Source organism: Phascolarctos cinereus, unplaced genomic scaffold (genome assembly GCF_003287225.1).
Source record: "Phascolarctos cinereus isolate Bilbo 61053 unplaced genomic scaffold, phaCin_HiC Scaffold_5;HRSCAF=322, whole genome shotgun sequence".
NCBI classification, from domain to species: domain Eukaryota; kingdom Metazoa; phylum Chordata; class Mammalia; order Diprotodontia; family Phascolarctidae; genus Phascolarctos; species Phascolarctos cinereus.
The window spans coordinates 205,008,022-205,080,110 of record NW_027555958.1 but is presented as its reverse complement, the minus strand read 5'-3'; the positions used below and the strand labels follow the sequence as shown (position 1 = coordinate 205,080,110).

The 72,089-nt window shown below is 33.4% G+C and overlaps 1 pseudogene; it reads left to right on the top strand.

The window, feature by feature from the left end:
- Positions 1 to 11,729: 11,729 nt before the first annotated feature.
- LOC110217935 (BRCA1-A complex subunit Abraxas 1-like) lies at positions 11,730 to 56,599 on the top strand (annotated as a pseudogene).
- The last annotated feature ends 15,490 nt before the right edge of the window (positions 56,600 to 72,089 follow it).

The following is a 72,089-nucleotide window of genomic DNA, read 5'->3' as shown; positions in this document are numbered from 1 at the left end:
CTATAGACAGATAGATAAATGATTAATTGCTCTATATTTCTGTATATCTATAGGCATATCCGTCTATTTATCAAACTATCTATGATCTCATTAGTATACAAAGTTCTTGATAAGGGAATTGCTTCTACAAATGCATTGTCACAAAACAAATCCTGGAAGAGCAAAACCAGTTAAAGTTGTGGTGAACTTTGTTCTCATCAGAATTGGCTCAAAGAGAATATAGAAGTCTATCTTACCCAACAGTGAAGTAGGAGGGCAGGAGATTATGTAAAGGAGATAGGTTATGCCATTGACATGAGGGAGGGCAGATCAGAAAAAGTGCTAGATAGTAGCAAAACACTGATGTGGTGGGAAAGGGGAAAGGAGAGAGAGGAGGAGAAATAAGATGGAGAGAAATGCACAGGTAGTAATCATAATTGTGAATGTGAATGAGATGAACCCCGTCTCCCCCGTAAAACAGAAGTAGATAGCGAAGTAGGTCAAAACTTAGGATCCTACAGTATGTTGCTTACAAGATACACACGAAGAAGAGAGACACACATCAAGTAAAAGTAAGGTCTGGAGCAGAATCTATTATGCCATAGCTGAAATAAAAAATGCAGGAGTAGCAATACTGATCTTCGACAAAGTAAAAGTCAAAAATATCCATAATTAAAAGAGATAGGTAAGGAATCTGCACCTTGCTAAAAGGTACCTTAGACAATAAAGCAATCAAATTAGAAGAGCAAGGAAAAATCTACCGGCCAGATCTATGGAGAGCGGATGAATTCATGTCCAAACAAGAGAGAGCATTACAAAATGTAAAATAAATAATTTTGATAATATTAAATTGAAAAACTTTTGTATACACAAAATGAATGTAATGAAGTTTAGAAGGAAAGCAGAAAGTTGGGAAACAATCACTACATCATGTATCTTTGATAAAGGCTTCATTTCTCAAATATATAGTGTCAAATTTAAGAGAATACAATCCATTCCCCAATTGATAAATGGTCAAAGGATATGAATAGGCAGTTTTCAGATGAAGATGTCAAAGATATCTATAGGCATATGAAGAAGTACTCTAAATCACTTTTGATTAGAGAAATGCAAATTAAAAAAACAACAACAACAACAACTCTGAAATACCACCTTACATGAATTAAATAGTGTAATAGGACAAAGAAGGAAGATGTTAAATATTGGAGAGGATGTGAAAAAATTTTGATACTTATGCACTGTTGGTTGAATTGTGAAATGATCTAACCATTCTGGAGAGCAATTTGAAACTATGCCTAAAGGGCAACTAAACTATGAATGCCTTTTGATCTAGCAATACCACTACTATGTCTATAAAACAAATAGATTCATAAAAAAGGGAAAAGGACCTACATATGCAAAACTATTTATAGTAGGCCTGTTTGTGGTGGTAAGATATCACAAGTTGAGTGGTTATCTATCAATTTAGGAATAACTGAACAAGCTATGGTATATTAATATAATGGAATACCTTTGTGCAATAAGAAATGATAAACAGGCAGATTTCAGAAAACATAGAATGACTTGTAGGAAGTGATGTGAAATTAAATAAGCATAACTAGGAAAAAAACACTGTATACTGTATCAGCAACATCATACGATGATCAACTATGAATGATTCAGTTTGTCTCAGAAACACAATGATCCAAGACAAGTACAAAGGACTCACAAAGGAAAATGCTATCCTTATCCAGATAAAGAACTGGTGGACTCAGAATACAGATTGAAGCATATTTTTTTTACTTACTTTATTCTCATGGTTTTTCCTTTTGATCTGTTTCTTCTTCTACAACCGTGATGAATATGGAAATATGTTTTACATGATATCACATATATAAACTGTAACAAACTTCCTACCAATTTCAGAAGAGGGGAGGTGATAGAGGGAGAAAGATTTGGAACTCAAAATCTTGTAAAAGTGAAAGCTAAAATTTTTTCTTAATATGAAATAGGGGAAAAATATAAGACTAAATTTTAAAAATGCAAATTAACAACTCTTCCGCTCTTTAGAAATTTAGAAAATTGTAAAAGTACACTGAGAATTTAAATAATGTTTTCCAGATCGTAAATATTACCTCATCTTTTTATCTGTCATATAATGAACATGAACAATGATCCTCCTTTTGTACCATCTCCTGTAATATGAATGCAAGATCTTTGAAAGCAGAGACTGTCTCCATTTTTTATTAGTGTCCCTAGCAATTAGCAAAGTTCTTAGCACCAAGTACTTATTAAATACCTTTGTATTCCATTCTATTCTTATTTTCTTTTGAAACCTAGATTTTTATGTTCATTTGTTCATGAGCAACCTTATCTACTGTTTGGCACTGAATTTGTTTTAATCCAGTAGTAAGCAGTTTTTATGATTACAATTTTATAATTTAATTTGATGTTTACAAGTGCTACTCCCCCCTCATTCCTGCTTTTTCATAATTTTCCTTGAGATTCTAAACCATTAATATTTTGTCTATCTCTGTGAAGTAATCCCTGGGTAACTAAATGCCCAGTTCACTAGAGTATTAAATTTTAAATATCTTTAGGTAGTATTATCATTTTTGTCATATTGGTACAAACCACAAGAACTGAATATCCCTCTGATAAATTATCTGTCATTCTTAATTTCTCTAGCTCAAGTTATGTAATTGTATCCATAGAGGTCTGAAGAGTGCCTTAATAAAGTAACTTTGAGATGTTTTAAGCATTTGTAATTATTTTCAATGGGATATCACTTTCTAATTTTTACTTCCTAGGTTTTATTATTGCTATACTGAATTGTTCTTGAATTCTGTAGTTTTTACTTTGTTACTTTATTTGATGATTTTCTGGAGTTTTTATGTCAATTATCATATCATTAATTCTTTTCTTTACCTATATGTTGATTATAATTTCTTTCTCTTGCTTTATTGCTACAGTTAGCATTTCTAGAACTCTGTAAAAAAAATGAGGGAAGATTGTATTTTTGGTTCACCCCAGAAGTTACTGGGGAAGATTCTAATGTTTTCCCCATTGCATATAAAACTAAATTTTAGTTTTATATTTATTTTAATCATATCAAAATTTTGCCCTTGTATTCCTATGACTTTATTATTCCCAACACTTTTCTTCTAAGTTGGGACCTTAGTTGGTAGTCCCGGACACTTTTCAAATTCTGAAACAATCTAGATCTTGGCTGTCCCTCAGATAAGGAGTCTAGCTTGTCACATTTGGGGGCAACATATGCAGACCTCCTACTTAAGAACCCCATCATAAATAGGAACAGAATCATTCTTAATGTATTTCATTTAGAAATATCCAGCTCTCCATAGCATCTTTACTCATCCATTTTGCTATTGTATAACAACTAACACATGACCACAAAACTTTTTAAATGACTTTAATACCTTAGATGCCACAGGATCCTTTCTTGATAACTTTCTAAGTCATCATCCTTGGAGTTTTAATTTCCACATCTAGATCCCTAACAACAAAATTCCATGACTTTTAATGACCTTATCACAATGAAACAAAGGGTAGGAAAATGTAGAGGAAGGTCAGTCAATCAAGTCTCATAATTTTTTTTTTAAATGAAAGCTAGAAGACCTGAGGAAGTTGCCAAGGTCTCTCAATGACACGTAGAGGCAAAAGATGACTGAACACAGAGAGAAAGTTACTACTTCTCATATGTGACTCAAGAAAACTTGATTAATTTTTAATTTAAACAAAGCAACAAATAGTTCAATTCAAGAAATATTTATTCAGGAGAATTCTGGCAAGATGGCAGGTCACAAAATTAGAAGCTCTAAGGATTTTCCTCCACAAAAGAGACAATAATGAGGGCACAACAGGGGTCTTCCTGGGACAATTCAAGATTAGAAGAAGAATGCAGGAAGAGGCTTGGTCTCTGTAAAGAGTAAACACCTCCAGGCTAGGGGCCTTTTTAACAACAAACAGCAAGCCCTGGGCTTTATTGGTTTAGGAGGTTGCCTCTGCCACAGCCACTGGAACTTTTACCCCCAGGATAGTGAGGGGAGTTGGGCATCCGAGCCTGGGAACATCAAAGGAATCTTGGCTGACCAGAAACTCCAAACCCAGCTGTGCTTTGGAGAGCAGTGTGGGTGAGAAGGAATCAGAACATGCCCAGTGAGTGCAGAAGCAGTGGAGCAGAAGGTCCCTGGCTGTGGGCACTTACTGGGGGCTGGAGGTTTGGGTTTCGTTCTATGCTAGAGGAGAAAACTGAAAATCTGGGGAAAGAAGCACTATCCCTCATACCCCAGGGCTGAAGGGGTTAAGCTACTACTGCAAAAAAAAAATGCAAAGGTGAGGGAGAAAGAATTCAACCACAGAAAGCTATTATGGGAATAGAGAGGACCGGGATTAATCTTCAGAAGGCATATAGAAGCAATGAAACCCCGTTCTGCCCCAAAGAGAAATGTCAAATGGTCACCTGCCCAAAAAGAATTTAAAGAACTTTAAAGACCGTAAAAATCAAATGAGAGAGATGGAAGAAAAATTAAAATAAATAAATAAGAATAATCCAAGAAAAACAAGAAGACTATAAAAAAGTCAACCAATTAGAACTGGAGATTCAGAATCTTAAGGAAGAAAATGATACCTTGAAAATTAGAATTGGGCATAGTGAAGCAAGCAAAATTATAAGAGATCAAGAAATAATTAAACAATATATGAATAATGAAAAAGTAGAAGGGAAAGTAAAACATCTTACAAAAAACCAACAAATTTAGAAAATAGATCAAGGAGAAAACATAAAAATAATTATATTAACTGAAAGCTATGATTAAAAAAATTTTGATACAATAATACAAGAAATAATTAAAGAACATTTTCCTGAAGCATTAGAACAAGGGAAAAAGTAGAGAAAAAAAATCTATCAATCACCACTTAAAAGAGATCTTATGAGGAAAACACATAGGAATATTATAGCCAAATTCCAAAAGTCCCAGCTCAAGGATAAAATATTAAAAGCAACAAGAAAAATATAAATATAATGGTGCCACAATTAGAATCATATGAGACCTGACAGTGGAGACATTAAAGGACCGCAAGTCTTGGAACACTACATATCGAAGAGCAAAGGAACTGGGACTCAGGCCAAATATATCATACCCAGCAAAGTTAAGCATAATCCTCAATGAAAAAAAAAAAGGACATCGGATCAACTGTCAGACTCTCAAGATTTAAAAAAACAAGCAAACAACTGAACTTAATAGAAGATTTGACATACAACAGCCAAGAGAAACATAAGGTACATGCCAAAGAGATTCAATAAGGATAGACCATTTACTTTTTATATACATAAAATGCAAAATGTATGGCTAAGATTCTTATTAATAACTGGGTAGCAGATAAGACAGATTGGGGTAGACCTGAGTATGATATGACTTTAAGAAGTAAAACCATTTAGGAACAGCTAAAACAAATAATTATTTTATGCAAATGAGGTGTGACAAGAAGAATCTATACAGAGGAATTAGATGGGGGAGAAGGGCTTATAGTTCTGGTAAGCTACTTTCATCAGGAATGCCTTTAAGAGGGAACAATACATATATATTTAGAAGAATATTGAATTTAGAAGAAATAAATGAGGGGATAGAAAAGGGGGAGAAGACAAGGGGAGGATCTCTAGATGAGAGGGTGAGGGAATAGGTTATAATGGGCTATAAAAGGATACTTACATTTATGGGAATGAGAGGATAAAGGAGGGATCCTTGGATGGGGGTAGGCTAAATAATAGAAGGGCAACGTAGCAGTTAGAAGTAAAAGAGAAGTCAGGAGGGATAGGAAACAAGAGATATGCACAAACATAAAAACAAAAATCAGAAGTAGAATTTGTTTTGGAAAGTATATGTCTATATATGTAAGTATATATATGTATATGTATTACGTATATGTATATGTCTGTAGCTATGGAGAAATATATCCACACTCTATTGTAACCTTTGAGGGGGAAGGGAAAAAAGAACAAAGTAAAAATGTACACAACAGAGAACAAAAGAAAACTTACAAAGAAGCAAAGAAAAGATGGACAACTCTTGACACAATGTGTACTATTTATCATACAGGCTTTCTTGAAATGAAAATCTATCATTATATATTTTGAATCCTCTCATTTGTTCTGTTCTGCACATGGCATGCTTAATTTTCTTTTTGTACTTTGTAATTAATTTTCAATATCTAAGTTTTTTTTTCCCTTTTTCTTTTCTTTATTCTCTATGGGTGTTCTGGGTTCTGAGTCTAAAATGAAATTCATTTAAAATTTATTTAGTCCCTTGGTTTGAATTGAATTGACTTCATTTTTTGTTTGTTTTTGCTTAAAAGTACCAGTCAAATTTGATTTTCTCTTGGCAAGTCCTATGAAAAACATTGCTATTTCCAACACTGCCAAGTTTTGTTTTATTTTCAATTCAGACCTTATAGCCTTCTAATCAATGTATAGGTATTTTCAAAAAAATTCAAGGAAAGCATAATCTATTTAAAATAGCTGAATTTCTACCCTTCAACATAAGCTAACTATGAAACCAATGAACTGAAAAAAAAAAACTAAAGCAGCTGTGATTAATTTCAGAATCATCTATGCCATTAATGTATGATGATGTCATTTCTAAAAGGTAGGGCATTTTACAGAGTAAGTTGCAGATCTTGGTACAAAGCCAATATGACACCATCCCCATGTCAAAAAACAAACAAAAAAAAAACTTAGAAGTGTGCTCAGTTGTGTATTATTAAAAAAAATCTATAGAGACTGGCACTTTTAAAGAGTGAAAGTTGTAATAGATTTTATTTTTAATATTAAATTAAAACTACTTTCTACTACTGTAGAAAGAACCATTTGTTCTTCATAAGTTTAAGAATTATATGTAATAAATTATTCTTACATGATTGTGCCAAAATCATTTAACTCATTAGCATGAAAATCAGCTTTATAATACTATATTATGAGCTAGAAATAAGTTGTTGATCTGTATCAGTTAAGTGTTTCTACAATATGAGTTTACTTGCACCAGTAAGATTATAGATTTAGGAGTTCTCAAAATCAAAATACAATGATATACATAATTAATTGAATACTATATAAGAAATGAATGAATACCAAAGATAGAGTGGAAAGCAAAATACATGAATAGAATTCTAGATACTCGGTGGAGAACACTATCTCAGAAAGCACATTTGTCAATTGACTAACCCAAACTCTTTGGTGTCCTGTCTCTAGTTGTGGTTTGTCTTCTTTACTCTATCTCTATTAAAACGATTTTGAGTCTAAAATCTCTGGGTAAGTTTACTCTGGATACTCCAGAATGAAAATATAACAGAAAAAAAAAAAGAAAAGGTGGGGCTTTGGCTTTTATTTTTATTTTTTTAAAACAATGGTTGTAGATGCATCTTAGCTCCTGCTTTTCATCAGCAAATTTCAGGGTTTCAGTAGAAACCTATACTCACACATGACCATTGTTGTCAAAAAATGAAACCACATGGAAAAGGTTACTTATACTAAGTAATTGTCATACTTTTATATTTCCTCTGGAGAAGGGACTTGACCCAGTCTGCATATCCAACTATTGGAGTTACAATAAAAAGGAAGCTATCCCTATTTACACGGAGATAACATTCTAATTTTGCTGTTGTTCAGTTGTTTTTCAGTCATGTCCAATTCATGAATTAATTTTGTGCCTTCTTGGCAGAGATACTGAAGTGATTTGCCACTTTCTTCTCCTGCTCATTTTACAGATGAGCTAACTGTAGCAGACAAGGTTACATGACTTGCCAGGGTCATATGGCTGGTAAGTGTCAGAGACCAGATTTTAAGTCAGGAAGATGAGAGTTCCTGACTGTTCTAATTCCTGCCAACATTCTATCCACTCCACCACCTACCTGCCCCAACCTTTATTTTATTTGTATTTTTGATTTATGGAATAAAACAAGCATTTCTGTAATATAGTAGAATAAAAAAAAATATTGCACATGAAACTACAAATCTATGCACACCATGCCATTCCTTTCAAAGATGCAACAAAATTATCATGTAAATTTCTTTTTTTTTTGTTTTCTTCCCTCTCCTTCCCACCCCAATACTTGTAATAGGGAGAGACAACACTTATAGGAAGATTTAGCTGCAAATCAAACAGAAAGGCTATGTGGTTTTAGTCTGCAACAGCAAAGCAGATGTAAATGCACATTCTATAATGTCATTTCCGTGGATAAAACTATCATTTTCTGAGGTTTAACCATTTGAAAGTGCAAAAATATTTGGTGGACAAAACTTGATTTTCTCTGTCTTTAGTAGCTAATAAGGGAGGGACTGTAGCATCTGTTTCTTGGACTTACTTGGTCAGTGTTTGCTTTTGATGGCAGGGACAATGGGAACCGTTTTGACAAGGGTTGCTCTTATCAATGATAGATGCAAAAGCCAAAATGAAAGTAAGGCTTCTGAGCTAAAGGGCACTAAATTGTGTATACCAGAATTGAAGGGGAGGTGGTTGTCAAGATAGTTTATTTGCATGACCCTCCTCTCTCTGTAATACTGTAAAGATACTGTTATTTATTGTCATTTTTATTATGTTGAGGTTTTTTATTGTTTAGACTAATACTTGTATCATTGTAGGGAAATGCTGATGTAGAGATTCCCTGAACCAATACAGATGCATAATTATCTGCAATTTATAACTTTAAAGAGTTGCTTGGGACACTGAAAGATTAAATAATGATAACATTTATATTAACATATCCAATTTGCCAGCCACAGCTGACTCCTCTCATTTCATAAGATAGAGTAAATACTCTAAACTATAGAGATATCTCTGTATTTGTATGTGTGTATGTATTTTTTTTCTTTCACAGTATAATGAAGAAAAAAATTGGTAGCTAGTAGTTATGGAATTCAATTTAAGTGCTAAATTATAATACAAAAAGGAGACCCAACAACAGCCAAATACTAGATATTAATATAGTTAGATCAACTTAGAAGAACAACTTCAGTCAAATGTTATAGAGACTTGTCATTGGCTCTATGCTAATCAGTAACTTTGTCAATGATCTGGATGATCAAGCAGCTTGATGGTTACTAGATATGGTGATAGATTTGGAGTCAGAATGACCTGAGTTCAAATCCTGTGTCAGACATATACTAGCTGTGTGACCCTGGGCAAATCAATTAATTTTTTCTCAATTTGATCTTTAAAATGAGATATTAATATTACCTACCTCACAGGGTCAAGACATGTGAGTATATTATTAAGCAATATTTTTCAAGCATTTTTCAAGCCTTAAATACTATGTAATCCTAACCATCATCATGAAGATATATTTACATTCTTATGAAATTTTAAGATATCTCCATGCTGGAAGGTTGCAGAGAGGTTGTGTTAGGAAAGTTATAAGGGATAAGAGAGGATGCTGCTTATGTAGCTGATTCTAGTGAGAATTTCAATGGAATCCTTAGAGCCATCTAAATGTAGATCGGGCTTCTTTGTATATTCCCATTTAATTAGAGGCCTTCAAGTAGAAACCATATAACCACTTGATTGAGATATTGTTGAAGGAATTAATTTTTAGGCATAAGAACCAGGTGACTTGTTAAATCCCATCCATTGCTAAGAATATTTGATTCTATAAACAACCTGTTTAAGTTTCAATCTCACAATCATACAGAAGTTCGAAGTTCATTACCTTTCCAAAAGTCTTGCAACTCCTATCCATATATTATGTACACTAGGTAAATTGAACTACTCATGATTCCCTTTACATATCTGGTTCTTTCCTGTGTTTTATAGGTACTTGCTGGCACTGTTTAATCTGTATTAAATGCTCACTCTTCCTTACATTTTCTCTTTATTTTCTACCCATCCTTTAAAGTGCATGTTGACTTCCATTATATAATGTTAGTCTTTTGAGAATAGGGACTGTTTTATTTTTACCTTATATATCTAGCACTTACATGCTATAGTATGTGTGTGGGGAGGGATAGCAGAAAATGAATATGTAGATAAAATGGTTCTGAGGATAGAAGATATAATATTGGAAAATAACAATCTTCAGGAAGAGAAAGAGGAGAAAGAATGAAGAATAAAAGGCCTTACTTTAAAAAAAATGAATTTTCTAAGGATAAAATTGTAACGCTGATAAAGAGAAGAGTATATTTTGTATACCCTTATTTCTCCAATAGATTGGTATTAATTGGTGCTATGCCAGGTATAGACCAAATATTTATTTTTTCTAAATGAATTTAAAATTACAAAGAATTTTTGAGTGAGAAAGTGAAGAGAAGGAATGTCAAATACTGTTCAAGGTCAGTTATATACTTCTTCCACATGACAATTTCAATGACATCTAAGACTCATAAAACAATAATAGTGATAATGATGAGGAAGAGGAAAAAAAGGAGGAACAGGAGGAGAAGGAGGATGAAGAAGACAAGGAGAAGGAAAAAGAGGAAGGAAGAAAAGGAAAGTGGAGGAACATATTTGTATAGTGCTTGATGTTTTGCAAAGTGCTTCATATGTTTTAATTAATATGATACTCAAGACAACCTTATGAGTTAGGCATCATTATTATCCTCATTTCATAGATGAAGAAAATGAGGCAGAGAGGTTAAGTGACTATTCCAGGGACACACGAAAGTATTAGCGTTCTCAGTTCAAATTCAGTTCAACATGGCCAATAATAGGCTTATGGTTTTCTCTTTATACCTTATTCTTCTTTTAACTTCTGTCTTGCTCTGTGTATGTCACTAGGCTGTCCATGAAGAGGAGCCCTGAGATGGAAGTTTTGTGAATAACAAGACCGATAGTGTAGTGAATTTAAAAAGACAACTTAGAGAGATGTTGAGCAGGAGTGGGAGATATGGTTGCCAAGTCAGACAGAGACTTGTCTTTCTTGAAATTTTGATAAGCAGGTAATATGACCTCCTGACTCTGTATTTATCTTGTGTTCCATTTTGTAAAACATAGTTCCATCTTTTTATCAAAAATCAAACAACTGATTCTACTAGAGGGCAGCACAGTAGCAGTCATTATTTCAACAATTCCCTCATCATTCTTCTGATTATTTTCTATAAATTTTCTGGCTTATCATTCATGGGACTTGTACAAACAGACTGTGAATGTAGCAACCAAATGTAGATATTAACTGACACACCATATTCCTTCTACTCACCTAGATTCAAAACTTTGCATTCACCTTGGAATTTTCCCTTCCTTCAAGTTACATATCCAAATCAATTGTCAAGTCCTGTCCTTTTGCCCTATGATTTCTCACCTATGTATAGTCTATGTTCCAGCTAAACTGGCCTGTTTACTCTTTCCTAAATGCAGTAAGCCACTTTCTATTGCTATGAATTCATATAGAACATTCCTCATGTCTGAGATTCTGCCCATTTCTTCCTTTCAGAATCTTTCTCTTCCTTCAAGGTTCAGCTTACCTACTCCATTCTCATTCATAAATCCCACCCAACACCTCCAATTTCTTTGAATACTGATTCCTTTCTAGGCCTCTTTCTAAGAGTTCCACATGTTCTGCCCAAGCCTTGGACAATAAGGGGTTAATCACACTGCATAACAATATTAAATCAAGTCACCATCTAATTCTTAGGCATGCAAAACCTGAGTAAGAGTATAGGTAGCACAATAATCAGGAATTCCATGTTTGGTGATTGGCTAAATGCAGTAAGTAGCACTTTTGGAGATAGTGAGGGATATCATGTCAGCCAGCAGTAGGACGATATGTACTGCTGTAAACCTGAGGAATCAGATGCTGTTACTAATGACTTTGTCATGTTCCATGAATGGGGAGACCTAGGGGACTGTGCTTGTCAGTGCATATCCTTATTAAAAGTTTGAATGTCTGCTGTGTTATCCTATATATATATATTTTGCTAATTACTTTCTTGACTCAATTTAATTAAGTCCTGAAGTTGTAACCTGGCCCCAGGCACCTCCCTCACTATCTTGTACTCTATCCACATACTCTATCAACAACTCCTCCCTACTCCTTATGCCTCCCTGGCCCTAGGTGTAGAAATATTGAGGAAATTATATCAATTTTAAATATATGTATTATTATTGTTATTAAATTAAAATAAGATATCTGCAAAGGAATTTGCAAATCTTAAAGTAGTATGTAATCATCATCATCATTATTCCTATAGTTCCTCATACAATGTTTTACACTTACTAGATACTTGTTAATTAGAATTTTTCTACTTACGGTCTGCTAGAGGAAATTTTCTTCCATCTCTCCCCATGAAGCCCCTAGAGAAGGATTGACAGGAATAACTGAAATTCTCAATTTGAAAAGTTTGATTCCTTTAATTGCTCAATGGAACTAGGTACCTGATTAAAAAAAAAAAAGTTATCTTAATTTAGATGAGACAGCTAGATGGACCAGTGGATAGAGTGCTGGGCCTGGAGTTAGGAAGACCTGAATTCAAATTCAGCTTCAGACACTTACTAGCTGGGCAAGTTACTTAATTTCTACTTGCATTAATCCACTGGAGAAGGACATAGCAACCAATTCCAGTAGCTTTATCAAGAAAACCTCATGGTATAGTCCATGGGTCATGAAGAGTCAGATACAAGTGACTGAATGAACAACAACAAATTTGGATGAGATCTTCCTCTGATAACAGCTATATGACAAACCAGTAAGAGATTGAGAGCTAGAGGTTTAGAGTGCTTATGGTCCAGAACAACTGAGAATTATCACTCACACCCTATGTCAAACATTCACTCCTTTTCAGTTCTTTGCAAATGGTTTGCAAAAGGTTACTGAGAAAATTAGTAGCAGAACTGGGAACAGATTTCAAATGTTCTTGGATTCCCATATTTTTTCTCTGAAACCAAAATAGCAATGTTCTTGTGTTTGCACAATATTATCTCACATGAAAGTTTCTCCCCCCCTCCTTTTAGTAGAGCAAAACTGAACATCTGCTGAGAAATTATTTCAATTATGAGAAGTGTTCTACAGTTCATTAAATCTGCCCTTATGTGCAGTCTATGCTGTCAAATGTATTTGCTATATCTTGGAATTTTATTGATTCCAGGTAAATCTACCTATACTAGAAAATGATAGGGTTTTCCAGTGGAAAGGCCAATTGATTGATATAAGATATAAATTTACAGGCAGCTGTCTGGTACAGTGGACATTGAACTAACAGTTGAGAAGACCTAAATTCAAATCCTGCCTCAGAAATTTGTTAACTTTTTAACAACACGTGGTAAATCACTTAACCTCTGTTTGGTTCGCCTCAGTTTCCTCACCTAAAAAAATCAAGATTAAAAGAAAATAGTGTTTGTAAAGCACTTTGCACTTAAAGTGCTATAAAATGATAACTATTATCATGGTTTATCATTATTATTATGGAACAATTATCAAAGTATCTTTTTTTTGGTCTGGTTAACATATGAGAGCTAGCATGGCATAGGAGAATAGAGAGCTGGCCTGTGATCCAGAACTACCTGGATTCAAATCTCATCTCTGACACACGCTAGCTATGTTGTCCTAGGCAAGTTGCCCAAGGGTTTCAATGTTCGAGGCAGCTCTCTGAGACAAGAAGACAAAAGATAAGGGAAGGTGCTGATGCATCTGGTATAGCAGAAGTTTCCTCATCTGGGAGCTCCCTTTATCTCTGAAATCACAAGTTTACTCCCTATTCACCCTAGGGTTTTATTAAACATTGTAAAAAACAACTTATTTAGTGTCAGTGAATCATAAATATTTATTAAGTTCCCACTATGTGCCAGACATTGTTGATGATTAGGAGGCACCTGGTGGCTCACTAAATAGAGCACTGGGCCTGGATCCATGAAGACCTGAGTTCAAATCAGATCTCTGTCACTTACTACCTGTGTGACTCTGGGCAAGTCACTTTAATATCTCTTTGTCATAGCTTCTTCAACTGCACAATGAGGATAATAATAGTACCTACCTTACAAGGTTGTTGTGAGGATAAAATGATATAACTATAAAAAAATGCTTAGCACAATGCTTGGCACATAGGTGCTATATAAATCTAATTCTGTTTCCCTTATTAGGGATACAAAGAAATCCAAATGACAATCTCTGCTCTCAAGTCTCTGCACATAATCTCACGCACCAGACAGCATGCATTCAAGGAGCTCAGGGTCTAATGGGGGAACATTACAGAGGAACATAATGCCTCGAAAATTATTAAAGTTTATCTCTTAAAATTTATAACCTATGTAAATCAAATATTTCCTCAGGGGCCTTGGCAAATAACATGAATATTTTGAGATATAGGAAAATGTAGAGTAGGACACAAGGACATGAAAGGATGAAAGAAATAGTATTGCACTAGAAATAGCTAGAAGAGACCTTTATTCTATTTCTGACTCTGTCAGTAAGTAGCCATATGTCTGAGATATAGTCATCTGGGGATATTAGCCTGAAGAAGGGAAGATCACTGTGGGATATGAGAGTTGTCTTCTATTTTATGAAAGAGAATTGTTCTTCTTGGCTCCATAGAGTATTGCTAGGGGTATTAGGTCAAAGTTGTTTCAGTTAGGTAAAACAGGGTAAAACCAAAACTTAGTTATGATTAGCATCTCAATTAGGACTGACAGATTGTAGATATATTGGGTTTCCCATAACTACAGATCTTTGAGAGAAGGTTATATAAACATATATTGGGAATATTGTAGGGATATTTGCTAATCAATAAAAATTGGACTAGATCTAGATCACTTCTATCGTTGAAATTCTATAATGCTGTGATTTTCTGACAGTTGCTGTGAACTGATTTTCCTCATCACTAAAATGAAAGTGTCGGAAATCTCTTCTATCTATAAATTTCTGAGAAGCAGACATTTTCTTCTGCTTATTTGCGAGGAAATGATACAATTCTACTTAGCAACAACTAGATAGATAGAAAAAGGGAAGACAGGACAAAAAAATGATACTTGGAAGAATAAAAAGAATTATTAATATTTAAGACATTATTAAAGTGGCCTCAAAGCAGTATAAGATAGAAAGTAAAATTTTTGTGGAATAAAAAGGTTCTTGTTAAAAAATGCCACCAAATATTCTAGCACATCATCCACAAACTAGACCCCAATAAATCAAAAGATAATTCTTTATGTTATTGTGAGAATGTAAGTGGCACAGTGAATAGAGTGCCAGGTCTGGATTCAGGAAGACTCATCTTCATGAGTTCAAATCTGGCCTCACTTATTTACTAGTTGTGTGACCCTGGGCAAATCACTTAACCATATTCCCATTAGTTTCCTTATCTGCAAAATGAGCTGGAAAAGGAAATGGAAAACCACTCTACTATCTTTGTAAAAACAAAACAAAAACAAACAAGCAACAAACAAACAAAAAAACAAATGGGGTCACTAAGAATCATACTTGACTGAAAAACGACCATAATGTTTTTACAATCTGTGGTGTTAAACAACAACAAAAAAAGAAAGAAAGAAAAATACTCTATTTGTTAACTCTGTTGGCACCAATGCAGCACTTTTGTGCTAATCAAGGTTTATAAATTATGCAAAACTTCTCCTGCGTTATGAGCATTCTAAAGCCAAAACAAATTATATAGTCATAGAATTTAACAGAAGAAATCTAAAAGTTATTGACTCTAACACATATTTGACCAAATGTTTCTTCTAAAAGATCCTAACAATTCACATCCATTCTTTACTTCAAAACTACTACAAAAAGCCCACTAAACTTTTAGACATTACTAATTCCTTATTAATTTTATCTGGTATCAAAAGTAAATATACCTCTCTATTTCTACCTATTGCCAAAAAATCTGATTTCTGGGACCATTATTAGACAGTCTTTTCTGTCTTCCACTTGAAAGCCCTACAAACATATTTTTAAATTTAATTTATTTGTTTTTAGTTTTCAATTCACTTCTATAAGACTTTGAGTTTTAAGTTTTCTCCCCCTACTACCCCTCTTTTGCCTATTCTAATTCCTTCAATTTCTTTTTCTTCTTTGATTGCTGACAATTCTACCACAATATTGAATAATAGTGGTGATAACAGACATCCTTATGTCACTTCTGATCTTATTGGAAATACTTCTAGCCTGTCCCCATAGCATATAATGCTTGCTGAAGGCTTTAGATAGATGCTATTTATCATTTTAAGAAAGTCTCCTTTTATTCCTATGCTCTCTAGTGTTTTTAATGGGAATGGGTGTTGTATTTTATCAAATGCTTTTTCTGCATCTATTGAGATAATCATATGTTAGTTTTGTTGTTGATATGTTCAACTATGCTGACAGTTTTCCTAATATGGAACCAGCCTTGCATTCCTGGTATAAATCCTACCTGATCACAGTATATCATCCTTGAGATAAATTGTTGTAATCTCATTGCTAATATTTATTTAAAATGTTTACATTTATATTCATTAGGGAAATTGGTCTATAATTTTCTTTCTCTGTTTTGGCTCTTTCTGCTTTAGCTGTCAGCACCAAATTTGTATGATAAAAATAATTTGGTAAGACTCCTTCACCTATTTTCCCATATAGTTTATATGGTATTAGAATTAGCTGTTCTTTAAATGTTTGATAGAATTCACTTATAAATCCATCTGACCTTGGAGGTTTTTTCTTAGGGAGTTCATTGATGCCTTGCTCAATTTCTTTTTCTGAGTACACTTTGAGTGCCTAAATCCTCTATTCTTCATGCAAAACATCAATTTTCCTTTGGCTATTCCTGGCATTCTATGAGTTACAACATTATGGATGCCTTCTGTAGACATGCTTCAAAATAATATTTTTTCCCTAAAATGTGGGATTCAAAATTAAATACAATATTCTACATGTGATCTGGCTAGGATTAGAGTATCATTTCCATTCTGCAGAGTAAGCCTTTTTTAAATTCATTCTGAAATTTTATTAGCTTTTTTTTTAAAAGGTTTCCACATTGCCTCTCTATTGACTTATATTGAGATTATGTTTCCCTACAGCTGTTTTTCACTCCAACAGTTTTTTGTTCAAGGAAGCTCACTTTCCCTTTCAGACTTGCAGAGTTAATTTTTTGGAATCTATGTATATATTTTAATTATCCTCATAAAACTCTGTCATAGTAGATTTGGCTGATAATTCCTATTCAAGATCTTTCCCAACAACTGAGTTTTCTCACATATTACTTATACTTCTCAGCTTCATTGCATTAGCAAACCTCCTAAGCTTGTGATCTAAATGGCATAGCCAAAATGGAAGATGAGGGACTAGAGTGGAAACTACATGAAAAAGTGACTTCTAATAATTGTTGATTTCTTCATTTTTCTTCCTTTTGTTCTCCCTACTTTCTGTACTTTTTTTTTCACTAGCTTGCTGTGCTTACAAAAGTATCTATAAGGCCTTAAAAGTAAGAGTTCTGTCTCATTCCTGCTGTGCTATAAAAGCATCATCCAGAGAGATGATTAGTTGATCATTGCAGAGACAGTAATATTTCCACAGTTGTCAAATGAATGGTCCCTTTTTATTTTTAGTCAGAGGTGTTCGTAAGGGGAAAAATCCTAAAGAATCAATAGTAAATATATTATATAAATTGAAAAGTATACATGTTTTTAATGCTCTGAAGGGTAGCACCTGAAGTTTTTATCTATACAATATAGCCTAAATAGTAGAGTGTACCATAATATTTAACCCTAGTTGACCTGATTTTCTGACAATCTAACTGAAACAAAGAGAAACACACAGACACATACACACGCACACACACACACACACTTATAAAAGTTTAGTTTAGTATTTTTCCTCCTAACAACTTTACCAGTCTTTATTCCTTTCCTCCCTCCAAAAAAGTTCTCAACGTAGCCTAATTATTGTAACTAGCTTTCGCTCTACTCTTTTTCGGAGTGGAATCACATGAAAATTTGGAAGCGGTTAATGGTGATATCAAGATAACACAACTATCTTAATGACAAGTGAAAAATTTTATTCAGTTATCCAGGAGGTCTAAATAATGCTAAATATGTCTGAGTATAGCATTGCCTATGAATTACATTTCAAGTGAGTTAGCTTGACATTTAAAGACAAACACAATGACACTAAATTTTGTAGTTTTTACACTTAAGCCTTTCAAGTACTCTTAACTCCAGAAAGGTCAGGTTGTTTCCTTTTACTTGATCTTATTTCATACTTCCCCACCTCTACCTCTCTACCCTCCCCCCATTGCCTAGGATGCCCAATAACATCTCTGCCTTTGAAGGAACAGCTCAAAAGTGACACTCTATCCCTAATGAGAGAAGTGATACTTGTATCTCTCCTTTGAACTTTAAAATCACTTTCTCATACCTTTCATTTGAACATTAACATCCTACTTTGGACTGGAGTCCTTTGTAATGTCTGAGATGAGTATTATGAAATAAGATAGAAATGTAGGGTTGAGTGATAATATGAGGGTACTTTAATGCCAAGTTGAGGAGCATTCTTGGACTATAAAATACAGTGAAACTATGATGAAGACACCTGAAAAATCAATAACTTTTTCTATCACATAATTTGTAGATATCAGGAATTGTCAATAACCATTGACAGGTTTCTTTTTTAAACACTGAAATGTATCAATTAAAATATTACTATCTACTATATTGTTAAGTAACTTAAATGGTGTAGGTCAAATTTTTTTTGACAAAAATTTATGAAAACAAATGTTTAAATATTTTCCTCTAAATACATTTTTTCTTTAAACACACTTCTATTTTTTTTCTCTCTGCTTCCAATTTGAATCATTTTGCATCTGCATACAAAAATTATTTTTTATGGCAACTTCTCCAAGAGAACAGTACCTAATAAATTTGCTCTTACTTGAGTGTTTTTATTTATTTATTTTCCTTTTCCTGATAAATGACTTAAAAACCTTAAATACAGAGATTGCCTTCATGCTTTTAGCTTCACTTTAAGGCAAAGAAAAAGTAAGAAATTCACAGCATTCTTAAACGTGTGAAGTCACTTTTTTTTTCTTTTCATCGGCAAGTTATTCTCTCTCAAAGAACTATGGAAATGGATTGATTGCCTTTTCTGCTAAATCAACTTTTATGCCAGGATAAAAAAGTCTCAGCTTCAAAGCTTAGCCCAGATTTCTGTCTCTCACTTTTTTCATGGCCTTGCATCCCAAACGTCATTCCATTTCAAAAATGAATTGGATAGTCTTGGATCCATACTTAATGTTCCAAGGCAGTGGAAATGATTACCTGTAATCATCTGCAATAAAAGAGCCAGACTCTTCCTTTTTCCTACAGTTGATATCTTCTTTTATAACCTGGATAAAACACACTTGTCTCATAATGCTACCAAAGAAATGCCATTGACAAAGAGCCCTGGGGAAGATCTTCAATACCTGAAGTTCCAGTAGTGCCTCACAGTAAAAGCCTCGTATAGTATCTTGTCCATATTAGAAATAAAAAAGCACAAAGAGTCTCATTTTTATTATTTATTTATTTGTGATTGTAATGGATTGGGCTCCTCAAGATTGGTTTCTTTTCCCAGTGAATCTCTGCCTACATTGGACTTGTTTTTTTAAACAAAAGTAAACTATCTTTCAAGGGGTAGGTTCCACAACAACTATACAAAGGCAAAACTTTTTCCTTTAATACTATAGCCACCCTCAACAAAAACATGCCTGATCAACAATATCACTCCATCCCAAATTTTTTCTCTGTATACTGTAGAGCTTAATATGGGCAACAGGGACTTCTGGAAAATGTAGTTTTCCTAGCTGAAAGAAGAGACTGAAGGATCCTGAGAGCCATAAATCTTGGAGATACTTCAGGAGGAGAAAGGAGGTGAGGACACGAGAGATATGAGCTAATAGAAAGTGAAAGGTATTACTGCCCTGGATGAACATATTGCTTGACCATAATTATTAGAAGTTCCATCTTTATCTGATATGTACCTCTCTACAAAGATCTTTCTAGGCAGAACTTGGTGTTATCCTGAATGTGTCTTGTTTTTAGCACTACTGTAACCTGGTAAGTATTTTTTTAAATCTTTACTTCCGTTCTCTTAAACACTGAGGTAAAGTCATTGAGAGGCTTCTTCCTTCTCCTCTTGTTTTTCCTTCCCTCCATCCATTTAGGCTGAACTGAAATGTTTCCTATTGCTCTATCCATAATGGATGATGGTTGTTTATAAGATTGATTTTCAGTTACAAATTAGGTTTGTGGACATGTGATTATAGAAAATTGGAGTGTATGGAGGATAGATCTGAGGGATTTTGCATGTCAAAGAATATCTTTGCTAGAACTCCATAGTTTGGAAAGTTAAGTGATTTCCAGTTCTCCCAACTACAAAGCTAAAAACTGAGAGAGCTGAGGGCTCACTTAGAATTTTCATGGCAGAAGAAGTTCTTGATGCCAATTAGAGAGGGAGTCCTGCAACCGGAGGCAAAACTCCCATCATTTTAACCAGAAGGAAGGATAAATCATTTAAGTGCCTACTACATTCCAGGTACTGTAATACTACCTCATTTGATGCTTACAACAACCTTTTAAAGGTAGATCCTATTATTATGCCAATTTTACAGTGGAGGAAACTGAAATAAATAAAGATCAAGTGATCTGTCCAGAGTCATACAAACTGTGCAAGAAATCATATTTTTTTTTCCTTACTCAAGGTCCTTTGAATTATTTAATGTATCACCAAGCTCCAAGCCTCCTAGCAGAGAAAAATTCTATCTTGATGTACAAGGAAAATTCACTTTAAGATAGATGAAAACCTAAAACTTTTCTTAAAACATTTGACAGTAAATCATCATACATCATTCCAGCTTGAGCCTGGTACCCAATATGAATCTTTTTTTCCCTTTTTTAAAGGATTTTAAAATATCAGAGAGAGATATTAAGTAGCTTATATAAATAGGTCCTTGGGAAGTGGATCTTTTCAAAATAATTTCGTGTCATGATAATTTTTCCATCTTACTTTACTTAGTGCTCAAAGAAAACATGGATTGCAGAAAAGAATAAAAACTTTAATTACGATTTTTTGTTATTGCTATTATGATATTGTTGTGAAAATTTAACTATTTTTGTGAGGTCAAAGTGGCTTTCCCATTAGTTGTCTTTTTTTGTATCTCTTAAAAAATTAGTTTCAGGGACACAATTTTTGAAAATCCCAGGCTTAAAGTCTTTTTCTAGGGCATTTTCACATTTTACAAAAGGACTCAATAGATTTCCATTGCTCCTTTCTGTTTTTAATACATAATTTATTTTTATTTCTAGGAGTACATATGTATGTAAATATGTATACATACATCAACATATAGATATAAATAAGAAATGCACAGAGGCTGAGACAGAAACAAAGAGGCCAGGAGTCAACTTTTGTAGGACAAGAAATGAAAATAATAATAAAGCACATCCTTGGCACAATATATTTGAACAAAATGTTCTTATTATAATGACTCAATTCATAATGTATGAAGTAGGAAATGAAAGTGTTTTTACTCCAAGAAAGAAAGAATCAAATGACTGCCCAGAGGCTCATTAAGAACAGACCACACACCTTTCACAATTATGGGTAGGAAGAAATTTTTTCACCAAACAAGTGACAGAAGCAATTATGAAGAAAAAAAATGATAATTTACATGAAATTGTATAGCTTTTTCATAAGCAAGAAAGATGAGTCAACTGGTAAAATATCTGTATCAAATATATTTGATAAGCATTTGATATTAAATATTTGTAGACAACTAACTAACATATAACAACAGCCATTCCCCAATAAATAATTGGTTAAAGAATAGAAACAAAAAGTCTTTAAAAATGTGCAAAGTGCTACCAAACAAATTATTCTCTAAATCACTAGTAATAACAGAAATGTTAATTATTTTTGCCTGAGGTTTTACCTCACAACCAACAAATTGGCCAAGATGATAAAATGTGGCAATTCTCAGTGTTACAGATGAAAAAGAAAGACAGGCTCAATAATTCATTGTTAATGGAGTTGTGAACTGTCACAACCCTTCCTGAAAGCAATTTGGAATTATGCAAATAAAATGACTAAAATTGTCTATACCCTTTAGCTCAGTCTCTACTGCTCTCCATATATCCCAAAAAAGATATTTATAAAATGAAAAATTCCACTTCTACCAAAATATTCAAAACAACACTTTTTATGATAGCAAAGACAAGTAGATGCCTATCCATTTTGCAATGGATGAACAAATTGTGGTGAACAATTGTAATGGATTATTTCAATGTTTTAAGATAGAATGAACATAGTGGATATAGAAAAAACAAGGGAAGATTGATATGATCCAAATTAAAATTAATTAAGCCAAATCAGGAAGTGCAAATATTCATAATTACACATGAAAAAATATAATTGGAAAAAAATCCCACAAAATAATTGAATCTGGATTTGCAAAATTGTAATGATGAAGCTTGGCTCCAAACATGAAATATGAAACTATATCTCCCTCTCCTTTGCACAAGCAGGTACTCAATAGTGTGGACCATTGAATATGTCATCAGGTATTTTCAATATATTTTACATGTTATAAAGGAAGGTTTTCTATGAGGGAAGGCAAAAAGGATACAAGGATATAGAAGGTAGGTAATATAAAATTAAAGATAGCATTAAACCTGTTTATAAAATAATTTGAGTTTCATTGGAAAAAATTCCACATGAAAAATATATTGACCATGAGAACTTCCTTAAGTTTTTAGCAGCTAGAATACAATTTTTGGACAAAAGAGAATAAAAATAACTTCAAAAAGGTAAAAAAATAAAGTCCTAAAATCAAGGCCAAATCACTGAAATAAAGACTAAAACTGGTTCATTTTATAACTGGAAGTGAATTCGGGACCTTCTGTCTCTCTTAATGAGAGAGAGAGAGAGAGAGAGAGAGAGAGAGAGAGAGAGAGAGAGAGAGAATGCTCTATCAACATTTGGACAAAATAAAAATTAAACTATATTGAATTGTCAATATGTCCTGATGCCTCTAGTCATCCTAAGTGTTGCTGTAACCCTCCTCTTCTCTTAATGGATCTCCTAAACTAGGAATCTGGCTCTGATAAAAGTACTGATACACTACATAGTTTTTAGGGTTGCCCAGAATCAATGAAAAGTTCAGCACATTAACTCTGCAGGAAAAATCCTGCACTTCTAGTCCTCATGACTTAGATAAGCAAACATTTGCTGTTTTTGAGAAACATATGTTACTCCTATTTAGAGTTTAGTGTGTGCAAAAGTTGAAACTCTAACTTACTTTTCATAAGTTAAAAAAAAGTGCTTGACTTTATCATCATTTCTTGATCATGATTCCTGGAGTTAGTCTATTATCCTTGATTCAAACTGCAGGAATACGTTTTCTTTTCATAATGGGACTTTTTAATTCTTTTATTGATCAATAATTCATTCAACATTTATCAAACATTTATTAAGAGCTTAATATTGACAAAGCATCTTACTAGGTTCTTAGGGACATACACATTTAAATAAATCCTGCTCCAAAAGAGGCCATACAGTTACATGTTGGCTCTGTTACTTGTTAGTTACTTTGTGTAATTCACTTAATGTGTAGTCCTCAGTTTACTCATTTCTAAAATAAAGTATTTGGACTAGATGATCTCCAAATTGCATTTTAGATCTGAATATTGGATTCTAGGTTCTTAATATATATTTTTAAAAGATGCAGACTGAACAACAAGGATATCAAGTGCCAATTTGCTGGAATTTCAGTAACACACACACACACATGCATACACATTTATTCATTTTTTATTTATTTAAACTGAGGATATTCTGAATTACAAAGGTCTTCTTTCCTAGGGTGGAGGCTGGCCTTGACACTGCTTTCAAAGAACTGTATGAAAGCACCATTTACCATGGAGGCCAAATCTATGGGGCTCTTGTAGCTGAGCCAGCTTATTTTAATATGAAAAGTGAAAAAAAAATATAATTTTCATAGCTTTCCTCAGTGTTTTCATATAGTGTTTTCCTCTTATACTAATTGGAAATCTAAAGAGTATCTGTGAAAAATTAAAGTAGGAGCCATTGAAAAAGTATGAATAAAATCAACATACATCTGTTATGGTTATGGATGATATTACTTTAAATAAGAGAAATGACACTGCATTTTTCTATCTTCCTTCCCTCTTTGTCATTTTGTTTAATAAAGGGAGAACATGCTCCATTGTTAATGAGATTTAAGTAAAGCTCTTTGGTTTACACATGTCTATCAAGAAAGCTTTATGGTATTTAGGAATCTGACATATTTGATTTTTTTGGTTGTGTTACTATTAGATCATAAATTAAACTACTCATTGCACACTTGCCTACAGAGAATTTCTAAGAAAAAAATATCTAAAAGAAATTTTACTAAAAGAAATTTTAAAAGTTCTCATAAAAGTTGTTTTGAAGTCAGGAAAAATAAGAAATAAGGAAACAAAAACAGTATTTGTATGAAAAAACAAAATCAATACACTGTTTGCATAAGACAGGTGCATTTTCCTAAGACATATCATTTTTGCTCTTTTCTTGATACAAGGAATATGGTACATTTCCTATACTTCATCTTTTATAAAGGAGAGACCATGGCATATGGGGTCAGTCAGTCAAGAAGCATTTTTTAAATTTTTTTTAAATTTTATTAATTTATTTTGATTTGTCAACAATCACTTCAATATGCTTTTGAGTCGAAAATTTTTCTCTCCCTTCCTCCCACCCACCCTCCCGAAGATGGTGCACAATCTGATATAGGTTTTACATTTACAAACCCATTAAAAATATTTTCACATTAGTGAAGTTGTAAGTAAGAATTAAAACCAATAAGAGGAACCATCAGAAAGATGAAACAAAACTCAACAGAAGGTAAAAATAAGTTATAGCGATTCGACTTCCATAGTTCTTTCTTTGGATGTGGACAGAATTTTCCATCCCGAGGCCTCTGGAGATGTCTTAGATCCTTGTAATGCTTACAAGGGTTCAGTTTAACAATATTAGTCATCGTATGACATGGCTGTTATTGTGTACAAAGTCCTCTTGGTTCTGCTAACTTCACTCAGCATCAGACCATATAAGTCTTCCCAGGTTTTTCCGAAGTCAGCCTGTCCATCATTTCTTATAGCACAATAGTATTCCATTACATTCATATATCACAACTTGCTCAGCCATTCCCCAATTGATGGGCATCCTCTCAATTTCCAATTCTTTGCCACCATAAAAAGAACTGCTATAAATATTTTTGTACATGTGGGTCTTTTTCCCATTTGTTTAATCTCTTTGGGATATAGCCCTAGAAGTGCTATTGCTGGATCAAAGGGTATGAACATTTTTGTAGCCCTTTGGGCATAGTTCCAAAGTGTTCTACAATAAGAAGAATTTATTAAGCATTTACTATGTACTATCCACTAGATAGTCATCAGTTGACCTCATAGTCAAGACCTGTCTTTGACACATACTGGCTATGTTCTTTAAATCACCCTACATTAAGCCTCTTCAGCTACAACTTTCAAAGAATAAAAACCATGGATAAGATACAGCCTAAATTCTGCTGCTTCATACTAATGAAATTATGGACCCTTGATATTTGTTTGGACCTACTATTTCATGAATGAAGAGAACTGTTAAGAATTTTCTCTCTCTAAATAAAAATCAGTAACTGCTAAGCAATATAAGAAAGTTAATGACTTTTTATAGTTTTTATAACAATGAGGCTTTTATAAGAAATGGTAACTAAGTCATTTTTATTTTGTGTTTAAAGTATAGCTATATTAAATTTGATAAAGTAGAAACAAAACTTTTATATGAATATTTTCATTTGATTTATGGAAATATATAACTTCTCATTTAAGAAATGGGGAAGATAAGGACAAGTAACAATATATATGTTCACATGTCTAGTAACTGAGGATTCAAACCCAGGTGTATAGAGTGGATGTCTTTTTCCTATATTAAGATACCTCTTGTTACAGAAATTGGATACATGAAACACAAATAAGTTGTGTAAATCAAGATATAATACAAAACTAAAAGAAAAAATCATTTAAAAACCATCTTTGATTAACTCAATTCAGATAGCAACACAATGTTTGCTTCCTCCTAAATATGCAGGTCAATTTCTAACTCATTTTTCCTGAAAACTGTGTCCAAATTAAAAATATTCCAAATTTTAAAAAAATAGAGTAAAGTAATTTCATTGTCACTTAGGAGGTAAATGTTCAACTATAATCATTAATGATTATGCTAATCTAATAAGTTTTTTTGATTCTTATTTTAAATAAAATTAAATTTCTAGTAAAATATATGGTTAAAATAATAAACAAAAAAAACACCTGATTACAAGATCAATCAATCAAAAGCATTTAGAAAGCATTCATAGGGATACTAAGAAATAAATGACATGGTTTCTACATGTAAGAAGTTTACATAGTATGGGGGAAATCCAATGTGCCTAGAGTATGCACAAAGTAATGTAGATTTAAAGCGCATACAAAACAAATACAAGGTCATTTGGGGAGGCATTAGCAGCTATAGGAGGGGAGGACCTGGAAAGAACTCACATAGATGGCATTTAAGTTGAAGGTTGAGAAAAAACTAGGCATTCCAAAAGATATAGGTAATGACAGGTTCATTCAAGTCCTTGGGGACAGTCTGTACAAAGAGCACAGAAATATAAGATGGAATGTTTTATATGATGAAGTTAGAAGGATAGTTTGGGTCATATCATACTATATTGCCCTTGAAATGTGGTCATATGCTTCAATGAAGACAAAAACAAACAACAAACATAAAAACAACAGAAATCAGAGACACCAAGTACACAGAACATTTGAGTGTGAAATCATACTGAGGACACTATAGCCAAAGGGATTTTTTTGGAAGCAATTTCAAATAATTTGGAGGTTGACATTGTACATTTTCATCATCCCTACCCTGAAACATCCCCTGGTGATACTGGTATTCAGGATCTTGGATGAAACTTGCATGTGTAAAAAATGAGTAGTATCCTAATTACATATTTATAAGAGTGTGATAAAATATTATTCCACCATCCCATTCATAGACATGACCCAAATCATATGGCCTTTATGGACAGAAACCAGTCCTCAATTATATATTGCACAGGAATAAGCAAACAGATCCTGTTGCCCTCAGTAGGTGATGGATCATCATTCCTTGAACTCTTTAGTTGGGAAGATTGAAAAAATATGTTTCAAAAAATTCCAGCCTACATTAAAATATATGAAAATATTCTGCAGGAATATAATCAACACTAATTGAAAAACAATGAAACAATGTTCAGTTAAGAGTTTTTCTAGTGTACTCACTGGACATTCTCTAAGAGTTACTTGATAATCCCTTCAAAACAAAAAAGCAATTAGAGTATAAGCTTTTAGATCAAATCTGTCAAACGTTTTTTGCCTGTATTTTCAAAATGTACCCATGCTCCAATTAGCAGAAAATGGGCTCGGCTCTGAAAAACAGCTTTACAAGTAATTTGCCTTTTAAATTCACCCATTCATTTGCTCAAATAATAACTTATGAAGTATTTATTCTGAAAAAAAAATCTCTGTGATACACGTTAAAGATGATCTAGAGACAATTAAAATAGTCTCAGACTTTAAAAAGAATAATGTGATATGGTACACAAAAACATACTTGTATACAGCAATTATAATGCATTACAAAATACAGAAAATAAGAAGTAGAAATGGATAAAAATGTAGTATCAGGGTGGGCAAAAGAAAGATAATTTCCATCTGAGGACATGAGAGTATATTTCACTGAGGAAGTGACATTTGAGCAAGGCTTTATGGTTTAGACTTACCTATTTCTGTGGAGAATAGCCTACAAGTCATTTTTGACTCCTCTCTATTACCCCACATATGCAATGTGTTTTCAAGTCTTACCAAGTCTTGACTACATATCTCTCTCATTCAACTTCTTAATCCTTGTTCTCCATTCACAAGGCCATCACCTGGAGGCCCTTATCACCTTTGTCCTGAATAATTTAAATAGTAGCCTAATTGGTCTCCCTGTATCATGTGTTTTCCCTCTGCAATCCAAACTAAACAAAACTGCTAAAGGACAATCAGATCATGTCATTCTCCTTTTTAATAAACTCTAGTATCCCCTTATTATATGATAATCAAATAAAACCCCTCTGTTTGGCATTTAATATCTTTTAAAATGACTCCAAAGGCTTTCTTTTCCTTGAACCATCTGCAATCCAGCCAAAATGATCTTCTTGCTGTTCGTCAGACATGACGCTCCATCTTCTGTTTTTATAAACAGGTTGTTCTGTGGGCTATATAATAGAACCAAAAGTGTAGTCAGCTAGATGGTGCAGAGCAGGTGTAGGAGATAGAGTGCCCCCCTCAAGTTAGAAAGACTTATCTTCATAAATTCAAATTCAGCCATAGACACTAGCTGTGTGATCATGGGCAAGTACCTTAATCCTGCTTGCCTTAGTTTTCTCGTCTTTAAAATGAGCAACAGAAGGAAACGGCAAACCAATACAGTATCTTTACTTAAAATGAAACAAACAAACATAGTCATGAAGAGTTGGACACAGAGATTTATGTATAAATGAATATTATTTAGCAATACTTTTTAGGTAAGAAGTTACTACAGGTTTCCAACATTCTGTATTTGGCCCTATATTTTTTTTTACTTATTGGGTTTTTTTAACTGATTTGGATAAGGACAGAGATGTTATGCTTACTAAATTTGAAGATGATATGAAGCTAATATAGTAATTGATAAAGTCAGAGGGATCTGGAAACTATCTTGGAAGGTTTACATATCAGGTTAAATTGAATAAGAAGAAATTTAATCAAATGTCAGTCAATTAACAAGTATTTGTTAGTGCTTAATATGTGACTGGAATTGTGCTAAATATATTTGTGTTTACAAACATTAACTTCACAAGTACAAGGCAGAAGATACATTAGTGGGCAGCAGTTCATTTGTATATGATGCTGGAGGTTTTAGAAGAATTAATGTTAATGGGAGTAAATGTTATGGTTTGGATGTCAAAAGAGTTAAAGTAATCTTAGCCCCTTATTAAGAGATTCATAGCATCCAGGATTGGAAAGATTTGTTGTATGTTGCCATTTCCAGATAATAACTAAATGATGGCATTCAGTTCTGAAAGCCACACTGTAGGAGGGACTGATAAAACTGGAGAATAACTTGAATAGGAATTCAAGATGGTTAAGAATCTTAAATTAATGTCATATGAAAATCTGTTGAAATTTCAGGAGATATTTAGTTTTGAGAAGAGAAGATTCTACGAGATAACATGATACATACCTCAAAAATTGGACATGTGGAAGAAGTATTAGATTTAATACAATTGACCTTAGAGGACAGAACCAAGTGAAATGGGAAAAGGTACTGAGAACCAAATTCAGATTTGAGGTAAAGAATAACTTTCTAAAAATTACAGCTATAGAAAGCTCAAAGACCCTCCCTCAGGATATAGTAATCTCTGCCTTCATGAAGACAATGTCTCCAAGCTTGAACACGTATTGGATATTTGGTAGAAAAGATTATGATACAGGTTTTGACCTTGAGTTTCTCTCTGTCTCTGTCTCTCTGTCTCTCTCTGTCTGTCTGTCTCTCTCTCTCTCTCTCTCTCTCTCTCTCTCTCTCTCTCTTACTCTGTTTCTTGCTCTGGCTCTGTCTACTCTCATTACTTTCTCTTGAGTGCAAAGTACACAAAGTCACAAAGAAACTGAGATTGTTGGAAAACAGAGTTAGTTTGGATAGTTTAAAAAAGTATACTCTCTTTTCTTAATTTTTGAAGTTTTACTTTTTTCTTAAGCAACAACAACAACAACAACACAACTACTTTTAAACCTAGGCTGTTTGCAAAGACACACTTTAGATAAGTATAAAGGACAGTGTAGTAAGAGGAAAGGAAAAGTAATGTGGAAGATGGGCTTGCCTAGACCACTTCAAAAGAGAAGAAAATAAGAATGAGTGTTGCCCTTCATGGAGAAAGCTCAGGCTTTTTTTTCCCCCCTTAACTTGCTCATGGCCTTCTGAATCAGATCATATGTAATTATGCCATGAGCAACATGGTAATTTACTCAGTACTCTTAGTATTCCCATATAATTATTATATTGTTATGACTCAACTTCCTGAAGGGGAAAAATAAATTTCCCATCAATGGCCCCAGTCTTATTTTGGTGGATGATTACTTCATCAGAGCACATGGAACTTTCAGAGAAGTGGATCCCCAAAGCATTCTCTATTAGTCATAGTTTGCTAGACATGAACTGCTACATGAAAATGCTGACACAATGGCTGTTCTTGCTACTTGTAGTAATATAAATCTCACTGGAAGTTCCCAAGTAGCACCTTTCAGGCAGTCAGCCATGGTGAACAATCACTAGTGAATTGGATTAGGGGAAGTGAATTCTAGGCAACAGACCTCATTTGTATAGGATATCATGGAAGGTTACTTCATAGTCATGGAAAATGTGGGTTCTTTTGATTTCACTATAAGGTTTCCAAAGTTCTGTCTGTGATTCTCTGGTTCTGTCATTCTATAGATATGGCAGTAGAGCAAAGAATAAATTCCAAAGGAGAGAAAAGAGGCTGTTAAATAGGTCCAGAAATATGATAATGAAGATCTGAACTTTGATGGCCAATATCAGCTAAGGGAATGAAAAGGAATAAACATTTGCATAGCTTCCTACTATGTACCAGCACAGTTCTAAGCACCTTAAAATATGATCTCATTTGATAATTTCCAAAACCCTGGCATGCTTGTTCTATTATCATCCTTATTTTATAGTTGAGGAAACTGAGGCAAACAGAAAGTAACTGACTTGTCTGCTATCACATAGCTAATAAATGTTTCAGGGTAGATTTGAACTCAGGTCTTCCTGACTTCAGGGCCAGTTCTCTAAACACTGTGCCATTCTGTACATGAAGGTTTGGGTGATAGAAGACATACAGTGCAAGCTTCTTGATAGCATGGACTAATTTTTCTTTCTCTGCATACATAGCAACTAGCTTAACACGCTGTACATTAGTAGGTGCTTATCAACATTCAACTATTCAAGTAATTCAATCAGTTAATGTTCCTACAAACGATTCAGAAAAGAGGCTATTAATACTTGCCCATTTTATGAGACCCCTTTAGATATCTTCCTGCTAGCTCACTGTAGATTGTCCATAGAACATGCCTAAGGCCTTTATTTCTTTCTCCTGGCATCTCAAAGTTACCAGTCTGTAAATTTGGCTATCCACCTGCCATTCTTTAATAAATGTAATGTTTTCTCTTTTAATATTTTTTCAATATACAATCATGTTAAACATATTTCTACATTACTCATGCTGTAAATGAAGAATCAGAAGAAAAGGCAAAAACTGTGTAAAACAAAAACAAAAGAAAGTGAAAATAGTATGCTTTTATCTGCATTCAGACTCCATAGTTCTTCCTATGAACTATGGATGTCCACAGCATTTTCCATCAGCAGTGTTTTGGAATTGTCTTCAATCAACATATTGCTGAGAAGAACTAAGTGTATCTTAGGTGATCATCACACAAAGTTGCTGTTACTATGTACAATGCTCTCCTGGTTCTGCTCACTTCACTCTCCATAAGGTCATGTAAGTCCTTCCAGGTTTTTCTGAAATCTGCCTGCTCATCATTTTTTATAGCACAATAGTATTCCATTACATTCATATACCAAAACTTTGTTCAGCCATTCTCCAATTGATGGGCATCCCCAAAATTTATAATTTTTTTTTGCCATAACAAAAAGAGCTGGTATAAATATTTTTGTACATGTGGATCCTTTTTCCTTTTTTATTATATCTTTGGGATATAGAGGCAGTAGTGGTATTTCTGGATTGAAGAATATGTGTAGTTTTATATTCTTTTTGGCACAGTTCCAAAATGTTCTCCAGAATGCACCAACCATGCATTATTTTTCCACATCTTCGCCAACATTTATCATTTTCCTTTTCTGTCATATTAGCCAGTCTGATAGGTGTGATGTGGTATCTCAGAGTTGTTTGAATTTTTATTTTCTAATTAATAGAGATTTCAAGCATATTTTCATGTAACTAATGATAGCTTTAATTTCTCCATCTGAAAACTGCCTATTCATATGCTTTGACCATTAATCCATTGAGGAATGACTTGTGTTCTTACAACTTTAATGCAGTTCTCTATATATTAAGAAATGAGACTTTTATCAGAAAGAGGGACTGTAAAAATTTGTTCTCAACTTTCTGAATTCCTGTTAATCCTGCTTGCATTGGTTTTGTTCATGTAAAACCTTCATAATTTAATGTAATCAAAATTTTTCATTTTGCATTTCATAATGTTTTCTATATCTTCTTTGGTCACAAATTCTTCCATTCTTCACAGATCTCACAGGTAAACTATTCCATGTTCTCCTAATATGCTGATAGTATCATCCTTTATGTCTAAATCATGTACTCATTTCAACCTTATCTTGTTATAGTGTGTAAGATGTTGGTCTATGCCTAGTATCTGCCATATTATTTTCCAGTTTTCCCAGCAGTTTTTTTTTTAAATAGTGAGTCCTTATCACAGAAGCTGAAGTCATTGGTTTATCATACAGTAAATTACTATAATTGTTTACTACTCTTTCTTGTGAACCTAACCTGTTTCACTGATCTACCACACCACTCAATTTCTTAGTCAGTACCAAATAGTTTTGATAATTGCTACTTTAGATCTGGCATGGCTAGACAACTTTCCTTTGTATTTTTATTCATTAATTCCTATGATGTTCTTGACTTTTTATTCTTCCAGACAATTTTTAAAATTTTTTTCTAGCTCTATACAATAAATTTTGGTAGTCTGATTGGTATGGCACTCAATAAGTAAATCAATTTAGGTAGAATTGTCATTTTTATTATATTAGCTTAGCCTAGCCATGAGCAATTGATATTTTCTTCATTCTTTACATCTGACTTTATTTATGTGGAAAGTATTTTGTAGTTGTGTTTACATAGTTCTTGGGTTTGTCTTGGCAGGTAGACTCCTAAGTATGTCGTATTGTCTATCATTGTTTTAAATGGAATTTTTGTTTCTACTTTGCTGCTGGGCTTTGTTGGTAATATCTAGAGATGATGATGGTTTCTGTGGGTTTATTTTATATGCTGCAATTTGCTAAAGTTGTTAATTATTTCAAATATTTTTCAGTTGATTCTCTAAGTATACTATCATATCATCTGCAAAGACTGATAGCTTTGTTTCCTCATTGCTTATTCTAATTCTTTCAATTTATTTCTCTTATTGTTAAATCTAACATTTCTAGTACAATATTGAAAAATAGTGGTGAATATGGCCATCCATGATCCACCTCTGATCTTACTGGAAAGGCTTCTAGCTTGTCCCCATTATATATAATACTTGCTGATGATTTCAGATAGATAGTGCTTATTATTTTAAGGAACACTCAATTAATTCCTATATTCTCTAGAGCTTTTAATAGGATGGATGATGTATTTTGTCAAAGGTTTTTTAAGTATCTATTGAGATAATCATATGATTTCTATTAGTTGTGTTATTGATATGAAAAATTATTTGGTAGTTTTCATAATATTGAATAAGCCTGGTTACAAATCCCACCTTGTAATAGTGTATTTATCCTCATGATAAATTGCTGTAATCTATTTGCTGATATTTCATTTTATTTTTTAGCTTTTTTGTGTTTTTTTCCTCAGTTACATATAAAAACAACTTTTAACATTCATTTTTAAAACTTTGAGTTTCAAATTTTCTCCTTTCCTCCCTCCCCACTCCCTTTGAGAAGGCAAATAATTCCTCTTAGGTTATACATGCATAATCATGAAAAACATATCCATAATAATAATAATAATAATCCAAAAAACATAGCTAAGAAAAAAAAAACTCGAGAGAAATAAAGTTTAAAAAGGATGTGTCAATGCGTATTCAGACACCAACAGTTCTTTCTCTGGGGATGGATAGAATTTTTTAACATAAATCCTTCAGAGATATCTTGGATCATTGTATTGATGAGAATAGCTAAGTTATTCATAGCTGATGATCTTACATATTGCCGTTATTTTGTATGCAGTTCATTTCACTTTGCATCAACTCATACAACTCTTTCCAGGTTTTTCTGAGAGCATACTGCTCATCATTTCTCATAGGATAATAATATCTGATCATAATCACAACAACTTGTTCAATTCTTCCCCAATTGATGGGTATCCCCTCAATTTCTGATTCTTTAACCCCAGAAAAGAGCTGCTAGAAATATTTTTTGTACATATAGGCCCTTTTCTTTTTTTTTTTTGTTTGATCTCTTTTGGGATAGAGATTTAGTAGTAGTATTGCCTGTCAGGCATAGTTCCAAATTGCTTTAAAGAATGGTTGAATCAGTTCACAACTCCACCAACTGTGCATTAAAATCTCATTTTTTCCCATTTCCCTGCAACATATGTCATTTACATTTCCTGTCTTATTAGCCAATCTAATAGATATGAGGTAGTAACTCAGAATTGTTTTAATTTGCATTTCTCAAATTGACAGTGAGCTAGAGTATTTTTTTTCATATTGCTATAGATAGCTTTGATTACTTCATCTAAATAGTGATCATAATTTTTGATCATTTATCAATTGAGGATGGCTCTTATTTTTATAAATTTGACTCATTTCTCTATATGTTTGAGAAATGATGCCTTTATCAGATAAACTTGCTTCAATTTTTTTCCCACAGTTACTATTGTTAACTGTATTTCCCTCCATCCTATTCTCCCCCCATTTATTCTATTCTCTCTTTCCTTTCACCCTGTCCTTCTTCAAAAGTGTTTTGCTTCTGACTACATCCTGCCCCAATCTACCTTCCATTCTTACATCCCCCTGTCCTACAAGTTTCCATACAGTAAGATATATTTCTATACCCAATACAGTATTTCTATACCCAATACAGTATTATTCCCCCTTAGAGCTAACTCTGATGAGAGTAAGAGTCTTTCACTCCCCCTCATATTCCCCCTCTTATTCTCCATTGTAAATTTTTTTTCTTGCTTCTTTTATGTGAGATAATTTACTCCATTCTACCTCTCCCTTTCTCTGTTTCCCAGCACATCTTCTTTCACTCTTTAAATAATTTTTTAGATATCATCCTTTCACACTCAACTCACACTTGTGCCCGCTGTCTATATATGGTCTTTCTAATTACTCTAATAATGAGAAAGGTCTTATGAGTTATAAATATCATCTTCCCATATAGGGACATAAATACTTTAAATTTATTAAATCCCTTATGATTTCCTTTTCATGTTTACCTTTTAATGCTTCTCTTGAGTCTCAAATTTAAAAATCAAGTTTTCTATTCAGCTCTGGTATTTTCATCAGAATGCTTAAGAATCCTCTATTTTATTGAATATCCATTTTCCCCCTGAATGATTATTCTTGGTATTGCTGGGTAGATGATTCTTGGTTTTAATTTTAGCTTATTTGCCCTCCAGAATATCATATTCCAAGCTTCTGATCCTTTAATGTAGAAGAAGCCAAATTGTGTGTTATCCTGACTGTGGCTCCATGACACTTCAATTATTTCTTTCTGGCTGCTTGCTACATTTTCCCCTTCACCTGGGAACATTGGAATTTGGCTACAATAATCCTAGGAGTTTTCCTTTGGTGATGTCTTTCAGGAGATGATTGATAAATTCTTTCAATTTCCATTTTTCTCTCTAGTTCTAGAATATCAGGGTAGTTTTCCTGGATAATTTCTTGAAAGGTGGTATGTAGGCTCTTTTTTTATCATGGTTTTCAAGTAGTCCAATAATTTTTAAATTATTTCTCTGGGATCTTTTTTCTAGGTCAGTTGCTTGTCCAATGAGATATTTCATATTGACTTCTCTTCTTTTCATTCTTTTGGTTTTGTTTCGTAATTTCTTGATTTATCATAGAGTTATTAGCTTCTATTTACTCCATTCTAATTTTTAAGGAATTATTTTTTCAGTGAGCTTTTGGACCTCCTTTTCCCTTTGGCAATTCTGCTTTTTAAGGCATTTTTCTCCTCATTGGCATTTTGGATCTCTTTTGCCATTTGTACTTGTCTGTTTTTAAGGTGTATTTCCTTCAGAATTCTTTTTTTGATCTCCTTTAGCAAGCAGTTGACTTTTTTTCATGATTTTCTTGCATTACTCTCATTTCTCTTCTCAATTTTTCCTCTACTTCTCTTATTTGCTTCTCAAAATCCTTTTTGAATTCTTCCACAGCCTGGAAATGATTCAACTAAGAAACTTCCTGGCTTCTCCCTGTCATCATGTCCTTATTTTTTTTCTCCAATTGAAAAATACATAGCAACTAATTTGCTGAGACAGATGAAGAAAAAAAAAAGGAGAATCAAAGATAAGATTACAGTTTTGATCATGGATGACTAAGTGAATCATGATCCTAAGCATATAGATGATATGAAGGAAATATTTGGCTTAAGGGAAAAGATAAGTTTTTTTTGTATCTGTTAAGTATGATGTTACAGAAGATGTGCAGGTGGAGATATATTGTACACAGGTTTGATCTGGACCCGGAGTATATGGCAAAACAGGTATGAAGATGCAGTTTTGAGAATCTCCTACAAACAAGTGTTTTTGAAGCTATTTGAAATTTCTAAATGATAATAGATTTCTATATATTCTACATATAGAGAAATCAAAAATATAACTTCCATCTAAACAGCACATATATAAGTAGGATAAGGAACCAGTAAAGGAGAAATGGGAATAGAAGTTAGGAAGGTAGCAGGAAAACTAGGAACATGCAGTGTCATTAAAGATAAGAACAAGGCAATGTCAAGTGGTTCAATAGTGCTGAATGAATCATAGTGATCAAGAATGATCAGACATAGGGGCAGCTAGGTGGCACAGTGGATACTGCACTGGCCCTGGATTCAGGAGGACCTGAGTCCAAATCTGGCCTCAGACACATAACAATTAGTAGCTGTGTGACCCTGGGCAAGTCACTTAACCAAACCACATTGCCTCGCCAAAAATAAAAAAATAAAATAAAATAAAACATGATCAGAGTTGAGAAAAATCCAGTGAATTTGGAAAACAACAAAAATGTAAGTGAAAACTTTTGAAAGGACATTTAAAGAAGAAAGGTAGAGATGGAAGTGACAACAAAAGATTTTAAGAATTAAATCAATAAGGAATTAGAGGTCTGGCATATAAACTACATTAAGAACTTTGGTGATCTTTGCACATAATATGAGCATATACTTACAGAATCCTAGAGAATCAAGAAGAAAATACTTGAAATAATTAACAACTTTAGTGAAGTTGCAAGATTTAAAATAAACATGTAAATTATCAGCATTTCTATATATTACCATCAAAGAACAGCAGCAAGAGATGGAAAGAAAAATTCCATTTAAAGTAACTGAACACAATATAAAATATTTGGAGTCTATATGCCAAGACAGACCCAGGAAGTATATGAACACAATTACAAAATACTATCCACACAAATAAAGTCAGATCTAAACAACTGAAAAAATATCAGTTGCTTGTAAGCGCACTGAGCTGATATAATAAAAATGACAATTAGACCTAAATTAGATTACTTATTCAACTGTTTGATAAACCCAGAAACTTAGAAGGAAAGTAGAAAGCTGGGGGCAGGGGGATTTATAGCCAGTGTCTCTGATAAAGGCCTCATTTCTAAAAGACATAGAGAACTGAGTCAAATTTATAAGAATACAATTCATTCTCCAATTGATAAATGGTTGAAGGATATGAACAGACAGTTTTCAGATGAAGAAATTAAAGCTATCTATAGTTATATAAAAAAATGCCCTAAATCAATATTAGAGAAATACAAATCAAAATAACTGCAAGGTACCACATTATTCCTGTTGGATTGGCTAACATGACAAAGCAGGAAAATGATAAATGTTGGAGAAGATGTGGGAAAATTAGAACACTAATACATTACAGGTAAAGTTGTGAACTGATCCAGTCATTCTGGAGAGCATTTTGGAACTATGCCCAAAGGGTTACAAAACTGTGTATACCCTCTCATCCAACAATGCCACTACTAGGTCTGTATCCCAAAGAGATCATAAAAAAGGGAAAAGGATTCCCAGGTACAAGAATATTTAAAGCAGCTTTTTTTTTGTGGCGACACAGAATCAGAAACTGAGGAGATGCCCATCAATTGGGGAATAGCTGGAAAACTTGTGATGTATAAATGTAATGGAATACCATTGTTCTATAAGAAATGATGAGCAGGCAGATTTCAGAAAAACCTGGAAAGACTTAAAAGAACTGATGTTGAGTGAAGAGAGCAGAACCAATAAAATGTTTTATGCAGTAACAGAACATTGTATAATGACCAATTTTTATAAACTTAGCTCTTCTCAGCAAGGATCTAAAATAATTCCAAAGTAGTTACAATTGAAAGTACTATTCAGATCAAGATAAAGGACTATGGAGTCTGAATACACAGCAAAGTATACTGTCTTCTTTTTGGTTGTTGTTGTTGTTGTTTTTCTTTCTCATGGTTTTACTCTTTTTTTCTAACCTTTCTTTCATAGATATGATTACCGTGGAAATATGTTTAATATGATTTTATACATATTACCTATATCAGATTGCATATTGTCTTGGGAAAAGGGAAGGCAAGGAGGGGGGAAAAATTTAGACCTCTAAATCTTATAAAAGTGATTGTTGAAACCTAACATAAATAAATAAATAAATAAATATTTAAAAAAAGGAACTCTGGTGAAAAAGTAAAAAAAAATAAAAGTTCTCATTTATTTTATTGATCATTTGTTTATGGATTTTGGAAACCTGAATACATTTGGCAAAAATATTGAAAAAGTCAGAGAAGCTGCCAGAAAAGTAAGGGATAGTTGTAGTTGTGTCTATGAAGGAAGGACAAGAGTTGGATAAAACATAGAAGAAAGAGGTTTATTATATTAAGAAGTTGTTTACTTGATTCTCTAGGATTCTTTAAGTATATCATCATGTCATCTGCAAAGAGTGATAGCTTTGTTTCTTCTTTGCCTATTCTAATACCTTCAATTTCTTTTTACTCTCTTATTGCTAAGGCTAAGGTTTCCAGTATGATGTTGAACAACAGTGGTAATAATGGACATCCTTGTTTCACCCCCGATCTTATTGGAAATACTCCTAGCTTGTCCTCATTACATGAGATACTTGTTGAAGGTTTTAGGTAGATGCTATTTATTATTTTAAGAAAGAATCCATTTATACCTATGTTCTCTCCTGTTTTTAGCAGGAATGGTTGTTTCATTTTGTCAAAAGCTTTTTCTGAATCTTTTGAGATGATCATGTGGTTTCTGTTACTGTTGGTGTTGATATGATCAATTATGCTGATGGTTTTCCTAATATTGAACTGCCCTGCATTCCTTGCATAAATAATACCTGGTCATACTGTATTATTCTTGTGACAAGTTGTTGTAATCTCTTTGCTAATGTTGCATTTAAATTTTTTGCAGCTATATCCATTAGGAAAATTGATCTATAATTTTCTTTCTCTGTTTTGATTCTTCCTGGTTTAGGTATCAGCACCATATTTATATCATATAAAGAATTTGGTAAGACTCCTTCTTTGCCTATTTTCCCAAACATTCTATATGGTATTGGAATCAATTGTTCCTTAAATGTTTGATAGAATTCACATGTAAATCCATCTGGCTCTGGAGATTTGTTCCTAGGGAGTTCATCAATGGCTTGCTTGTTCAATTTATTTTTCTGAGAAGGAGTTATTTAAGTATTTTACTTCCTCTTCTGTTAATCTTGGAAACTTATATTTTTGTAAATATGTATCCATTTCACTAAGATTGTCAAATATGTTGTCATAGAGTTGGGCAAAATAGTTCCTAATTAATGGCCTAATTTCCTCTTCCTTGGTGGTTGATTCATCTTTTACATTCTTGATACTAATCACTTGCTTTTCTTCTTTCTTTTTTTAATTAAATTAATCAAAGGTTTATTTATTTTATCATTTTTTTTCATAAAACCAGTACTTAGATTTATGTATTAATTCAATAGTTTTCTTAATTTCAATTTTTAAATTTTTTTCCCTTTGGTTTTCAATATTTCTAATTTGGTGTTTAATTAAGTATTTTAATTTGTTATTTCTCTAGTTTTTTTAGTTGTATATACAATTTATTGATCTCTTCTTTTTCTATTTTATTTATGTAAGCATTTAGAGATATAAAACTTCCCCTAAGAAATGTTTTCATTATATCCCATAAGTTTTGGTATGTTGTCTCATTATTGTCATTGTCTTGAGTGCAGTTATTGTTTTTCTAGGATTTGTTGTTTGACTCATTCATTTCTTTAGGATTAGATTATTTAGTTTCCAATTATTTTAGTCTATTTTTCCATCCCCTTTATTACATATAATTTTTATTGTATCATGAACTGAAAAGGATGCATTTAATATTTCTGCCTTTCTGCATTGGATTGTGAGGTTTTTGTGTCCTAGTACATGGTCAATTTCAGTAAACATTTATTGCATCCCTACTATGTGGCAGGCACCATTTTGAGCACTTGAGATACAAATATGAAAAATATAGATACTTTCTGCCTTCATGGAACTTAAAATCTATGAGAGAAGATGATATACAAAAGGAAGCTTAAAAGTCTGGAGTGGGGAGGTCTGCTTCTAGGAGCCAAGACGGGGGAGTAAAAAGGTAGTCGCTCTCACTCTCCCCTATCAACCTCTGAAAACACAGAAAATATTACCCCAGAAAAAAACTCTGGAACAACTGAAGTAGAAGAAAGATGGGGAGCAGCAGTGCAGCAGCCCAGCAAACAGGTCTCCCAGTGTCTCAGCAAAAATGAGGGAAGCAGCACTACAAAAGGCCCCAGGCAGATAAGCACCCTGCAGAATTCATCTGAAAGGAGCTGAAGAAAGCAATCTAAAGTATTCCTAAAGTCCCAGCCTTGCTGATTCCAACAAAACACCAGGTAAGCTGTCAGAACCCTACAGCCTCAAACTTCCAACCAGGAAGAGATCCTGAAGCCCAGGTGGTAGAGCAGGCAAGCATCAACACCCGGACCTCTGAGTGCATCAGTGAGGGTGGGGGATCTGGTGGAAACCAGCTCAGAAAACCACCAGGTGCCCTGGCACTCTACTGCAAAGGAATCTCCCAGTGCATTAGGAGAAACTAAGGAGGTAGCACTTCAGGGGACCCAGGCAGTTAAACACCCTGCAACACCCATCTAAAAAGAGCCGAAGAAAGCTAAAGGAAAGGAAAAAACAGGCAACTTAGAATTGCCTGGAAGTTCCAGCCTTGCTGATTCCAGCCCAACACAAGGTAAGCTGCCAGAAACCTACAGCCTCCAAATCCCAGCATAAGAGGCCCCAGAACGCAAAGCCAGTGACCAAGACTTAGGCTCCCAACACAAGAAGCTTGGGGCAGTACCCTCTGTTCCCCAGCAGGAGAGCTCAATCTCTTTAAAGGCCAGGGAATAAAGAAACACCATGTGCAAAAAGAAATGTACCATAGATTCATATTATGAGAAGAGTGAAGATTAAGACAGAAATTTTGAAGAGGACAACATTGTCAACAAACCCACATCTGCAATGTCAAAAGAAAATATGAAGTGGTCAGAAGCCCAACAAGCCTTCTTAGAAGAGCCCAAGAAGGATTTTAAAAGTCAAATGAGAGAGGTAAAAGAGTCCTTAAAAAATACAATTGGCCAACTGGAAAAAAAGTATACTGAAGAAAACAAGTCCCTAAAAAGCACAATTGACCAATTGAAAAAGGAAGTACAAAAACTAACAGAAGAAAAGAATCTGTTAAAAACTAGAACTGGACAAATGGAAACTAATAATTCAATGAGAGAGCAAGAATCAGTCAAAGAGAAACAAAAACATTTTAAAAAATAGATGAAAATATAAAATACCTCACCAGTAAAACAACCAACTTGGAAAAGGGATCCAGGAGAGACAATTTAAACCTCATTTGACTACCTGAAAGTCATGATGAAAAAAAGAGCCTGGAAAGTATATTTCAGGAAATCATAAAGGAAACCTGCCCTGAAGTCCCAGAACCAGAAGGTAAAATAACCATAGAAAGAATACAATGCTCACCACCTGACAAATATCCCAAATTGAAAATGCCAAGAATATAATAGCAAAATTCAAAAATTGCCAGATGAAAGAGAAGGCGCTGCAAGCAGCCAGAAAGAAAAATTTGAATATCACGGAACCAAAGTAAGGATTACACAGGACCTTGCAGCTTCTACATTTAAATACCACAGGGTGTGGAACATGATATTCCTTAAGGCAAAGGAGCTTAGATTGCAGTCAAGGATCAACTACCCTGTCAAAATGAGCATGATTTTTCAAGGGAGAAGATGATATTCAATGAAATAGGGGACTTCCAAACCTTCCTGATAAAAAGACCAGTGCTCAACAAAAAAAATTGATCTTCAAGTACAAGTTTCAAGAAAGACATAAAAAGGTAAATGTGACAGAAAGATACAATATGTTGTTTAATTAGGGTGAGCTGTTTACATCCCTTCAAGGAAATATGACTCTTGCAACTCTTGAGAACTGTATTGTTACTGCACCATGTTACAGGAGCATACATAAAGAGGGTGGGTATTAGTTGACCTTGAGGTAATGATAAAAATAAATCTAATCAAGTGGGTTAAATGGATCCAAATAAGTGGATTAATCTGGTCTTAGAAAATGTATTGAGAAAGGAAGAGGCAGACAAGGGTAAATTACATTACAGGAAAAGACAGAAAATCCCATTACAGCAGAGGGAAAGAAGGGAGGGGGTGAGCATTGTGTGTACCTTTCTGTCATCAGATTTGGCTCAAGAAGGGAATAACATAATCAGTTAGGTATAGAAATCTAACTTGCCCTATAGGCAGTAGGAGGGAAAAGGAGAAAGAAAAGGGAGGGGGATAGAAAGGAGCAAAGAAGCAGTAAGGGCAAAGGGGAAGAAAAGGGAAAGGGATAATAGAAGGGAGGAGGGACTGAAGGAGGCAGTGGTCAAAAGCAAAACACTAGTGAGGGGTTCAAAGGAGAATGAAAAACATAAATGGGGGGGAAAGGGATGGAGAAAAAGACACAGATAGTAATCATAACTGTGATTGTGAATGGGAAGAACTCTCCCATAAAACAGAAACAGATAGAAGAATGGATTAGAAACCATAATCCTAGAATATGTTGTTTACAGGAAACACATTTGAAAAAGTAACACATACAGGGTAAAGGTAAAAGGTTGGAGAAAAATATATTATCCTTTAGCTGAAGTAAAAAAAGCAGAGGTAGCAATCCTTATCTCAGACAAAGCAAAAGTAAAAATAGATATAATCAAAAGAGATAAAGAAGGAAACTACATCCTGCTAAAAGGCACCATAGACAATGAATTAATATCATTGCTAAACATATATGTAACAAATGGTATAGCATCCAAATTCTTAGAGAAGTTCAGCAAGTTACAGGAAGAAATAGACAGCAAAACTATACTAGTGGGGAACCTCAAACTCCCCCTCTATGTACTAGATAAATCTAACCACAAAATAAACAAAAAAGAAGTTCAGGAGGTAAATAGAACATTAGAAAATTTAGGAATGATAGACCTCTGGAGAAAACTGAATGGGGATACAAAGGAATATACTTTTTTCTCAGCAGTACATGGCACATACACAATGTACTAGGGCATAAAATCCTCACAATCCAATGCAGAAAGGCAGAAATATTAAATGCATCCTTTCCAGATCATGATGCAATAAAAATTATATGTAAAAAAGGGCCATGGAAAGATAAACTAAATAATATTGGAAACTGAATAATCTAATCCTAAAAAAAGATTGGGTCAAACAACAAATCATAGAAACAATCAATAATTTCATTCAAGAGAATGACAACAATGAGACAACATACCAAAACTTTTGGGATGCAGCAAAAGCATTTCTTAGTAAAATAGAAAAAGAGGAGATCAATGAATTGGGCATACAACTAAAAAAAACTAGAAAAAGAACAAATTAAAAATCCTCCTCTAAACACTAAAGTAGAAATACTGAAAACCAAAGGGAAAGTTAATAAATTGAAATTAAGAAAACTATTAGTCTAATAAATAAAACTAAGAGTTGGTTTTATGAAAGAAAAATAGATAAACCTTTGGTTAATTTAATTTAAAAAAATAAAGAAGAAAATGAAATTACTAGTATCAAGAATGAAAAGGGTGAAGCTACCACCAAGTAAGAGGAAATTAAAACAATAGTTATGAATTATTTTGCCCAATTATATGCCAACAAATTTGACAATCTTATTGAAATGGATCCATATTTATGAAAACATAAATTGCCAAAATTAACAGAAGAGGAAGTAAAATACTTAAATAACCCCATCTCAGAAAAAAAAAATTTAACAAGCCATTGATGAAGTACCTAAGAAAAAATCTCTAGGACCAGATGGATTTACATGTGAATTCTATCAAATATTTAAAGAACAATTAATTCTAATACCATGCAGAACATATGGGAAAATAGATGAAGAAGGAGTCTTACCAAATTCTTTTTATAATACAAATATGGTGCTGATACCTAAGCCAGGAAGAGTCAAAACAGAGAAAGAAAATTATAGACCAATTTCTCTAATGAATATAGATGCAAAAATTTTAAACAAAATACTAGCAAATAGATTACAGTAAGTTATCACAAGAATAATACACTATGACCAGGTAGGATTTGCACCAGGAATGCAGGGTTGGCTCAATATTAAAAAAACTATCAGCATCATTGAGCATATCAACACCAAAACCAACAGAAACCACATGATTATCTCAATAGATGCAGAAAAAGCTTTTGACAAAATACAACACCCATTCCTATTAAAAACACTAGAAAGCATAGGTATAAATGGAGTCTGCCTTAAAATAATAAATAGCATCTATCTAAAGCCTTCAGCAAGCATTATATGTAATGGGGATACGCTAGAAACACTTCCAATAAGATCAGGGGTGAAACAAGGATGTCCATTATCACCACTGCTTTCAATATCATATTGGAAATGTTAGCTTTAGCAATAAGAGAAGAAAAAGAAATTGAAGGTATTAGAATAGGCAAAGAAGAAACAAAGCTATCACTCTTTGCAGATGACATGATGATATACTTAGAGAGTCCTAGAGAATCAAGTAAAGAAACTACTTGAAATAATAAACAACTTTAGCAAAGTAGCAGGCTATAAAATAAACCCACATAAATCATCAGCATTTCTATATATTACCAACAAAGCCCAACAGCAAAAGATAGAGAAATTCCATTTCAAATTACGGTAGACATTATAAAATATTTAGGAGTCTATCTACTGAAACAAACTTAGGAACTATATTAACACAATTACAATACACTTTTCACACAAATAAAATCAGATCTTAATAATTGGAAATACATCAGTTGCTCATGGGTAGGCTTAGCTAACATAATAAAAATGACATTCCTACCTAAGCTAATTTACTTATTTAGCACCATACCCAATCAAACTATCAAAAAATTATTTTACAGAGTTAGAAAAAATAATAACAAGATTCATTCAGAAGAACAAAAGGTCCAGAAAATCAAAGGAACTAATGGAAAGAAATGAAAGGGAAGGTGGCATAGCAATTCCAGATCTTAAATTGTATTATAAAGCAGCAGTCATCAAAAGTGTTTGGTACTGGCTAAGAAATAGAGTTGTGGATAAGTGGAATAGATTAAATATGCAAGACAGAGTAGTCAATGACTGTAATAATCTATTATTTGATAAACCCAAATGCCACAGCTTCTGGGATAAGAACCCACTCTTTGAAAATAACTGCTGGGACAGTATGGCAGAAACTAGGCATAGACCCAAAAGTCAAACCATATACAAAAATAAAGTTAAAATGGGTTCATGACTTAGATATAAAGACTGATACTATAAGCAAATTGGGAGAACAAGGAATAGTTTACCTGTCAGATCTATGGAGAAGAGAAAAAATCATGACCAAACAGGAGATAGAGAACATTATGAGAAGGAAAATGGATAATTTTGATTACATTAAATTAAAAAGTTTTTGCATAAGCAAAGCCAATGCAACCAAGATTAGAAGGAAGGTAGAAAATTGGGAAAGAATTTTTACAACCAGCCTCCGTGATAAGGGCCTAATTTCTAAAATATATAGAGAATTAAGACAAATTTATAAGAATACAAGCCATTGCCCAATTAATAAATGGTCAAAGGATATGAACAGACAGTTCTCAGATGAAGAAATTAAAGCCATCTATAGTCATATGAAAAAATGCTCTAAATCATTATTGATTAGAGAAATGCAAATCAAAACAACTCTGAGGTACCACATCACATCTATCAGATTGGCTAACATGGCATAACAGGAAAATGATATATGTTGCAGAAGATGTGGGAAAATTGGAACACTAATGCATTCTTGGTGGAGTTGTGAAATGATCCAGCCATTTTGGAGAACAATTTGTAACTATGCCCAAAGTGCTATAAAAATGTGCTTACCCTTTGATCCAGCAATAGCACTTCTAGGGCTGTATCCCAAAGAGAGCAAACAAATGGAAAAAGGACCCACATGTACAAAAATATTCATAGCAGCTCTTTTTTTGTGGTGACAAAGAATTGGAAATTGAGATCATGCCCATCAATTGGGGAATGGCTGAGCAAGTTGTGGTATATGAATGTAATGGAATACTTTTGCGCTATAAGAAATGATGAACAGTTTGACCTCAGAAAAACCTGGAAAGACTTGTATGGTATTATTCTGAGTGAAGTGAGCAGAACCAAGAGAACTTTGTACACAATAACAGCCACATTGCACAATGACTAATATTGATAAACTGAACCCTTCTCAGCATTACAAGGATCTAAGACATCTCCAGAGGCCTTGTGATAGAAAATGCTATCCACATCCAAAGAAAGAACTATGGAAGTTGAATTGCTATCATTTTTTTTTCTCTTCTGTTTAGTTTTGTTTCATCTTTCTGATAGTTCCTCCCATTGGTTTGAATTTTTACTTCAACTTCACTAATATGAAATTATGTTTAATAGGAATGTAAATGTATAACCTATATCAGATTGTGCGCCATCTTGGTGAGGGTGGTGGGGAGGAAGGGGGAGAAAACTTTTGAACCCCAAAGCATATGGAAATGATTGTTGATTAATCAAAATAAATTAATAATTTTTTTTCAAAAAGTATGTGGTGGGGTTGGGGAGTGTTTACTCAGGAGAAATGATGTTTCCTGGAGTTGAAAAGAAGCTCAGCCACTGATGGGCAATGAAGAGTTACTTTCAAAGTTCTGAGCTCACTGTAAAGGAAGGCTTTAGAAGATACTTTTTTTTAAAGTTTCTCACTAAGAGCTCTTCCCTCTTTTATCTTTTTAAAATATTTTTTGAAGTTTAATTTTGATTTATCAACAATCACTTCCATAAGCTTTTGAATTTAAACTTTTTCACTCCCTCCTTCCAACCCTCCCTCCTCAAGACAGTATGCAATCTGATATAGGCTTTACAAATGCATTCCTATGAATGTATTTTCACATTAGTCATGTTGTAAGGAAGAATTAGAACCAAAAGGTGGAATCATCAGGAAGAGGAAACAAAACAAAAGAAAAAAATAGCAAATAGTATGCTTTGATCTGCATTCAAATTCCATAGTCATTTCTTTGGATGTGGATAGCATTTTCCATCATGAGACCTTTGGAGATGTCTTAGAGCCTTGTATTGCTGAGAAGGGCTAAGTCTATCAATGTTAGTTAGCACAACATAGCTGTTACTATGTATAACATTCTCCTGGTTATGCTCACTTTACTCATCATCAGTTCATATAAGTCTTTCTAGGTTTTTTTGAAGTCCCTGTGCGCATCACTTTTTATTTATTTATTTTGCAATTGGGTTTAAGTGATTTGCCCAGGGTCACACACTTAGTAGGTGTCAAATGTTTGGTCTGAGGTCAGATTTGAACTCAGATCCTCCTGACTTCAGGGCCGGTGCTCTATCCACTGTGCCACCTAGCTGCCCCAGCTCACCACTTCTTATAGAACAGCAGTATTCCATTCCATTCATATGCCACAACTTGTTCGACCATTCTCCAATTGCTGGACATGCTCTCAATTTCCAATTCTTTGCCACTACAAAAAGAGATGATATAAATATTTTTGTACATGTGGGTCCTTTTCCCATTTTTATGATCTCTTTGGGATACAGCCCTGGAAGTGCTATTCCTAGGTCAAAGGGTATGCACATTTTATAGCCTTTTGGGCATAGTTCCAAATTGCTCTTCAAATGGTTGGATCATTTTACAACTCCAACAACAACGCATTAGTGTTTCAATTTTCCCACATCTTCTCCAACATTTTTCATCTTCCTGTTTTGTCATGCTGGCCCATCTGATAGGCATGATGTGGTACGTCAGAGTTGCTTTGATTTGCATTTCTCTAATCAATAGTGATTTAAAGCATTTTTCCATATAACTATAGATGGCTTTAATTTCTTCACCGGAAAACTGCCTACTCATATCCTTTGACCATTTATCAATTGGGGAATGACTTGTATTCTTATGAGGCTTTAGGAAGTATTGCTTCACCTTCCAGACTTGCAATCTGAAAGGAGAGACCCTGAGAAATTTGTGAAGGTGTTGAATATCAAAAGTTGAATTAACCTGCGTTTTAATTAGATTTCAGGTGTTCATTTTCTCCTGAGGGAGGCCTGATATTCTATGGAGTCAAGCAGATTGAATGTCTGATGGAAATAATATCTTTCTAAATCTTTTATACAGCAAGATTTGTTTTATAGCAATGATTAATGAACATAAAAAAAAAGGTCAGGAAAACTAACTAACCTTTCAAACAAATCTGACATTATATGTAATATTCAGGACCCATACTCCCTCAATAACATTATCTTATTCCAAAATTGGGAAAAATGCATCTAGCCACTTTTATATGTGCTGTATTAGAAAACTTATAGCCCTAATGGTCATAAGATTCTACTTGATTTTGGAATAAGAAGAGTAAAATTTCTGAGCAGTAGCAACTGATTCCTTATTTCCTTTTGTACTTTACATGGGTAATTTTACATTATTTTGACCCTATTTTCAAAGTTATTCAATTAAATAAAACACTATAGCATTTTGGTAACAGGGCCAAAATAATTCATTTGTATTGTTTCTAATGTAACCTTGTTACTTTGTGTTTATCCCCCAGAAATAAAGAGTATGTTTTTATTGGACATTTGTTAGTTATACTATTTGAAAATAAATTTTAAAATGTGACCATAATATTGTGGTAGTTAAAAAACTAAAAAAACACTTTGATAAGATAAAAAATAACTCCTACAAGACTTAGGATTTTGAAGATGCATTTTTTCAAATATTATACCTACTGTTTAACAATGGGACAAAATCAAATCTAATAAAACCTTTTTTTGGCATAAATTAATTCAAATGTAAAGGGTTTCAGATCTTTGTTTTACTTTCAGAATTAAAATCATTGAAATCTGTATTATGGGGAATAATATAATAAGGGGAAGGTGGATAACTGAAAGCCACTAATAATTTAAGCTTTTAATGTTATCCATTATCTTGGATATAATTGCAGCCCTTCCCCACACATAATCACAAAGAGACACCATTTGCTAAAACAAAGACTAAATAGTAATATTGACTTATTTGATTTCAATAGCTTTCTATTTCAATGTCAAGTTTAAAGTCAAAATTCTAAAAAGCCATTAAAAAGGTAAAGTCAAGTCAAAAAATAGGAAGCAGGAATTATATCAATCCTTTGCAATACTTTGAAATGGCTTTTTAAAAATTGTTATGACTAAAATACATAAAAAAGGATATACACATAGATTACATATGAATATCTGCTTATAAAAGACTAAACTAGCCAAGGTCTAGAAGAACAGCTATAAAAATATTCATTAATCCATTTTTGGATAATGTTTAACCAGGAACTCCACAAATTTTTCCATGGAAATAAAACTCCCTTACCTCAATTGATGTAATTAGTGATTAAAATAGCAATAAATAATTTATTTTTGTCCGTTTAATTTTTATTATGAACCATGTAATTTACAATATGCAAGGCAAGTAAAAAGAGAAAACAGTTACATTTTATTAGGCAGAGTTTGTACTTTTGTGCATATTGCATTTGAAACAGAATTGCCTGGCTCCCTTTTTAATTTGTTTCCTCTGTCTTCTACATATTATTTTCTTTTTAATACTTTTTACTTATTTCATTAAATATTTCCCAATTACATGTAAATTTTTTTACACTCATTATTTTAAATTTTTGGCTTCAAATTCTCTCTTTCCCTACTGCTCTACTGCTTCCTTTAGAAAAGAAGCAAGTTAATATTGCTTATATATGTGAAAGAAGAAATGGCAAACAATCATCTGCACTGAGGTCATAAACAGTCAGACATGAAATGTGTCTAAAAAGACTGAACAGCAGCAACAAATACATGTGAAATTGTGCAAAACATTTTCATATTAGCCAAGTTGAAAAAAAAACAGGGAAAAAATATGAAAAAGAAACTTTAGAAAAGTATGATTCAATCTGAATTCAGGGTTCATGAGTTTTCTCTTTGGAGGTGGATAGAATTTTTCACCATGCTTCCTTTTTTGGATCTTTGTCTTTATCAGGATAGCCAAGTTTTTAAAAGTTGATCATCCTTACAATATTACTATTACTGTGTACGATCTTCTCCTGGTTTTGCTCACTTTATTTTGAATCAGTTCATGTAAGGCTTCCCAGGTTTTTCAGAAACAATCCTGCTCATTATTTCTTACAGCACAATAGTATTCCATCACAATCATATACCACAACTTATTCAGCCATTGCTAAAATGAAGGCATCCCTTCAATTTCCAATTCTTTGCCACCAAAAGAGAGAGAGAGAGAGAGAGAGAGAGAGAGAGAGAGAGAGAGGAGAGAGAGAGAGAGAGATGGTATAAAAAACTTTGTATGAATAGGTCCCTTTTTCCCTTTTTCTTTGATCTGAGATACAGACCTAGTAGTGATATTTCTGGGTGAAAGGGTATGCACAATTTTACAGTTCTTTGTGTACTGATCCAAATTTTTCTCCAGAATGGCTACACTAGTTCACAACTCCACCAACAATGCATTAGCGTTCTGATTTTTCCCACAGCTCTTTAATTGTTTGTCATTTTCCTTTTCTGTCATGTGAATCAATCTAATGGGCATGAATTTGCACTTCAGAGTTAACTGGCATTTCTCTAGTCAATATTGATTTAGAGCATTTTATGTGAATATTCACATATTTGATTTCTTCTTAAAATTCACTGTTATAACCTTTGAACATTTATCAAGTAGGGAATGGCTTTTCTTTGTCTGTTTCTTGGTTGTTGTTATTTTCATCCTATAAATTTGGCTCAGCTTCCCAATTATTTGAGAAATGAAATCTTCATCAAAGAAACTTGCTAAATTTTTCCCAGTTTTGTTTTCCTCCTAATTTTAGCAACAAAAGCTTTTAAATTTCATGTAACCAAAGTATCCAGTTTGCTTCCTGTGATCTTCTCTGTCTCATGTTTTGTCATAAACTCTTCCCTAGTTCTTAGAAGTACAGTTTACATGCTTCCCTAATTTACTTATTATATCATGTATGTCTTAATCAATTATCCATTTTGACTTCATCTTGGTATTTGGTGTATATTGTTGTTCTATGCCTAATTTCTTTCAAACTTTATTTTCAGTTTTCCCAGAAATTTTGGTGAAATAGTGAGTTCATACACCAAAAGTTTGGCTCTTTGTGATTGACAAGCACTATATTACTGATGTCATTTACTATTATATATTGTGTACCTAATCTATGTCACTGATCCAGTACACTTTTTCTTATCCAGAACCAGATAGTTTTGATAATTACCATTTAGTAATATAATTTGAAATCTAATACTGCTAGCCTACCTTCCTTTATTTTTTTATTGATTCTCTTGATAGTCTTCTCCTTTTGTTCTTCCAGATGAATTTTGTTTTTATTTTTTCTAGCTTCATACTATCATTCTTCATTAGTCTGATTTATATGGCACTGAATAAGTATAATAACTTGAGTATACTTGACATTTTAATTATATTGGCTCAGTCTACCCATGAGCAATTAATATTTCTCCAATTGTTTGGATCTATCTTTATTTGTGTGAAAATTGTTTTGAAATTGTTTGCACATAATACCTGGGTTTGTCTTGGCAGGTAGCCTTCCAAGTATTTTACATTGTCTGCCGTGTTTTTAAACTGAATTTCTCCATCTCTTGCTGCAGGTTTTGCTGGTAGTATATAAAAATGCTGATGATTTGTGTGGGTATATTTTATACCAGCAACTCTGCCAAAGCTTTTAATTGTTTCAGCTAACTTTTTAGTTGGTTTTTTGGGTTCCCTAAGTTTACCATCACTTCATCAGTGAGAGATAGTTTTGTTTCCTCACTGCTTATTATAATTTCTTCAATTTCTTTTTCTTCTCTTATTCCTATAGCTAGAATTTCTATTAAAATATTGAGTAATAGGGATAATAATCAATATCCTTACTTGACCCCTGATCTTCTTTGGAAATCTTGAAGTTTATCCTTGTTGAAACTACTTATTGTTTTAACAAAGGCTCTATTTCTTCCTATGCATTTTAGTGTTTTTAATAGAAATGGATTTTGTATTTTGTCAAAGGCTTTTTTCTGCATCTATTGATATATATTCATATGATTTTGTTCTTTTTGTTATTGATATAGTCAGTTATGCTTATAGTTTTCCTATTATTAAACTGGGCCAGCATTGCTGATATATCTTCCACCTTCTCATAATGCCTTGTCTTTATAATAAATTTCTGTGATCTTGCTAGTGTTTTTTTCCCTTTTTAAATTTTTTTTAAAAAAATTTGTTTATTTTTAGTTTTCAACATTCACCTCCACAAGATTTTGAGTTCCAAATTTTCTCCCCATCTCACCCCTCCCCCCACCTCAAGATGGCATACATTCTGAATACCCCTTCCCCTAATCTGCCCTCCCTTTTATCTCTCCCTCCTTCTCTTATTCCCTTCCCTTTCTATTTTCCTATAGGGTAGAATAGATTTCTATACCCCATTTCCTGTATTTCTCATTTCCCAGTTTCATGTGAAAGCAAATTATTTTAACAGGTGTTTTTAAAACTTTGTGTTGCAAAATATTTTCCCTTCCTCCCTCCCCACCCATGCTCACTGAAAAGGCAAGCAACTTAATACAGGTTATACATGTGTAGTTATGCAAAACATTTCCATAATAGTCATGTTTTTAAAAACTAAGTGTATTTCCCTTAATCCTATCCTACCTCCATTTGTTCTAATCTCTCTTTTGACCCTGTCCCTCCTCAGAAGTGTTTGCTTATGACTACCTCTTCCCCCAATCTGCCTTCCCCTCTATCATCCTCCTGCTCTCTTGCCCCTTCCCCCCACCCCTGTTTTCCTGTAGGGGAAGATAGATTTCCATACCCAATTGAGTGTGTATATTATTCCCTGCTTAAGCCAAATCCTGTGAGAATAAGATTCACTTATTCCCTCTCTTCTTCCCCCATCTCCCCCTCATTGTAAAAGCCTTTTCTTGCCTGTTTTATGTGAGATAATTTAGCCCATTCTACCTCTCCTTTCTCCTTCTCCCAGTATAATCCTTTCTCATCTCTTAATTTTATTCTCCAGATATCACCCCTTCATCTTCAACTCACCCTGTGCCCTCCCTCTATCTATCTATCTATCTATCTATCTATCTATCTATCTATCTATCTATCTATCTATCTATCTATTTATCTGTCTATCTATCTGTCTATGTATCTACATACATTTATTTTTCCCTCAAACTACCCTAATACTGACAAACTTGTGAGTTATCTTTCCATTCAGTAACGTAAACAGTTCAACCTTAATACTTTTCTTATGATTTCTCTTTCCTGTTTAGCTCTTCATGTTTCACTTGAGTCTGGTATTTTCATCAAGAATGCATGAAAGTCCCTTATTTCACTGAATGTCCATTTCCCCCCCTGAAGGATTATATTTGGTTTTGCTGTGTAGGTGATGCTTGGCTGAAATCCTATCTCCTTTGACCTCTGGAATATTATATTCTAAGCCCTCTGGTCCCTTAATGTAGAAGCTGCTAAATCTTGTGTTATTCTGATTGTGTTTCCACAATGCTTGAATTGCTTCTTTCTGGTTGCTTGCAATATTTTCTCCTTGTCCTGGGAACTCTGGAATTTGGCTACAATATTTCTAAGAGTTTTCCTTTGAGGATCTCTTTCAGGAGGTGATCAGTGCATTCTTTCAATTTCTTATTTACTATTATTTCTTAATTACTTACTTTTTAAAGAAAGGCTCCATTTCTTCCTATGAGTTATAGTGTTTTTAATAGGAATGGATTTTGTATTTTGTCACAGGCTTTTTCTGCATCTATTGATATATATTCATATAATTTTGTTCTTTTTTATTGATATAGTCAACTATGCTTATAGTTTTCCTATTATTTAACCAGGCCTGCATTGCTAGTATATGTTCCACCTTGTCATAATGCATTGTCTTTGTAATAAATTGCTGTGATCTCCTTGCTAGCATTTTATTTTTAAAAATATTTACATTGGTATTCATTAAGGAAATTGTTGTATAATTTTCTTTCTCTGTTTTTGTTTGTGCTATAAAATGAATTTAGTAGGACCTCTTCTTTGTCTATATTTTCCAAAGGTTTATATAGTTCTGGGATTAATTATTTCTTTAATGTTTAGTAGAGTTCCCTTTTAAATTCATCGGACCCCAGGGGATATTCTTCGGCAGATCACTTATCATTTGTTCAATTTATTTTTCTAAGACAGGTTCATTTAAGTATTGATATCCCCTTCTGTTAATCTAGGGTTTAGGTTCTCAAAGAGAGCACCCCAGTGGGGTGCTGGAATGATCCTGGGAGGGTGGTAGAAGCCTCAGGTGCAATTGAAAGGTGTTAAATAAAAATAAGGGGCTTTTGGAAACATAAGAAGAGAAGAGAAGATTTTGAAAAAACATTCAGACATTTCTCATCTGCTGTGTAACAGAATTGAAGTCATAGTGATTACATTATTTTTCAAATGAAAACACAAAATGCAAGTTATAACTGATCAGTGGTCAAGTCTGTTGACAGGTCTTAACAATCACATGTTGGCAGGTGAGCATGTCACAAATTGTCAGGAAGTCCAGCATTCATCAGAAAGAAAATGTGTGTTTAAAGACTTGTTTACAATATAATACTGTATAGTTACATGACATAATATTGTGTCATCAAAATTTCAATGCAGGAAAAAACCCACAAATTTACAATATACTATTAAATTTAAGATGTGTCATATATATATACATATATATATACATATATATATGTATATATATATATACATATATACATATATATACATATATATGTATATATATACATATATATATGTACATTTTACATATTTTTTGAAATAATACAAATTAGTGCATGAGGCAGCTGCATGTCCGAGGCCGGGACTGGATGGAATCATGGAAGGTGAGAGGACATCGGCAATGATCTTGGGGAAGGTTTTGTCCTTGGGGAGGTGAAACATGAAGCCAAGAACAGTTTTGCAGACTCTCAATTGAATGATGTTGAAGTTGTTTATACAATTGACATACAAAGGTACATTCCATGCTATCAGCTCTTCAGCTTTTATAACTCAATCGGTAAAGTAAATGAGCAGGAGCTGAAGAAGATTATTCCATGCTGCAAAAAGAATGTTATTGGATGGTACAAATTCAGACACAATTCAGACCAAGTGATGACATTTCAAGAGAGGATTCTTCACAAAAATTTACAAGAACATCTTTCAAATCAAGGCCTTGTTTTTCTGTTACTAACACCAAGAATAGCCACAGAAATCTGCTCCACTCATAGGTTGGATCATGCTTTACATACACCTCAGGAGGGAGTTTTCCATAAAGTGCCTTTAGTGGTAACCAACTTAGGTATGTCAGAGCCACAAGGATATAAGACCGTGCTGAACTCCTGTATGTCCACTACCTTTGGCCGAACAGTCCATCCACATAGGTCAGAGCTTTTTAAGGAAGATGGAAGTCCAGAAGGTAAGTGAACTCTGTGCCACTGTAGAAGAGGAATTAAAGGAAATATGCACTCAAGTATTAGACAGTGAGCAATTAGTAGAAAAATTAATAAAGGATATAAATAGACTAAAAGAAGAACTTGCAGTATCAGCAGTAACAAACCATGACTTGGAAACAGAAGAGAATGTTCTTCTCTGTCAAGCTTTACAGACATTTTTCCCAAACTGTGGATTTCTTCATTCATGTATTGTGTGTTTGAAAGGCAGGCAGATTTCTAGAAACTGCTGTACCACTGACCATAAACTCCATGTAGTGAGTGAATTAATTCTGATGCTGGAAAGCCCTGATTTTCCAGAAGATGACAAAACAAGATGTGGAGTTAAGAGTCAATCTCTTGACTTAGACAACCAAAGACCACTCAAGAAAGCATGACTGTTACAAACTCATAATCAGTCTCTTAAAAGAGATCATGAAAACAATGATCAGGAAGCAGAACTGACAAGCAGTATAGAAACAGATGAAGAAATAGAGAAATTGAAGGACAGTGTTGAATACCCAGAGTCACCAACTTTCTGAATCTTTCATACAATTTTCCTGGTTGTCCCAACTTACCAAAGGGCAACAGAGGGGAAAAAAGTTTACTGTGTTTTAAAATACTAATGGGATAAGTTCTAATAATTTTCTGAAGTATTGGCTCATATAAAATATTTTGGAAACATTAAATTAGGAATGTGGCAATATTATTATTACAGTACTCTAGGAGTATGGCAACAATTACTAGTCATTTTCCAAGTTGTTTAGTTTTGTAAATAAAAGCTTTTACTGAAAAAAAATAATGTAAATTAAAAAAAATGTTTAACGGGTTAAGGAAAGTAGATTTCCGGGGGGGAGGGCACTGAATGATTTTTTTTTTAAAGGGAGGAGTAAGACAAACAATTTTGGAAACTTCTAATTCTAGGCAGTTTTTGTAAAAATTCATTCATCTTATTTAGACTGTTAGTTTTATTGATATAAAATTGAGCAAAATTACTTGTAATGATTGCTTTAATTTCATCTTTGTTGGTGGTGAATTCATCCATTTCATTTTTTTGATATGGATAATTTGGTTTTCTTCTTTCTTTTTAATAACATGAAGGATTAGTCTAGAATTTTGATTTTTTTTTAATAAACAGAGCTCCTGGTTTTATTAGTTCAATGTGTATTTGTTCTCACTTTCAATTTCAAAACTTTTTTATTTTCTATTTTTGTGATTTCCATGTTGGTATTTAATTAGGAATTTCTAATTTGTCATATTTTTTCCTTTTTTTTTTTTTGGAGATGGAGTTAAATGACTTAATCAGGATCACACAGCTAGTAAATGTGAAGTGTCTGAGGGTAGATTTGAAGTTGGGTCCTCCTGACTCCAAGGCTGGTGCTCTATCCACTGTACCATCTAGCCACCTAGCTGTCTCTGTTTCATTTTTTTGTTTGCTATGCGTGTGTGTGTGTGTGTGTGTGTTTTAGTTGAATGCCAAATATTTTCATATATTATATGATTTTTCTCTCTTTTATTGATGTACATACTTAACTATATATATTTTACCTTAAGTATCCTTTGGCTACATTTTACACATTCTGTTATGTTGCTCAATTGTTGCTGTGCTCATTCATAAGTGTTAAATTATTTAATGCCTAATTAATATTTAATTTACTCTTCCACAACAATGTATTGAACATAATTTTTGTTGCAATGTGGTCTGAAAAGGACAAATTTAATATTTATACATTTGTTTCTAAGATTCTCATGCCCAAATGCATGGTAAATTTTCTGAAGTTTCCATGTACAACTGAGGAAAAGATATATTTCTTTCTATTCCCATTCTTTTTTTCCCTTCAGAGGTCTATCATATCTAAGTTTTCTAAGATTCTATTCCTATGTACTTCTTTCTTCTTACTTTATGGTTAGATTTATATAGGTCATAGAGGAAGTTTGAGATCTTCACTGGTAGAGACCAATTATCTATTTTCACTAGTAATTCATCTAAATTTTCCTTATAAGAATCTGTAACCTGTGTTATTTGGTGAATTTATGTTTATTAGTGCAATTACTTTTCCTTAGAGCATTTTATACAGTATTATTTCTGGGCTTATCCTTTTTTAATTATTTCTATTTTCACTTTTATTTTGTCTGATACCATGACTGCTACCCCTATCTTTATTATATCCACTGAAGTTTAATAGATTCTTCTCCAGCCCCTTATTATAACTCTATGTCATTCAAATTTGGTTCTCATAAACAACATATTGCTGGATTCTAGTTTCTAATCCATTCTGCTATCTTCATCCCATTCACATACACAGTTAATGATAACTAACTGCACATTTCTTTCCATCCAATTTTCTTCTCTTTATCCTTCTCTCTTTTTATTTAGTTCTCTTCTAAAATCTGTTTTGTTTCTGATGACTTACTGCTTTTAACCACCCTCCCTTTTATCATTTGTCCCCTTTCCATTATTCCCTTCACCTTCCACTTCCCTATTGAGTGAAAGATTTTTATTATCAATTAAGCATGAATGTGTTTTTGTGTGTGTTTGTGTAAACGATATTCCCTTTCCATACCACTTTAATAGTGAAGGAGATTCAAAATTGCCCACCTCCTCATTTTCTCCTCCACAGCAAAAGCTCTGAGTTAATTTTTTCCCCTTCCTCCTCTGTCTTTTCCTTCTCCCAATGCATTCCTCTTTCTTGCTTTTCAAATTTTTTTTAACAGAATTCCAATATAATCAACTCACTCCTGCCCCTTCTTTGTATGTGGAATCCTTCTACCTGCTCTAACAATGATAAAAACTCTTAAAAGTTAAATATATCATCCTCCCATAATGAAATGAAAAGATATTAAGCTTACTGGATCTGTTATGATTTCTTTTTCATGCTTACCTTTTTGTGGTTTTCTTGAGTCTTTTATTTGAAATTCAAATTTTCTATTTAGTTCCTTTCTTTTCATCAGGAATGCTTGAAACTCCTGTATTTCATTAAATACATGTATATATATGTATGTATGTATGTATGTATGTATGTATGTATCTATCTATCTATATATATATCTATATATATCTATATATAGATATATATAGATATATATATCTATATGTATTCTTTTTTCTGTCTACCACTTCCCCTGACCTGTCCTATCTTATGTAAGGCCCCTACCACCATCCACCTTTACTTCATCTCTTCTCCTCCTACTTCCCTGTTGAGTAAGGTATATTTTGTATATTTAAGAGATTGTGTATAGTATTCCCTCTTTGAGCCTATACATACATATATATATATATACATATATATATATATGTATATATATATATGTATATATATATATGTATATATATATATAATCTTTAAATCGTATTTTATGTTTTCCCACAATTACATACAAATAAAAATTTACCATTTATTTTTACAAGATTTTGAGTTCCAAAAATTTTCCCTTTCATCCCTCCCTCCCTTCCAGTCTTCTGAAAATTGTATGTGGTTTGATGTAGTTTATACGTGTTATCATATAAAACATATTTACATATTCATCATGGTTGTTAAAGAAGAAACAGTTCAAAAGAAAAATAAACATAAGAAAGAACAAAGTGGAAAATTTTTTCTTCACTCTGAATTCAGAGTCCATCAGTTCTTTATCTGGATGTGGATAGCATTTAATTCATGAGTCCTTTGTCCTTGTCTTAGATCATTGTATTGCTGAGACAAGCTGAATCATTCATAGTTGATCATCACAAGATGTTGCTGATACTATGTAGGATGTTGTCCTGGTTCTGCTCATTTCACTTTGCATTGATTCATATATTTCTTTACATTTTTTTCTGAAATCTACCCATTCATCATTTCTTATTGCACAATAGTATTCCATTACACTCATATATCATAGTTTGTTCAGCTATTACCAAATTGATGGATGCACCTTCAATTTTCAATATTTTGCTACCATGAAAATGGCTGCTACAGATATTTTTGCACTTGTAGGTCTTTTTACCCTTTTTATGATCTCTTTGGGATACAAACCTAGCAGTGCTGTTGCTAGATCAAAGGGTATGGACAGTTTTGTTGTTTTAATTTACCTTTCTCTAATCAAACATTTTTCATATACCTATAGATATCTTTGATTTTTTTATCTGAAAGCTACCTTTTCATACATTTTGACCATTTATTAATTGGTAAATGGCTTGTATTCTTTTTAATTCGACTCAGTTCTCTATATATTTGAAAAATGAGTCCTTTATCAGAGACACTTACTGCAAAGATTTCTTCCCAGCTTTCTACTATCCTTCTAGTTTTTATTGCATTGGTTTTGTTTGTAAAAAAGTTTTTTCAATTTAAAATGATCAAAATTATTTATTCTGTCTTTCATAATGCTTCGTATTTATTGTTTGGTCATGAATTCTTCTCACCATAGATGGTGAGGTAGGGTATTCCTCACCCTTCCGATCTGATTGCTTTATTGTCTAAAATCCCTTTTAGCAAGATGCAGTTTCTTTCCTTATCACTCTTAAATACATCTATTTTGCTTTTGCTTTGTCTAAGATCAGGATTTCTACCCCTGCTATTTTACTTCAAGTGAAGCATAACAGATTCTTCTCCAGACCCTTACTTTTATTCTGTGTGTCTCTCTGCTTCAAGAGTGTTTCTTGTAAGCAACATATTGTAGGATTCTGATTTTTTTTAATCTACCCTCATGTCTGCTGCTGTTCCCACATTCAGTTTTGATTACTACCTGTGTATTTCCCTCCATTCTACTCTCCCTCTTCCTTGCCCTCTCCTTTGACCTTTCCTCACCAGGGTTTTGATTCTGTCTACCACTTCCTCCAACTTATCCTATCTTACGTCAGGCTCCACCACCCCTTGCCTTTACTTAATCTCCTCCCCTCCTACCTCCCTGTTGAGTAAGGTAGATTTCTGTATTCAAGAGATTGTGTATACTACTTCCTCTTTGAGCCAATACTAATGAGAGTAATGTTCAGGTGATGCCTATCCAATTCTCCCTTCCACTGTAAAAGGTCTTTCTTGCATCTTCATGTTAGATAATTTGCCCTATTTTACCTCTCCCTTTCTTCTGCAACCTTTGTACTCCCTTAAATTTTTTATGTCATTCTCTCCAATTCACCTTATCCCCAAATTGTCTGTGTATTCATTCTATCTATACTGTTAGTGATACAATTTCTAAGTATTACAAGTATTATCTTCCATGTAGGGATGTAAACAATTTAGCTCCACTGAATCCCTTCTGTTTTCCTTTCCATTTTTATCCATTTATGTTTCTTTTGGCTCTTGATATTATACATCAAATTTTTGGTTTAGTTCTGCTCTTTTCCTTATGAAGACTGGAAATCTTTCTACTTCATTGAATAGCTGTTTTTTCCCTTGATGTATTGTGCTTAATTTTGCTGGGTAAGCAGTTCTTGGTTTTAGTTCTAGCTCCTTATCCTTCTAGAATATTACGTTCCATGATCTCCAATTTATAGTGTTTTAGTTGCCAGGTCCTGTGTGATACAGATTATGACTCTTTGATATTTGGTTTTTACTTTCCTAGCCACTTGTAGTATTTTTCTTTAAATCTCATTCCTGAGGTTACAAGTGAGTTCTTTCAATGTCTATTTTCCCCTCTGTTCCAGGACATCCGAGCAGTTTTCCTTGATAATTACTTGAATAATGCTATCTAAGTCCTCCTTTTGATTATGGCCCTTAGGTAATCTGATTATTCTGATACTGTCCATTTTGGATCTATTTTCCAAGTCAGTTGTTTTACTCATGAGGCATTTTTACAATTGCTGGCTGTTTGCTTCATGCTGCACTGATGTTGCCTTGAGGCCCACATGGGACCCTTGTGTCTAGTACTGTGTTGATGATGCATGGTGAGGGTTAGCTGGCACTGCTTGAGGCTTGAAGGGCCTGGCAGTTTACCTGATGCTGAGCTGGGGTCCTAGTGGTGGTATCTAGCATGTGCTGAGATCTGTGGTATTTTTCTGCATATCTCCTGAGCTACATAGAAGCTCATGGAAGTCTAGCCAATGGAGGATGCCTGTTTGCCCTGGGCTGCACTGAAGCATATGCTAGTTCTTGGAGCTGGGGTATGCTGCTACATTAAGGCATGTGAAGGGTACCGGTATTGGTGTTTGCCTGCTCCACCACAAAGGGTTCTGGATTTCCCACTGGTTTGCTTAGGTGGGACTTGCTGCTGGCTTGTTGTGATGCTTTCTGGCTTGGAATGCGCTCTCCTTTCACCTGAGTGAGGTGGAACTTTCTTGCCCATCATTCAAGTCTCCTGGGCTAAAAGACCACTCCACCCTGTCTTTCCAATGGCTCCACTGTTTCAGGATTTGTTCTGGGGTACTATTTTATACTTGTTTGGTTGTTTAGAGGTAAATATGGGATAGCTACAGTAATTTACTGACTCCATGATATTTGAATGTTTCTTTTCTGGCTGCTTGAAATATTTTCTCTTTTACCTGGGAGCTCTTGAATTTAGGTATAATATTACTTTGGGTTTTCATTTTAGCATCTATTTCAAGTGGTAATTGTTGGATACTTTCAATTTCTATTTTACCATCTGGATCTAAGATATCAGAGAAGTTTGCCTTGGTTATTTCTTGAAATATGGTGTTTGTGCTGTTTCTTTAATTACGGTTTTCAGGTAATCTAATACTTCTTAAATTATTTCTCATAAATCTATTATCCAGTTCAGTCATTTTTTTCCAGTTAAATATCATAGCTTTTCTTACTTTTTTTTTAAATTCTTTTGACTTTTTTTGTTTCTTGCTGTTTTGTGAAGTCTTTTAAATTCCTCAGTGCATCCAGGGCCATCTCCAGTTGCCCTGATCTATATCTTGCCACTGGACTCATATGGCTACAGAGGAGAAAGTAAGGGCTGGCAACTTTGCACAGCTCTCCCTCACTTAAATCCAATTCACTTGCATGTCAATGGGATCATCTCCCTGATGTCATGGTCCTCTTCAAGAATGAAGGATGAACAACAACAGTTTCCACTTGTCCAATTCTATTTAAAAAATTCTTCAGTGAGCTTTTTTATCTTTTTTGCATTTTGCCAAATTTATTTTTTAATGACTTAATTTTCATCAGTGAATTTCTGAACTTTTTTTTCCCATTTGGCCAATTCTGTTTTTAATGTGTTAACTTTCTTTGGAATTTTTGTGCCTCTTTTACCAAGGTTTTAATTTTCTTTTCATAATTTTCTTCTTTGCTTTCTTTACCTAATTTTTCCTTTACTACTCTTATTTGATTTTTAAAAGTATGCTTTATTCCTTCTAGGAATTCTTGTTGGGTTTCTATCTAATTTACATCTGTTCCTTGAGGATTTGCTTGTAGTTGTTTTAACTTCATTGTCTTCTTCTTAGTTTGTGTCTTGATCTTCCTTGTCATCACATTGGCTTTTTATGGTCAGGTTATTTTTTGTCAGTTGCTCATTTGTACACCCTGTTTCTTGATTTTAAAATGCATGTCTAACTTGGGCTCTGTTCCTGACATAGCATGGGGAGTGGCACCGTCTCAAACTTCAGACTTTTTCTTGCTGTTATTTTCAAAGCTAATTCTAGGGGGTTGGAAATTTTGGTACTTCTGAGGTAGTATGATCTGGGGAGAGATGTGATCACTTATCTTCTCATCTGCACTATGATCTTTATCCTTGTGGGTATTCTAATATTTTAGTATTGCAATCAATACTGCTCCTCAGGACCCTGCTCCCTTGGGATCTGAAATGATACCATTCCTCAGGGTGCCTGATCCCTTTATACCAAAATTATACTGCTCTTGATGACTCCTACTCTCTCTTGACTGAAAGTATTCTTCTCCACCCTTAAACTATGATTCAGAAGTAGGTATAGGTAATGGAATTATCAAATATTGACTGGTCCTTTGTCCAATGCACTCCCAGAATCCCCTTTAATCTGTTTCTCTTTGGGGCCAGTTTTCAGGTCCACTTACCACCTCTGGCTTGAGAGCTCCTGAAGTTTCTGCTGTTCTGTCACCACCACCCAGTGCTACCACTGCTGGTGCATCAATGTGGGTTCTGGACCAACCTCCACCACCATGTCAAAAATTTATTTTTAATCTCCTAAATTGTCTTGGGCTCAACATATATTTCACTCTGACATTTTGTTAATTCTGCTAATCTTGCTTTGCATTCAAGACATTATTGTGAAGTTGTTTAGATGGGAATGTAGAGAGAGGCTTAGGTTTCCCACTGCATCTGGGGCAGGCCCCAGTGGTCCAGTTCTATATTTTGCCCCTGGACCCAGATGGTCTGAGGGAGAGAGTGAGGCTGGTGACTGGGCAGCCCTCTCTCACTTAAAGCCAATTCACTTGCAAGTCCTGACATAATCTTCCTGATGTCATGGTCCTCTTTGAGAATGAAAGACAAAAAATGAACAAAGTGAGAACTCAGCTGCGTGCTTCCTTTATTCTTCCATCTTGGCTTTGCTCCCTCTTTTTTACTTTTAATGTTTCAGTTATATGTTTTATCTTATTTCACATCACTATCACTATCACCACCTTTCTTTGCCCCTCCAGAAATTAAATCTTTCCCTCCTATGAAATAAATATCAGAAAGCAGATAAAATTCATACACTGGCTGTGTCTGAAAAAAAAAAATTCATGTCTTCTTCTGTACCTCTAGTTATGATTGGATCTTGCATTTTTCAGAGTTTTTAAGCCTTTTAAAGTTGGTTTCCTTTACATCAGTGTTGTCAAAGTCAAAGAGAAATGAAGGTTATTAATCCATATAAAAGGATCCCTAGAGGCTACATATTGACTTTGTTTTAAAATGTAATGTTATCTATGTTTTATTGTACTTTTGGTTATTTTGTTAAATATTTCCCAATTACATTTTATTTTGGTTTGACTGCATTTGGGGTGTTGTAGGCAAAGAAGCAGAATTTTTGACTCCTCTGCTTTACATTGTTGTCATTGTATAAACTGCTTTTCTGAAATAGTTCAGATGGATGTTCCCAAATTTATACAAGTTTATTCTTTTTAATAAAATACTTACATTTCCACAAGTCTGTTTAAATTTCATTCAAATTACATTTTGCAGAATAAATGCAGATTTAATAAATATTTTCAAATAACCGATTATTTCAATCAAGTCCTACAGTCTTATGTGATTTAGCACAATTTAGAAGTTAAATAATATTTATTTCTTTGTTCCACTTACATAGTTCGTATCCTTATCAACATATTTATATCATTATTATTTACTTTTATTTTACAAGCTACCCCAAATCCTTTGAGGAAAAGAAAGGAATAGAGATAAGTGAATGAATGAAGGATCCAACATATAATTTCCCTTATTAAAATAAACAAATAAACTGTAACCAATAAATGAGTTTTATTATCTTTTCCCTCTCTGAGCATTAACTATGATTCAGGATTTAAACTAACAGATGAAATATGCAATTCATGCATTGATTTCACTTGTATATGAATTATTAATAGGCAAAAAGATTACATTCAAGGAGATAGAACCTTTATTAACATACAGGGTACTGTAAAACAAGGGCAGTGGCAGAAGTAGGTATGTTCAGAAATTTTTGAGAATAAACATGTGGAATGTACATTGTTCTACAGCAATTTCTAACTAACATCAAGAAATTGTTTTTGTTTTGTTAATTCAACAAGTATTGATTAAGTGTCTGCTTATATATCAGGAACTCAGCTAGGTATTTGTAATTGAAAGAAAAAAAATCAAATAGTCCTTCTCTGCAAATGACTTGCCCATTTTTACTTATATATAAGACAGGTATAAAGACAGATAACTCCAGATTATTAAAGTAATGATAACAATAATAATAAGACCTATCAACTTTTATATAATGCCTCAACATTTGCAAATGACTTTACAAATGTTAGCTCATTTTGTATTCGCGATAAATCTGGGAGGTGCTACTATTAACTCTCTTTTACAGATGAAGATGTAGAGGTGGATAGAGGTAAAGTGACTTGCCTAGGGTCACAACAATTAGCAAATGTCTTAAGTAGGGGTTCAACTCAAGTCTTCCTAAATACAGGTCCTCCTGTCTATGCACTGTGCTATCTACCTGCCTCTCAATTTAAAAAAGCTACAAAATTTATGTAAAGTAAATTTGGGAATGGGGCATGGGTTAGAGAGAATACTAATGACTAAGAGGATCAGGCTATAGTTATGAAATTGTTTAATCCTTTTAACCAAGCAATCTCACTATTGAGTTTGTTCCCCATGGGGGCACCCAATAGCTAAAAGTCAGAAAAAAATGATATGACCAGAATTAGGGAATGACAACAATTTTCTTACATAAATGGTATATGAAAATGATCATATATGTGTGTGTGTGTGTGTGTGTGTGTATAAAATGCGTATGGTATAAGAAAGTGATTATATACGTGTATATGTATGCATATATGCACATATGTACATATATGGATAGTTTATATTTATATTATTTCTATTTATACATTAATTTAAATACATGCATGCATATGTGTGTGCATATATATATATACACACACATGGATGCTTATAAATATGCACACTGCACATGAATGCATTCACAATATATATGTGTGTATATATTTAATGCCTAGTGTTTTTAAATATTATTACACAATATTACACATTATTACACAATACATCTCTTCTTTTCCCTCCCCTCACCTTAACCATTACTTACTACAAGGTAAGTTCCTTTAGAATAGAATTTATTCATTCTTTGTACTTGAATCCCTTGCAGATAGTAGTATTTTTTCAAGTTCCACCTCTGACACTGTCTTTCATCTCTCAGAGCTCTGTGAAACTTTCTAAGACTTTAAGTTTTGGAGAAAATGTCAACTTACTTTAATAGAGGTAGTTTCTTTATCTAGGAGTTCCCTACACCAATGGTGTTAAACTCAAACAGAATACTGAATAATCTTAATATTATCTTTTGGGAATTCATGTGTAAAATCAACCTTGAGCTAAAGTGATATTCAACAGTAAACCACTGGGTTTTGAAAGCTATTAGGAGAGATGAGTCTATTACCAAGAAATGAGGGGGAAATGATGACAAATGAGATAAAGACCCGTTAGCAGAGTCATTATACACTGATGATTATCTAATAGGAGACAATAATGACATACTTGAGTTTGAGGGCAAAAAGTAGGCCCTTACCACATGCTCATTGATTTGTGTAAAGATTGAGCACATCAAAGAAAAACAGTTAAAGAAACTCATTGAAAAAATATGTATGTTTGTCAGGGAATGAAACATTGCACATATGTGGTCCCTTATTTTCATCAACTATTCTCCCATATCAAGATTTGTCATTGTAATTACTCTGCTTGGAGTTGAATTTCAGAATTTTTTCATTTCTATTTTACTATTTACTGCATACATTGTCCTTTTGGTTCCAACCTCCCAAACTAAAAATAATCAGAGATATTCAAAGTATTTTTGTTTGTTTTTAAAAATGATGCTGATTTTCTTAATTCACAATCTGATTTATAAAGTTGAGGGCATCAGTAAATGTAATTTTTATCCATGTAGGTTTAAAATATCAGAGCACAATTAGCTATATTTTCATTTTGCAATAAAAGTATTGCCCATTATGCTTACTTAACACCCTACAGAAAATAATTATATTGGGAAATGCACAAAAAAATCCATATTACTGGGCTTTTTCTCTCTTGTATCTTTGATTTAAATAAATAATACACATACAAAGATATGTTCCTCTAGTCACTTAGATGGACAAATATTTTGGAAGTTGTGACTAGCTGAAGCTTTTATATTTTGAGGTGTTGAATTAGTTTCCCTTATATTAAATTACTTACTCTGAATCCTCCAATTATATTGAAATACAATCCTTCATTCAGACAGTTGATGCTGAGCAGTATGCAGTAGTCAATTACTTCCTCACAGTTCCTTCCAGTAAATCTTGGCATACATCTGCAAAAATCATGAGTATTTTTTAGAAGATACACATTTTACAATACACTTTTATCTTGTTACATTCTGAAGTTACAATTATACTATATTCTACCAAGGATAAGAATAATTTTGCTTTATATCAGATACATAAGATAATTTATTTTTATAACTTTTTATTAGGAGATAGGGACTGAACCTGTGAGTTCATTAATATGGGACAGAGTTGTCAAACTTAAGCCAGAACAAGATTAAAATATAACTGGAATATGTTTAACAACATACATTAAAAAAAATGCCTTACATGGTAGATAATGTTGTTTTGTGATTTTCTAAGTTAATGTGAAACTTTCAGGGATTCATTTCTGTTTGAGTTTAACACCATTGGTGTAGGGAACTCCTAGATAAAGAAACTACCTCTATTAAAGTAAGTTGACATTTTCTCCAAAACTTAAAGTCTTAGAAAGTTTCAGAGAGCTCTGAGAGATGAAAGACAGTGTCAGTGGTGGAACTTGAAAAAATATTACTGTATTAGACACTACCTGTCTACACATTTAATCAAACTGCTTCTTGACATGGTATTAATGTTTACTTTGAATTCATTTTTTAAAGAAAAAAATATTTTTTTTCAGGAAGAATCACTGAAAATATTGTTTTTAACTGAATAATCTTAATATTATCTTTTGGGAATTCATGTGTAAAATCAACCTTGAGCTAATGTGATATTTAACAGTAAACTGCTGGGTTTTGAAAGCTATTAGGAGAGATGAGTCTATTACCAATAAATGGGGGGGAAATGATGACAAATGAGATAAAGACCCATTAGCAGAGTCATTATACACTGATGATTATCTAATAGGAGACAATAATGACATACTTGAGTTTGAAGAAATAGTGTAGGGAGCCACTGTTAAGTATAATAGCATGACCACAGTTGGGTTTGTTTAATTATAATTATAGATTTCCTTTAAAGAAAGAAGCTAACATTCTCTTCTCCAGTAGTTCATTAGCTCTACTCTATATGGTGCCCAGAGATGATGTGAAGGCTGTGAATATGTGTATTTAGTCTGGCTGGCTTCCTTTCCTCTCATTCTCATTAGTTAATAAGAATTCCCAACCCAACTCCCTGTAGTCTAAGTCACTTTCAATACAGTATTTCTATCTTTTATAGTCTCTGTCTCTATCTGTTTTTGTCTTTCTCTCTTGTTCTACCTCCCTCTCTCACATTGCAATGAAGAGGAAGTAAGTCTACTTAAGTTTTAGTATTTATTTTATAAGCCAAAATATTATACCTTTAAAAATTTGGAGTATTAAATATATTAAGAGTAAATAAATGTACCATACTTTCATGTTGGTATTAAAAGAATCTTGTTAAACCAAATTGTAATTTGGAAAACAAAATAATTACACAGTATGTAGTAACAATTTTACTTGAATGATGAAAGAATCACATGTCAATTAAGCTTCATGATCACCTCATATTGCTCTCCTTTGTGGGTTACAATTAGAATCATCTTGCTATATCAGTGATCATTGAAAATACATTTGCCCCATTTCTCCATAGAGACCCAAGAACCCAGTGCAGTGTCCTTTCTAGCCAAAGGAACTTCTCTTTTTCCTGTATCTTCAAGAGAAGTTGGGTGATATATTTTGAACCAATTACAATTACAATGAAGACATTAGAAGGGAATAGTAAGTCACATAATGAGACTGTACATACTTAACCATGTCAATTGTTTTGCTCTCTAGTCACAGTAGAACTTGACACTGGTTTAAATTGTTCATTTTCTTTCTTTCTTTTTAATTTGATTGGTATTTTCTGCCTGATAAGCCACCTCTAAGTTACATACTTTACCCCATTGGACAAGAGTGCCCAGATGTGCCTCTAATGTTTGAAGAACAAGTTGGAAAGAATTAAACCTATTATGTTTAATATCTGCTTTTGTAGCTATTCATTATAATTATTGTAACAATATATTTGAGTTCTGGGACTGTTATAATAAATTGTGAAAAGGTAAAGAATTTCCTAATATCATCAGAAAACTGAAATGTAATTTTAGAATTATTCCAAATTAATAATTACAGTACTTTTAATCTTTTATTTGAATGCAGTAACTGTTTTTATCTCTTGTTACTCCGAGCACTTAGCTCAGTTACTAGCACTTAGTAGATGCTTATTAAGTGTCAATTAACTGGCTGACAAACTCTACATCCAACTCATTTAATGTACATTAAATATTGTATGACTTTTACCATGAAAGAATGTTGAATAAAATAGATTGAGAAGAATAGAAAACTTTTGAGCCATAAAAGAACTTCTTTATCATCTAGTCCAATTTCTTTATTTTTATGAGAAAAAAAATGAGTATCAGGAAGCCTAACTGATGAAAGTTCACAGAGAAATAATAATATTTCAATAACTGAGCAGTAAGAATGCATATAACCACATGTAACTATGCATATACAAAATTAGGTTAAGAATAAAGTTAGTAGGGGGGCAGATCCAATATGGCAGAGTAAAAGCAGTGACTTGCATGAGTTCTCCCCTAAACCCCTTCAAATACCTATAAAAAATGGCTCTAAACAAATTCTAGAGCAGCACAATCCACAAAAATCCAGAGTGAAACAAATTTCCAGCCCAAGACAACCTGGATGGTTGATTGGAAAGTTCTGTTGCACCAGGCTGGGAGAGGAACACAGTTAAGCATGGGCTACATAGGCAAAGATAGGGCCTCAGCAAACCTAGAGCAGTCCTCAGGGGATTGAATCAAGGGAAGCTGTGGCAGTTTCTAGACTTATCAACCCACAAATGTCAAAGACGCCTTGGAAGGTCAGTAGGGAAGGTCTGTTGGACCTAAGTAAGATAGGAGATCTTCAGAGGTCAAAGGTGATAGAATTACAGCCAAGCATCACCTACCCAGCAAAACTGAGTATACTCCTTTGGGAGAACAAATGGTTATTCAGTGAAATAGAGGACTTTCATGCATTCTTGATGAAAAGACCAGAGCTGAATAGAAAATTTGACTTTCAAATATAAGACTCAAGGAAGCATAAAGAGATAAACATGAAAGAGAAATCATAAGGTACCTATTAAAGTTGAACTGTTTACATTCCTACATGGAAAGATATGTGTAATTAATGAGACCTTTGTCAGTATCAGGTAGTTGGAGGGAAAAATATATGATGATAGATAGATAGATGGATAGATAGATATATAGATAGATGGCACACGGTGAGTTGAAAATGAAGGGGGTTATATCTAAAAAATAGAATTACAGGGTGAGAGAATATTATATTGGGAGAAGGAGAAAGGGAGAGGTTGCATGGGGTAAATTATCACAAATAAAACAGACAAGAAAAAGTTTTTACAGTGGAGGGGAAGTGGGGGGAAAGTGAGAATGAATGAATGAATCTTATTCTCTTTGGATTTGGCTTAAGGAGGGAATAACATACACACTCAATGTGGAAAGCTATCTTAGCCTACAGGGAAATAGGGGGGAAGAGGATAAGGGGGGGGTGATGAAAGGAAGGGTAAATTTGGATAAGGGGTATTCAGAATGCGTGCCATCTTGCGGTGGGGGCAGGGGCAAGATAGGGAGAAAATTTGGAACTCAAAATCTTGTGGAAATGAATGTTAAAAACTAAAAAAAAATTGATACAATTCAACAAAAAAGAAGAAAGACAATTTTATAGTTCAGTAATTTCTAAAATAAGTTATTAATAGCATAGTGGCTCTCAAATAGGCACATCAGTAATTTGGTGTTTGGATAATATATTTATAATATAAAGTATTTAACTTTATCACAGAAATTAACTAGTGTTTTTGGGAACTTTGTACTTCATCTAATATATTTACTTATCTTTGTTACTACTGTCAACATTTTCAACTTTTTTTGCAGTTTTTTAAATTCCAGAAAACTAATTAAAAATTGCATCCCAAATTAAAAAAAAAAAAGCCATAATCATTTGTTTTCAAGATAGCGAGTTATAGCCTAAACTTGCATTTTGTTATCATATAGTAATGTTCCAAATTAAAAACAAACGAACAAACAAACAAACACAATTTAATTCCACAACTTATTTTCAGACCAATAAAAGCAAACAAATGCAAAATGGTAAAATGTAAAGATGAA